The sequence below is a fragment of the Oryx dammah genome, unplaced genomic scaffold, assembly GCF_014754425.2.
Source record: "Oryx dammah isolate SB20612 unplaced genomic scaffold, SCBI_Odam_1.1 HiC_scaffold_4, whole genome shotgun sequence".
Lineage (NCBI taxonomy): Eukaryota > Metazoa > Chordata > Mammalia > Artiodactyla > Bovidae > Oryx > Oryx dammah.
This window is the reverse complement of record NW_024070188.1, coordinates 37,326,260-37,398,348: the sequence shown is the minus strand read 5'-3', so window position 1 is coordinate 37,398,348 and position 72,089 is coordinate 37,326,260. Positions and strand designations below refer to the sequence as shown.

The following is a 72,089-nucleotide window of genomic DNA, read 5'->3' as shown; positions in this document are numbered from 1 at the left end:
AGGTCAACATTGACAGTCAAAAATCATGTTAATAGCCTGCATCCTTGACATAAGATGGTGAAAGGGGCACTTTACCTTTGTGAACTTCTTCCCAAATCTCATAACCCCAGTTTAATCTTGAGAAAAACATCAGATTCCAATAGAGAGGCATCCTACAATGTATATTGACTAATACTCAAAATTGTCAAGGTCATCAAAACAAGAAAAATGTAACCATCACAACCAAGAGAAGCCTAGAGAGACACAACAAGTATATGTAATATGGTCCTGGGTCCAGGATCCTAGATGGGGTCTTGGAACCGGAAAAAGGACATTAGGTTAAAACTAATGAAATCTGAATAAATGTGGATAGTATGTCACTATATCAGTATTGTTCCATGTACCAATATTTGCTCAATGTGTGTATATTATAGTGTAACTGTTTAGTTTTATACAGTATGTCAATATAATGTAACAGTATATCAATTTGGCTCAATGTATTTATATTGCAGTGATGTATTCCTGTTGGCTCATTAACTGTGACAAGTATATCACGCTAATGCAAGATGTTAACAAATAAGAGAAACTCTATGGGAAGGAGGAATATATGGGAATCTGTGACCACAACTGACTTAGCAGCTCCCTCCCTCTGTGAAATCTTCAAAGTTTATAGCCTGAAAGGTTTCTTTTGAAAACTCCACTGATAGTCTTATGTGGATTCTTTTGTGCCTGAGTTCTTCTCTTGGTGATTTCAAAATTCTTTCTTGTTCTTTGATCTTGGAAAATTTGGTTATAATGTTGTTGTTGCTTAGTCACTAAGCCACGTCCAAATCATTGTGACTTCACGGACTGCACTGTGCTAGGCATCCCTGTCCTTCACCATCAACAATGATTTTGGAGCCCAAGAAAATAAAGTCTGTCACTGTCCACTGTTTTCCCATCTATTTGCCATGAAGTGATGGGAACAGATGCCATGATCTTTGTTTTTTGAATGTTGAGTTTTAAGCCAGCTTTTTCACTTTCCTTTTCACTTTCATCAAGAGGCTCTTAAGTTCCTCTTTGCTTTCTGCCATAAGGGTGTTGTCATCTACATATCTGAGGTTATTGATATTTCTCCCTGCAATCTTGATTCCAGCTTGTGCTTCATCCAGCTTGGCATTTCACATGATGTACTCTGCATAAAAGTTAAATAAGCAGGGTAACCATATACAGCCTTGACATACTCCTTTCCTAATTTGGAACCAGTCTGTGTTCCATATTCAGTTATAACTGTTGCCTCTTGACCTGCATACAGGCTTCTCAGGAGGCAGGTAAGGCGGTCTGATATTCCCATCTCTTTTAAGAATTGTCCACAGTTTGTTGTGATCCACACAGTCACTCCCTAAACAGAATGAGTGGGCCTTAGAGGACTTTGATTTCTCCTTGACTCAGGGCTAAAGCAAGCTGAGTTTCAGCTCTACCAAAATTCAGCTCTGGTTCTGGCTTCAACTATGTAGGCATTGTCTTCTGTAAGCAAAGAAGATGGCATAGCAGGCATGGCAAGACATTGGCTTCCTGCTGAGACATTTCACCTCTGCACTCGTTCAGAGTATTTATTCTAGGAAAAAGTGCTCTCCAGTTCTCTACTCTAGTGGAGCTTCTGGATAATCCTCACACCCTGTACAGGGTTCAGAGGATTGACCCCCATGTTACACACAGCCATTCCTCCAACAAGAGAGTTACAGGGTCACACTTGCTTTATTTTCTCCTCTTTACAATGCTGTTTAATAGGGTTCAGAAAAGAATAATCAAGAAAAGATGAAGAAGCTCCATGAGGAATGTACCAGGGTTGGACTAAATGTTCCATTACAGCATGAGAGATTTTAGTTAATTAGAGAAAAGTTGCAAACTACGAGTAAATCGCTTCTGGAACTTCCCTGGTGGTCCAGTGGTTAAGAATCTGCATTGCAATGCACGGGCACATGTGCTTGATCCCTAGTCAGGGAACTAAGATCCCACGTGCCACAGGGCAACCAGGCCCGCGCACTGCAAATAGAGAGCAGCCCATGTGCTGTAACTAGAGGAGTCCACACACCACAACAAAGGATCTCACAAGCTACAACTGAGAACAAACACAGCCAAATCAACAAATAAAAATTTTAAATCTTTTTCTAAAAAAGAGTAAAAGGCTTCTAATGACAGTCACAAGTTCTCCTTTCCCAGAATTCTCCAAGACAAAAGCAAAGTGCCTTAGATTTTGCTTGTTTCAGACTTTTCTCTACCCTAAAGTGGCAGAAAAATGGAGAAAATATGTCCTGAGTACTTCCAACAAGCATGCCCTGAGTTTTGAATTCATGTCAAGGACAGTTCTAAGCACCGGAATCCAAAGGTAAATAAGTCATTGCTCTTAAAATCAAAAGGGGTCCTAAAAATCAATAGATTAATCAGACAGTGCTATCTCTTGGAGATAAATTCAAGCTGATTTGAGCCACAAAAGATAAGTTTTACTTCTACTTTAGAGTAAGAGTAGAAAAGTCATCATCAAAGACTGCAATATTTGAACTAGCATGTGAGAATTTGAACTAGCATGTGAGAATATGAATGATGCTACGTAAAGTAGCAAGCCCTATAGACAATAAATGATGGAAAGGTCAGTGGAGGGTGTTATCACTGAAGAGTAAAGACAGATTTCATTAACTCATCCTGGAGAGAAAGGCAGAATTTGAACGAATGAAAAGACCAGAGATCTGTGATGTGGTTTTGAGGATTATCCTGAATACACTGGGAGAATAGATTTTTCCTTCTAGCACAGGTAATGGGGAGATGGCTGAGGGAATTTATTCCTAGAGTCTCTTTCCCATGTCCACATCATGGAGTGGTGATGATCTAGAAATGTGAAAATAGGGAAAGAGAGATTGTTGAAACATAAAATTTTAATCCGCATACAGTTTACCCCAGTCTAGTCTAGAAAATATTTTATAGCAGAAATGGCCACAAATGAAGAATGTCAGACAAATGAGACTGTGGGCTTGTTGAGAGAACAAGCCATTATATATTGTTAGATAAGAACAATGTTAGTGACTTTTGCATGTGCTGTGCTAGGCTGTGTTTATTTGCTCAGTTGTATCTGACTCTTTGTGACCCCATGGACTGTAGCCCACCAGGCTCCTCTGCCCATGGGGGTTCTCCAGGCAAGAATACTGGAGTGGGTTGCTATGTCCTCCTTCAGGGGATCTTCCTAACCCAGGGATTGAACCCAGGACTCCCACATTACAGGTGGATTCTTTACCATCTGAGCCACCAGGGAACCCCAAGAATACTGGAGTGGGTATTCTATCCCTTCTCCAGGGAATCTTCCCACCCCAGAAATCAAACCAGGGTCTCCTGCATTGCAGGTAGATTCTTTACCATACCTGTCACTAAAAGGTTTAAATTTGATCAATATTTATTTGTATCCCATCACTATAATATTGTATTTCTCTCTAAGCTTCTGTTATAAGCAGAGGAAAGATCCTTCTTGTAACAAAGAAAGATTTTTAAATAGTTCTCCAAATGGTTGACATATAATCTTTAGACTAGAATGTTTATTACAAGAAAATACATTTTCTAGAATGTTGTCATATAAAATTGTGTTCACTTGAGCTTTACTCATCACTTTTGCTATTTATTAATTTATTATGGTGTTACTAGCTTTGGTAAACTCTGTTACTGTTGTTCATTGTTCAGTGGCTAAGTCGTATGTGACTTATTGTGAACCCATGTACTGTAGCATACCAGACTTCCCTGTCTTCACTATTTCGTGGAGTTTGCTCAAACTCATGGTTAGTGATGCCATCCAACCATCTCCTCCTCTGTTACCCCCTTCTCCTCCTGCCTTCAATCTTTTCCTGGCATCAGGGTCTTTTCTAATGAGAAGGCTCTTCAAATCAGGTGGCCAAAGTATTGGAGCATCACCTTCAGCATCAGCTCGTCCAATGACTATTCAGGGTTGATCTCCTTTAGGATTGACTGGTTTGATCTCCAAGGGCCTCTCAAGAGTCTTCTTCAGCACCACAGTTCAAAAGCATCAATTCTTTGGTGCTCAGCCTTCTTTATGGTCCAACTCTCACATCTGTACCTGACTACTATAAAAACCATAGCTCTGTGATCACTTTCTTAAAAATAGGCAGAGAGCTGAAGGCATTTATCCCCTTTGAAAATGAGTTCACAGGTCAAATCCAGTGTCTTTCAGACTAATTTTCAATCACAATTCAGAATTTGTAGTCAGAGTGGATTCCGAAGGCCTAGGAAGAGTAAATGACTAGGGTGTGTGATCAACTAACTGTGAGCAGAACATACCCTGAGAATGTTCTGCATGTGGTAACATGTTTCCAAGATTGTTATCCACGTGCTTAAGACAAAATGAGGGTTTCCCTCATAGCTTAGTTGGTAGATAATCTGCCTGCAATGCAGGAGACCCAGGTTTGATTCCTGGATTGGGAAGATCAACCCAGGGGGAAGATCCCCTGGAGAAGGAAATGGCAACCCACTCCAGTATCCTTGCCTGGAAAATCTCATGAACAGAGGAGCCTGGCAGGCTACAGTCTGTGGGGTCGCAAGAGTCAGACATAACTTAGTGACTAAACCACAACCACCAAGACAAAATGAACTGAGTTGGAACTTTTCACTTCTGATCCTGACTGCTCACTCATCAATCTGGGTAAATCTTTGGATAAAACTTTGATAAATATTGTAATATCTTGAAAAGATTTCTGAAGTTCAGTGATGTTCTAAAATGCCATAATTCATTGATTATTTCATTTTCTTGGTATGGATAGAATATATTTTCAGGGTGGTTTTTTGGTTTTGAGAGCAGCCCACTGATATGAAACTGAATGGAACTAACTAGTGCCCCCAGAGAATGAGACCATGATTCTGTCACTATGCTCTAACAGATTGTTTTCAAATATATCTGATAGTTCAAAGAAAGTAATTAATTGACCCTCAGATTTGTACCATAATCTCTGATCTCTCAGGCAACAATACTGTGAGTTGCTCAATTTTAAACTGGGGTGGGCAAAAAAGATGCCTTTGGGAAATTTAGTATTGTCATTTTTATGAAACTAAACAAAAAATTTTTTTTGTGGTATTAAGTTTACAAACTGAACGTTTCATGTTCAACTCCAAATGCATTTAGACTTGGTTTCAATAGATTCAGAGCCCACATGTGTCTCAGAGATAATTTAATACCATATTTCATTTAATGCTCGCTTAAGCGGTCAGCTTTTGCCACACTTCCAAGTTAGCGTTCTAAATTGATTCAGAAGAATTAATCTTCAAACACTCTTGCCTCCTTCTGCCAGCTGGTCCCTTTGTAGGTTCTTTGGAAGATATTGGGCTGGTAAAGAATAAAGGTCTTACTTTGTTAAGTGGTTATCCTATCATGAGAAGATCAAAACAGACTGTAGTCAATTTTCAGACCAATCAATGGAAACTCCTTGGGTATAAATGGGCAATATGATAGCTATTTGAGAGTGAGAAAACTAAGGAATAATTTATTTGGTTAAAGTTTCTTTACTTGTGAAAAATGATTGTTTCTTCTTAGGCTATGTAATCAGGATAATATTTTTAAACATGTTTGTAAGATAAATGTTTACTCTGCTGGAAAAAGAATCCCTCTAAATCATTGTGAGTAGAAGATGTTTAGCATTAAGCGTTCAGCATGGGTGTTCTCTTTTCTCTTTCTATAGTCAGAACTACCATGCTAGGTCATGTGGAAAAAATGTTCAAGATTTTATTTGTGCTCTAAGTGGCTCCTTTGAAATGAGTTGAATATTTTTCTTTTTGTGGAAAAAAGTTAGAACGAAGAATAATTCATTAACTTGTCTCCAACAAGTTCTTCCAGTCATACTGTTCCATATAATAGGACATATTAACACTTGTACTCCAATGACAAATGTTTCTTGGAGGAAGGATTGGGAAATTATGTAAAAAGGGCAGGCTTAGGGAAATGTGCCTGTCCTCAATTCTTTACAAATTTCCTAGGAGTCCTGTTTTGTTCCTACTAAATTGGAACAAAGCATTTAATTTGTAAATTAATAAAATATGAGGAATAAATGAGGGAAAATGAGCTTTGAGGATAAATATTGCCTGTGTTAATTAGGTCCAGTCAGGAAAACAGAATCCAACTTAGCTATTTCAAGTAGAGAGGAATTAATGCAGGGAGTTGGCCACAATTACAGGTTGGAAGGATGGACAAGCAAATAATAAAAGGACATGTTGCCCAGACTCCAGGTGCCACCCCTGTTAACTGCTAATGCAATGGCTGCTGGTGGAACCCTGATGCGGAACTGCTGCTGTTAATTCCAGAGATACTACCAGGAGGTAAGAAGAGTTGCGATGTCCTAGTTGGGCATCCAAAGATCCACAAAAAGGCATATGTGCAGAGTGTGTTGGATGAGTGCTCTGATGATGGACTAGGGCATGATGGCTCCGAATTTCTTATAGATGAGAAGTACTAAAGGAGGTAGACTCAATGGTGACTGAGCTCAGTCCAGTTGCTCAGTCATGTCCGACTCTCTGCGACCCCATGAACCGCAGCATGCCTGGTGATGGAAGGATGGCCAACTGTTGGCCTCCATCACCGAATCCTGGAGTCCACCCAACCCATGTCCATCGAGTCAATGATGCCATCCAACCATCTCATCTTCTGTCATCCCCTTCTCCTCCTGCCCTTAGTCTTTCCCAGCATTAGGGCCTTTTTAAATGAGTCAGCTCTTTGCATCAGGTGGCCAAAGTATTGGAATTTCAGCTTCAAGATCAGTCCTTGGAATGAAAACCCAGGATTGATCTCCTTTAGGCTGGACTGGTTGGATCTCCTTGCAGTCCAAGGGACTCTCAGGAGGCTTCTCCAACACCACAGTTCAAAAGCATCAATTCTTCAGCGCTCAGCTTTCTTTATAGTCCAACTCTCACATCCATACATGACTACTGGAAAAACCATAGCCTTGATTAGACGGACCTTTGTTGGCAAAGTAGTGTCTCTGCTTTTCAATATGTTATCTAGGTTGGTCATAACTTTCCTTCCAAGGAGTAAGCATCTTTTAATTTCATGGCTGCAATCACCATCCGCAGTGGTTTTGGAGGCCAGAAAAGTAAAGTCAGCCACTGTTTCCACTGTTTCCCCATATATCTGCCATGGAGTGATGGGACCAGATGCCATGATCTTTGTTTTCTGAATGTTGAGCTTTAAGCCAACTTTTTCACTGTCCTCTTTCACTTTCATCAAGAGGCTTTTTAGTTCCTCTTCACTTTCTGCCATAAGGGTGGTGTCATCTGCATATCTGAGGTGATTGATATTTCTCCCAGCAATCTTGATTCCAGCTTGTTCTTCTTCCAGCCCAGCATTTCTCATGATGTACTCTGCATATAAGTTAAATAAGCAGGGTGACAATATACAGCCTTGATGTACTCCTTTTCCTATTTGGAACCAGTCTGTTGTTCCATGTCCAGTTCTAACTGTTGCTTCCTGACCTGCATATAGGTTTCTCAAGAGGCAGGTCAGGTGGTCTGATATTCCCATCTCTTTCAGAATTTTCCACAGTTGATTGTGATCCACACAGTCAAAGGCTTTGGAATAGTCAATAAAGCAGAAATCTGGAACTCTCTTGCTTTTTCGATGACCCAGTGGATGTTGGCAATTTGATCTCTGGTTTCTCTGCCTTTTCTAAATCCAGCTTGAACATCTGGAAGTTCATTGTCCATGTATTGCTGAAGCCTGGCTTGGAGAATTTTGAGCATTACTTTACTAGCATGTGAGATGAGTGCAATTGTGCAGAAGTTTGAGCATTCTTTGGCATTGCCTTTCTTTGGGATTGGAATGAAAACTGACCTTTTCCAGTCCTGTGGCCACTGCTGAGTTTTCCAAATTTGCTGGCATATTGAGTGCAGCACTTTCACAGTATCATTTTTCAGGATTGAAAGAGCTCAACTGGAATTCCATCACCTCCACTAGCTTTGTTCATAGTGATGCTTTCTAAGGCTCACTTGACTTCACATTCCAGGATGTCTGGCTCTAGGTGAGTGATCACACCATTATGATTATCTTGGTTGTGAAGCTCTTTTTTGTACAGTTGTCCTGTGTATTCTTGCCACCTCTTCTTAATCTCTTCTGCTTCTGTTAGGTGCATACCATTTCTGTCCTTTCAGTTCAGTTCAGTTCAGTCACTCAGTCATGTCCGACTCTTTGTGACCCCATGAATCGCAGCATGCCAAGCCTCCCTGTCCATCACCAACTTCCGGAGTTCACTCAGACTCGCGTCCATCGAGTCAGTGATGCCATCCAGCCATCTCATCCTCGGTCGTCCCTTTCTTCTCCTGCCCCCAATCCCTCCCAGCATCAGAGTCTTTTCCAATGAGTCAACTCTTCGCATGAGGTGGCCAAAGTACTGGAGTTTCAGCTTCAGCATCATTCCTTCCAAGGAAATCCCAGGGCTGATCTCCTTCAGAATGGACTGGTTGGATCTCCTTGCAGTCCAAGGGATTCTCAAGAGTCTTCTCCAACACCACAGTTCAAAAGCATCAATTCTTTGGCACTCAGCCTTCTTCACAGCCCAACTCTTACATCCATACATGACCACTGGAAAAACCATAGCCTTGACTAGACGGACCTTAGTTGGCAAAGTAATCCTCTGCTTTTGAATATGCTATCTGGGTTGGTCATAACTTTCCTTCCAAGGAGTAAGTGTCTTTTAATTTCATGGCTGCAATCACCATCTGCAATGATTTTGGAGCCCAAAAAAATAAAGTCTGACACTGTTTCCACTGTTTTCCTATCTATTTCCCATGAAGTGATGGGACTGGATGCCATGATCTTCGTTTTCTGACTGTTGAGCTTTAAGCCAACTTTTTCACTCTCCTCTTTCACTTTCATCAAGAGGCTTTTTAGTTCCTCTTCACTTTCTGCCATAAGAGTGGTGTCATCTGCATATCTGAGGTGATTGATATTTCTCCCGGCAATCTTGATTCCAGCTTGTGTTTCTTCCAGCCCAGCATTTCTCATGATGTACTCTGCATATAAGTTAAATAAGCAGGGTGACAATATACAGCCTTGATGTACTCCTTTTCCTATTTGGAACCAGTCTGTTGTTCCATGTCCAGTTCTAACTGTTGCTTCCTGGCCTGCATACAGGTTTCTCAAGAAGCAGGTCAGGTGGTCTGGTATTCCCATCTCTTTCAGAATTTTCCACAGTTTCTTGTGATCCACACAGTCAAAGGCTTTGGCATAGTCAATAAAGCAGAAATAGATGTTTTTCTGGTACTCCTTTATCAAGTCCATCTTTGCATGAAATGTTCCCTTGGTATCTCTAATTTTCTTGAAGAGATCTCTAGTCTTTCCCATTCTGTTTTTTTCCTCTATTTCTTTGCATTGATCACTGAGAAAGGTTTTCTTATCTCTCCTTGTTATTCTTTGGAACTCTGTATTCAAATGGGTATATCTTTCCTTTTTTCCTTTGCTTTTCACTTCCCGTCTTTTTGCAGCTATTTGTAAGGCCTCCTCAGACAGCCATTTTTCTTTTTTGCATTTCTTTTTCTTCTGGATGGTCTTGATTCCTGTCTCCTGTACAGTGTCATGAACCTCCATCCATAGTTCATCAGGCACTCTGTCTATTAGATCTAGTCCCTTAAATCTATTTCTGAGACATAATACGTTTTTACTCAAAATTGTTGAATCAAGGATGTTGTAGCCCACCTGAAGAATTTGGGAAATTGATTTGCCTACTGTAATCAAGATGTTTTCTTTCACCAGTGTGGGACTGATATATTTCCTTTAGAATGCTAGCCTTCTCATGAATCCAAAGTCTAATCTTTTCAATCTTTATATAATTCAAAGCATAACTTACTGGTTTATGAATTAGTCCTTATTCATCTGCTGCAGCTGTTCAGGAGAGAAGAAACTCCAATACATCCTTGGAGACAAACAAACACATCTTTGAAGTTCTCGTAACTGACTGGGCAACCTGCCTGCTGGTCCCTTCTGCCTCTAGGACCCTTTTCTATGAAAATCTCTCCTTCCTGGATTATTCCTTTTTCATTCCATGTATTGTCCTGAAAAATTTGTGTGAACACCCCACATCCCTGCTCACACTTTGTAGAACTGAACCTAATACATCAGAAGTAAATGCTATGAAATGAACCCTTGCTTTCTTAATTTTTGGAGGTGGCTGAGAGACAGCTCTATGTAGAACAAAGGAATCAGCATTTAAACTGGCCTAATTAGTTGAGCCAAACAACTACTTGTTTATTTTTCCTTTCAATAAATTGGCCAGATATTTGACAGAACTAAATGATAAATACAGTAAAAATGCCCACTTCAACACATAACTTTTTTCTTCCCCTGTTTGTTACTTGAAAAGTATTTTTTATTGTAACCAGTGAATTACTGGAAACTGGTTTGGAAACAATTGCTTTATATGACAAGAGAACTACCTACCTGCCACTTAAACCACCTACCATTTGAAATGTATTCAAATATTTTTGCATCTCACAATAAAGTCTTTTTAATTTTACTTATTTCCCATGTTTTATTATGTTCTTTTAAGTGTTCCTTTTTTATTTTTCTCTATTTTATATTTTACAGCAAAATTGCCTTATGGCCAGCAAGTTACATGGCAAAAACTCTTGTGTCAAAGGTGCTTATGACAAAAGTACCGAGAACTACAGAGCTTGGCAGAAATCTACTTACTATGGAAGGCCAGGCATGGAGTCAGATGGAAAGTGGGGTAGTCTAATCAGAGGCTCAGTCAGACAAGTCTAAGGTAGCGATCCAGGAAGTTAGATTCTCGGCTGTGGTTTAAGCAAGCATTTGGCAAGTTATTTCCACACCAAAGAGGTAAGAGAAGCATGGCGATGGAGAATACATGTACAATTCCTAATTGTTTTTTTTTTTGGGGGGGGGGAAATTTATATGAATAATTCACACTGAAGATAGTCCACTTCCAACTAACTGAGACATGGCTATTGAGAGAAAAAAGTTAAGAAGGCACGCTGTTACATAGATGGTATTTTATGCTTTCTGAGTCTGTGCCTTTGACCTGGGCTAAAATGTTATCATTGGAAATAAATTACTGCTGACATTTCATTTTTATTTTTTATTTTTTTTAAAATTTATTTATTTATTTATTTTTAATTTTTACTTTACAATTCTGTATTGGTTTTGGCATAGATTGACATGAATCCACCACAGGTGTACATGCGTTCCCAAACATGAACCCCCCTCCCACCCCCCTCCCCACAACATCTCTCTGGGTCATCCCCACGCATCAGCCCCAAGCGTGCCATATCCTGCATCAGACCTAGACTGGCAATTCGATTCTTACATGATATTATACATGACATTTCATTTTTAGTCCCTACTCTGAAGTCTTACTCTATGTTCTTGAAACATCTTTGATTTGGCAAATAAAAATTGGCAGCAAGCTCTTGTAGAAATCCATTCCCTTGAGGTGAAGTGTGGTGTTGGAGAAGACTCTTGAGAGTCCCTTGGACTGCAAGGAGATCCAACCAGGCCATCCTAAAGGAGATCAGTCCTGGGTGTTCATTGGTAGGACTGATGTTGAAGCTGAAACTCCAATACTTTGGCCACCTGATGCAAAGAGCTGACTCGCTGGAAAAGACCCTGATGCTAGGAAAGATTGAGGGCAGGAGGAGAAGGGGTTGACAGAGGATGAGATCGTTGGATGACATCACTGACTCAATGGACATGAGTTTGAGTGAACTCCGGGAGTTGGTGATGGACAGGAAGGCCTGGTGTGCTGCAGTCCACGGGGTCGCAATGAGTCGGACACGACTGAGCGACTGAACTGAACTGAGCTGAGGTGAGGTTGACAGTGCCATTTAATACAAATCTTATTCTTCCATACAGGAGAGTTATGAAGATTAATGAAGTCATTAAAAACATTTCTTTGATAGCATATGGTAGAAAACCTTTTAAAAAATATAATCATTTCTGGGTTGTGGTTTTATCAGTTATATCAGTGTCATATATAGGGACAAAATCTATTCTTAAATGAGAATCTATCATTGTCTATCATCTATCTAGTCTCTATTTAATCTATAAAAAATGTCTTTCAAACATATTTGCTTTTGGCTTAGAATAAGAAATGCATTTTATATCACATACTGGTGTATGCATGTGTGCATACCACAGACATGTATATGTGCACAACTGTGGTCTTTTCTAGACACCAAGGGAAAAATAGAGAAACAACTCCTTGAGAGCTACTAACCTGGTTTCATGAATCTCTGATTATGTACAACCTGTAGCTTAAAAAACAATGTTAGTTCATATCCTAAAGACACAGATAAGCATTAAAAAATCTGTTCTTCCAAACCTTTTATAAAAATACTTTAAAGCAGAGCACAAAACTCAGAAAAGTGTTTAACTAGGGCAAAATTTTTTACATTAGGGACCCAGAGATGGTAGTAAGTTCAGCCTAAGCCAGCACTGCTCTATGGAATTCTGATTGAAATTTCCTCTCTTGATCATTGTGAGTGATGTAGAAATTAACAGGCTAATTCCCATATCTAGTCTCTATGTTATTTTTGGACAAACCACAAGGACATTATTTTAAAATAAGTATTTAAAGAGATAGAAGTTATTTCATATGTTTTGCATCCATATGCATATTTATACTTGAAGATAGCTGCACATTCACCTGCAGGCCTCACCCTCATTGCTTGATAGGAATCTAGCTGACAGTCCGTTTTCTCAGTCACAATCTTGGGAGTATTTAGACATTTGCTTGTGTTGGCAATGGGACATTTCTCCAAGTCAAAAAAGAGAATCTCTCCGCTCATGAGTTTAGCTTTGTTAAAATGACGGGACAGATTTGTAAAAATAGCAAGATCTTCAGTCTTAATGATCACCTACACAGAAATTAGCTACTAGCCTTGTTTCCCCAAGTTAGGGAGTCTGAACACTAGTACAGCTCATACTTTACGACAGGCTTTTTGTAACTTAAATTCTGCCATGATTTTTAAGGAGTACCCTCTATTCATAATCTCATAGTTTCATAAACCTTTCAGCAAGAATCTGTTAAGAGCAGCAACATGCTGTTTTGATTATGTCTCAGCTCATCCGTTTGAGGAGGCTGAAAAGTTGTTTCAGCAGACTTCCTGCAGGTGGATCCGATTACCTGGACTCCACTGTTTCAGTAAGATAAATGGAAAACTTAGATCTTCATGAAAGAAGAGCTGGAGGGAGAAATTCTGCAATGAATTGTCTCAAGAAGTAAAGAGTTCCCTCTCCCTAAAAATGTTTAATCATAGACTTGGTGATGGCTGTTGGAGAGATTTTTTGGAGAGGATTCTGATGTGAGACTAAAAGGCTTATAGGCTTGTAAGTTCTTAACCAATTGAGAAATTTTCGAAGTCTAGATTATGTAAAAAGGCTGACATAGGATTTATTGAATTTTTAATGAAATATACACGGGCTGGCATCCATGTAAGGCTGGCATCTGGTGTTCTAAGTTATCACTGGTAAAGTTTGGGTTCATCATGACAGCAACTTCAGGAAAGCTTGTGCTGAATTTATTCCTCAGCTTGAAATCTTCAGTCACTATTCTTTAGCCTATTCTTTCTTTTCATGGACTGTCAAGCTTTGGATTTGAAGGCAAGTCATTCAAGTTTAAAGACTGGGGAATCCAGATAGTCTCAGACATGAATGTTCTTTGACAAACTTCTAATTATTCTTAAGAATTTTAAAAGTACAGAATCCTCTCAGATCCTACCCAGGAAAGTGGAATATTAAATAGTATAGGTTCAGAGGATTCACCACAAATTAGGAATCCTTCTAAGGAAAAATTTATCCTCTCCAAAGTCTCACATTCTTACTTCTTGGGAGCTGGCAGAACACACCACTTGATCTTTAAGTTATTCTCACTCGGCACTGAATCTCTTTGTGTAAGTTAAACACGTTAACAGATATAAAACCCATAACAAGGACCTATTGTACAGCACAGGAAACTCTACTTAATAGTGTGTAAATGGCCTGTATGGGAAAAAAAAAAAATCTAAAAAAGAGGAGGTATCTATATATGTATAACTGATTACTTTGCTGTACATGTGAAACTAACACAATATTGTAAATCAAATATATTTTAATAAAATCTTTTTAAAAAAACCTCCATCACTTAAAAAAAAAACCCACATTAAGAGCAAGTAATAAATACCACCCCCCCAACAATAAAGGTGAATTATGTTTACATGAGAAAATCATCTCAGAATTGGTGACTCAGAGGTTAAAGCGTCTGCCTACAATGCAGGAGACCCAGGGTAGATCCCTGGGTCAGGAAGATCCCCTGGAAAAGGAAATGGTAACCCACTCCAGTATTCTTGCGTGGAGAATCCCATGGACGGAGAAGCCTGGTAGGCTACAGTCCAGGGGGTCGCAAAGAGTCGGACACGACTGAGCGACTTCACTTTTATAAAACGTAAAAGCAATGGATGAAATCACTCGCAGAACTGTAAATAGAAATAGAATAAAAGAAAGTAAAAAGGCCAGTGGGCAATTACATAAAAATGAAAGACTGTTCACAAAAAAATAACATAAACAACATTAAAAGGAAAATGAGAAATTGGGGGAAAATAATTGCAATAAACATTTAGGATGAAAAAGGGTTTTAGAAGTCAGCAATAAAAACATTAAAAACCATTGTAACAAATGCTCAAAGTATATAAAAATATTATTTTATAGCAGTTATTGAGTAATTATGATGTGACAGACAAGGGGGGCCTTGGGACAGACAAACAGTCTTGTTTTGAAGGAGCTTGCTGCTGCTAAGTGGCTTCAGTTGTGTCCGACTCTGTGCGACCCCATGGATGGCAGCCCACCAGGCTCCCCCGTCCCTGGGATTCTCCAGGCAAGAACACTGGAGTGGGTTGCCATTTCCTCCTCCAATACATGAAAGTGAAAAGTGAAAGTGAAGTCACTCAGTTGTGTCTGACTCTTCGTGATCCCATGGACTGCAGCCTACCAGGCTCCTCCGTCCATGGGATTTTCCAGGCAAGAGTACTGGAGTGGGGTGCCATTGCCTTCTCCTCAAGGAGCTTAATTGACAGTAAATGAAGAGCAAATGGTCAATTAACATGTGAAAAAATGCCCAACTTCACTTCATAATAAAAGAAATCACAAAACTGTTCAGAAACAACTTTGGCCTCTCATACTAAGAGAGATGAAAAATAATATTACTGAATATTATTGAGGAGATGGGAAACAGATGCTTTCATCTATCGTAGTAGGACAGTCCATGGTGGCAAGTTTTTGGAAAGTACTTTTGCAACACGTGTTAAGAGTGTTCAAAAGTAAGTGCTTTTTTGATCTATTTATTTCTCTTCTATATCTGTTCCAAAACAGTAGTTGAAAACTCAAATACATACAAGTCCACTGCAGTATTAATTATTATCTCAAAAAACTAGGACTAATCTAAATTCTGTTTACAAATATATACTATGGTACAAATTGTGTTAAAATAACATACATACTTAGAAAATAATGTGGAAAAATTATCCTATATTTTATTTTTTGCTTTTGTATTTCTAAATTTTTTATGTATATAATTTTTCTAATGAAACATTATTATGATAAAATATTAGCAATAATTATCTTAGACTGCTGAATTTGGGGTGATTTTTATTTTCTTTTAAAGAAAATTATTTATTTATTTTTCAAGAATCTCTACAATGAATGCTTTTATATCTTTTATAAGTTTAGAGAAAAACTAAATTTTATTTTAAAACACATCTTAACTGGAAGAATGTATTTAAATCCATCTTCAAATACCCATCAAATTATAAGAATTCTATGGAAGCAGGAAAGAACTTACATAGAGAAAATACCAGGTAGAACTAGCTGTCTTTAGAAATTGTGGTTATTTGCCTGATTACATTTATGGGATTTTGATTTAAAAAGAAAAAGACAGAAATGAGTATTTTCCACTTGATAACTGATGTAATTGTATAATTTTGAAAAGGTCACTTGATCTTAAAATGTAGTAGACATTTTTGAAGTTTAGAAATTGGTTTACAGGGTGCAAGCTTTAAGTTAAGCACTTATATATTTATTAAATATTATTCTCATAGATTTGTAGTAAGCCATTTAAAATCACATTAAATCTTTTAATCTTATTTTTAAAAAATATTTTTCACATTTAATCTTGAGGGGTATAAATTAGTTGCTTTTTAGAAAACCCCTGCTAAGACCCAGCTAAAGATAAAATGTATTTTAACTGCAAGTATTTTAACTCACAAGTGATATGGCAGTGTTTTATTACTAGGTTCAGTTCAGTTCAGTCGCTCAGTCGTGTCTGACTCTTTGAGACCCCATGAATTGCAGCACGCAAGGCTCCCTGTCCATCACCAACTCCTGGAATTCACTCAAACTCATGTTCATCGAGTTGGTGATGCCATCCAGCCATCTCATCCTCTGTCGTCCCCGTCTCCTCCTGCTCCAATGCCTCCCAACATCAGAGTCTTTTCCAATGAGTCAACTCTTCATATGAGGTGGCTATTTTATAGCAGTTATTGAGTATTTATGATGTGACAGACAATATTTTATTGGAGTTTCAGCTTTAGCATCAGTCCTTCCAATGAACACCCAGGACTGATCTCCTTCAGAATGGACTGGTTGGCTCTCCCTGCAGTCCAAGTGACGCTCAAGAGTCTTCTCCAATACCACAGTTCAAAAGCATCAATTCTTCGGCGCTCAGCTTTCTTCACAGTCCAACTTTCACATCCATAATGACCATTGGAAAAACCATAGCCTTGACTAGACAGACCTTTGTTGGCAAAGTAATGTCTCTGCTTTTCAATATGTTATCTAGGTTGATCATAACTTTCCTTCCAAGGAGTAAGCGTCTTTTAATTTCATGGCTGCAGCCACCATCTGCAGTGATTTTTTGGAGCCCCAAAAAATAAAGTCTGACACTGTTTCCTCATCTATTTCCCATGAAATGATGGGACCAGATGCCATGATCTTCGTTTTCTGAATGTTGAGCTTGAAGCCAACTTTTTCACTCTCCTCTTTCACTTTCATCAAGAGGCTTTTTAGTTCCTCTTCACTTTCTGCCATGAGAGTGGTGTCATCTGCATATCTGAGGTGATTGATATTTCTCCCGGCAATATTGATTCCAGCTTGTGTTTCTTCCAGTCCAGCGTTTCTCATAATGTACTCTGCATATAAGTTAAATAAGCAGGGTGATAATATACAGCCTTGATGTACTCCTTTTCCTATTTGGAACCAGTCTGTTGTTCCATGTCCAGTTCTAACTGTTGCTTCCTGACCTGCATATAGGTTTCTCAAGAGGCAGGTTGGATGGTCTGGTATGCCCATCTCTTTCAGAATTTTCCACAGTTTCTTGTGATCCACACAGTCAAAGGCTTTAGCATCGTCAATAAAGCAGAAATAGATGTTTTTCTGAACTCTCTTGCTTTTTCGATGATCCAGCGGATGTTGGCAATTTGATCTCTGGTTCCTCTGCCTTTTCTAAAACCAGCTTGAACATCTGGAATTTCACAGTTCATGTATCCCTGAAGCCTGGCTTGGAGAATTTTGAGCATTACTTTATTAGCATTACTACTTTCAAATAAAAAAATTGTATTCTTGCTGTTTCTTTACTATACACAGCATGTGGATGAACTTCTTGGGGCTGGCACTATTCTGCATGTTACAACACATGGATGCCAGGGGCGGGGGAATCACATTCTTGAGTACACAAGACTTTGCATTTGGGGAATCAGTTCTAGCTTCTGCTGTATGTATCTCTTCTTATGATTCTAATTTGGATCCTTTCAATGTAATAAAACTATAATAATAAAAAAATAAATGAAGAGGTTTAAAGAGCCATCTCAATCACAAAAGTCATCGTATAGCTTGAGAAATCTTCCTACTTGTTAACAACTAGATATATTTCTTTCCATACTATGGCTATGGATATAGATAGAAATATACACACATAACACATGCACACAGAGACACATACCCAGCATTCCTTCAAGTACTTCATTTATTTATTCCATCAGTTGAATGTTTCTTGAATACCTCTGTGATAGATACTTCAGTTCAGTTCAGTCACTCAGGCGTATCCAACTCTTTGCAACCCCATGGACTGTAGCACACCAGGTATCCCTGTCCATCACCAACTCCTAGAGCCTACTCAAACTCATGTCTATCATGTTGGTGATGCCATCCAACCACATCATCCTCTGTCATCCCCTTCTCCTCCTGCCTTCAATCTTTCCCAGCATCAGAGTCTTTTCTAATGAGTTGGTTCTTCAGGTGGCCAAAGTATTGGACTTTCAGCTTCAGCATCAGATACTTAAGCACCATCAATACCAAAGATGAGTCAGACACATCTGTGGGGCTTACAGTGTCTGACAGATAGTGAAAGTTGCTCAGTTGTGTCCAACTCTTTTAGTCCATGGAATTTTCCAGGCCAGAATACTGGAGTGGGTAGCTGTTCCCTTCTCCAGGGTATCTTCCCAACTCAGGGATCAAACTCAGGTCTCCCAAATTGCAGGAGGATGTTCTTACCAGCTGAGCCACCAGGGAATCCCCACAGTGTCTGAAGACTTTACAAAATAGTGAGTAAGACAAAATCGTAAGTGTTATTGCTGGTTATGCTATAGTGAAGGGAGCCACAGAGTAGTAAGTACTAACAAGGGGATGATTAATTTGGCTTCCTTGGGGTGAGCACATAAAGAAATAACACTTAAATTGGGTCTAAAGAGTGGGAGGTTTTGAGGTAGAAGAGACTAGGATATTCTAGGTAGCAGGAATTATTCATGTTAAAAAAAACCTTGGATTTGTGAATATCTACCCTATCCATCTAGTCAAGGCTATGGTTTTTCCACTGGTCATGTATGGATGTGAAAGTTGGACTGTGAAGAAAGCTGAGTGCTGATGAATTGATGCTTTTGAACTGTGGTGCTAGAGAAGACTCTTGAGACTCTCTTGGACTGCAAGAAGATCCAATCAGTCCATTCTAAAGGAGATCAGCCCTGGGTGTTCTTTGGAAGGACAGATGCTAAAGCTGAAGCCTAAGTACTTTAGCCACCTCATGCGAAGAGTTGACTCATTGGAAAAGACTGACGCTGGGAGGGATTGGGGGCAGGAGGAGAAGGGGACAACAGAGGATGAGATGGCTGCATGGCATCACCGACTCACTGAACGTGAGTTTGAGTGAACTCTGGGAGTTGATGATGGATAGGGAGGCCTGGTGTGCTGCAATTCATGGGGTCGCAAAGAGTCAGACACGACTGAGCGACTGAACTGAACTGAACCCTATGTGTAGGCATTTCCCCTTATGGCACAAAGAGAAGAGGAATTAAAGAGCCTCCTGATGAAGGTGAAAGAGGAGAGTGGAAAAGCTGGCTTAAAATTCAACATTCAAAAAATGAAGATCATGGCATCCAGTCCCATCACTTCATGGGAAATAGATGGGGAAACAATGGAAACAATGACAGACTTTATTTTCTTTGGTTCCCAAATCACTGTGGATGGTGACTGCAGCCATGAAATTGAAAGACACTTGCTCCTAGGAAGAAAAGCTATGACAAACCTAAACAGCATATTAAAAAGCAGAGACATTAACTTTGCTGACAAAGGTCTGTGTAGTCAAAGCTATGCTTTTTCCAGTAGTCATGTATGGATGTGAGAGCTAAACAATAAAAAAGCGTGAACCCAGAAGAATTGGTGCCTTTGAACTGTGATGTTGGAGAAGACTTTTGAGAGTCCTTTGGACAGCAAGGAGATCAAACCAGTCAATCCTTAAGGAAATGAATCCTGAATATTCATTGCAAGGAGTGAGGCTGAAGCTGAAGCTCCAATACTTTGGCTACCTGATGTGAAGAGCTGACTCATTGGGAAAGACCCTGATGCTGGGAAAGATTGAAGGTGGGAGGAGAAGGGGATGACAGAGGATGAGATGGTTGGATAGCATCACCGACTCAATGGACATGAGTTTGAGCAACTCTGGGAGATGGTGAAGGACAGCGAAGCCTAGAGTGCTTCAGTCCATGGGGTTGTAAAGAGCAGAAAATGACTGAGTGACTGAACAACAACGTATGTAGGGCTGATCAAATGAATTCTAAGTGGGTAATGGCTGCTGGGGTTCAAAGGTGAAGGACCTCATACTCCAGGCTCCATTTAAGTCTCAATCACCTGTGGCCTGGCACAGGCCATTATCAACCCCTTCAAGGCCAAGGATCATTTTGTTATCTGCCTGATCAGTTATCCCAGGGCGGTCTGTTTGGGTATGCAAATAAGGTCCCTCTGTGCATTAAGCAAACCTCCATTCTTGCTGAAGCAGTGCTTTGCTTAATTAAGCCCCTTTGTCTCTTCAGGTGTACTTCTTTCAGAATCTAATAGTAAACAACACCCAGATTGCTTCATAAGACCTCATTTGCAATGACCTAGGAAACCCAACTTTGCTAATCAGCAAGGAATACCTCCTCAGGCTGGCAACTGGGTCAAAATGTTAATTACTCCCCAGTTGTCACATTTTTTTTCTTTTTTCATTTGCTCTTTCACCTTTTCAGAGACTTTAATGGAGTTTGAATTTTCCTTACTGCTGAAACTACTATGGTGTTAAAAATAAGTTAGCCCTTTGCCTGTCTCCTGGGCACCTATGATCTCAGCCATCCTTGTCTTCTCTTTCCAAGTTAATTATATTCAGTGTGAGCTTGAATTTTCAAATCCATCTGTTTTCTTCATATCTGTAGACAATTTATTTATATCTACTCTTTTAAATAGAAAAGAGATGGAACAACAGTTTCCTCGTACTTTAAGCCTCTTGAGTTCTATGCAATAACCATTTCTTTTAGAATAAAATCAAGGGGAGAGAAATTATTTCACAGCTGCTCTGTGTCTAAGCACTGATGAAAAACTTCCCAATACAGCTAAGGTCTGTTTCTGTGATTCTCTTCTCTAAGCACCTATCACACTTTATAGTTAAGTATGTATTTATGTGTTAGCATTTTTAATGCTAGCTGGCTCATAAACATTGCAAAGGCAGGAAAATATTTTGTCAATCTATGTCTGAAACAGTATATTACCTGGAATATGCTAGGTGCTCAATAAATATTTATAGAATAAAGGAAGAAAGGAAGGACTCAAGATTTATAATAACTCTAACACTTCAGAGACTCACACTTGTTTTTATCACCAAGTACCATTTTATTAATTTTTACTTTCATGGATGCTGTTTTGGTTACCTATTGCTTCAGAACAAATTGCCCCAAAGCTAATGGTTTAAAATGTAAACAATTTCTTATTTTTCACAGTTCTGTGGCTTGGCTGGATGGTTCCTCTGTGGCCCTCTTCTGGGTCACTCACTGTAAATGCTGGACAGTCAGCTGGGCTGTCAGATCCAAGATGGTTCAGTCGTGTCTGGCAGTGGGTGTTAGCTACCAGCTGGGTTATCTCAGTTCTGCTCTGGGTAGCCTCTCATCCTCTACTAGGCTAGACTGGCTCTCTTACACAGTGTCTTAGTGCAGGATTCCAAGAGGGCAAATGTGGAAGCTTCAAGGCCTTTTGAGGCCTAGGCTTTGGAAAACTTTTCCTCTGAGATTCAGTACGAGGATGCCCACTCTGGCCACTTCTGTTCGATTTAGTACTAAAAGTCGAATTAGGCAAGAAAAAGGAATAAAAGACACCAAATTGGAAAGGAAGAAGTAAAATTTTTTCTGTTTGCAGATGACATGATCATATATGTAGAAAATCCTAGACTCAACAAAAAACTACTAGAACTAATAAATGAATTCAGTAAAGTCTCAGGAACATACAAAATCCATACACAAAAATGAGTGAAATTTCAATGCACTAACAACAAACTATCTGAAGAAATTAAGAAAACAATCTCATTTATAATACCAACTGAAAGAAAAAAATAGGAATAAACTTAACCAAGGAGGTGAAAGGCTTGTATACTGTAAATTAAAAACATTGATGAAAGATATTAAATGAAACACCAATAGAAACATATCCTGGGTTCATGAATTGGAAACAGCAATCTTGTTAAAATATCCATATCACCCAAAGTGATCTATACATTCAGTGCAATTCCTACCAAAATCCCAATGACATTCTTTAAAGAGATGGAAAAAACAACACTGAAATTCATATGGAAATACCAAAGATCCCCCATAGCTAAGGGACTCTTAAATAAGAACAAAGCTGGTGGCATCATAGCTACTGATTTCAAAATATATTAAAGGCTATAATATTCAAAACAATATGGTACTTGTACCAATGAAACAGAATAGAGAACCCAGAAGTAGATCTATGCATTTATTGTCAACTGATATTTGACAAGGAGCTGAGAATACACAGTGGGGAAAGGAGGACCTCTTCAATAAATACTATTGGAAAAGCTGGATACCTACATGCAGGAAAATGAAACTGGGCTCTTATCTCACACCATATACAAGTATCAACTCAAAATGGATTATATATTTAAATCTAAGACCTGAAGCTGTAAAACTAGAAGAAGAAAACATGTGGGCAAATTATCTTGACATTGGTCTTGACATTGGTTTCATGGATATGACATCAAAAGCACAGGCAATTGATGATTGGTTAAATAAAAATGCTTCTGCAAAGCAAACAAAAACAAAATAAAAACAAACAAAAAACCACCAAAAAACAAACAAACAAACAAACAACCCAACAAACCCAATCAATAGAGTGAAGAAACAACCTATTAAATGAGAGCGAATATTTTCAAACCATGTATCTAATGGGAGGGTTAATGTCCAAAATATATAAGGAATTCAAATAACTCAAAACAACCTGATTAAAAAATGAACAATGGACCTGAATACACATTTCTGCAAAGAATACATACAAATAATTAACAGAGGATAAATTGCTCAACATCGTTAGTCACCAGGGAAATCCAAATCCAAATGACAATGAGATATCACTTCACACCTGTTAAAATGACTATTACCAAAAAGATAAATGATAAATGTTGGCAAGAATGTGGCGAAAAGGGAACCCTTATACACTGTTGGTGGGAATGTTAATTGGTCCAGCCATTATGGACAGCAGTATGGTGATTCCTCAAAGTGAGATGGATGAACCTGGTTCCTCTTAACACAGAGTGAAAGAAGTCAGAAAAAGAAAAACAAGTATCATGTATTAATACATATATGTGGAATCTAGAAAAATGGTACTGATTAATGTAGTAGAGAATGGACTTGTGGGCACTGTAGGGGAAGGTGAGGGTGGAATGAACTGAAAAAGTAGCATTGGCATATATACATGATCACATGTAAAACAGATAATGGGAAGTTGCTGACTTACACAAGGAGCCAACTTGTTGCTCTGTGATGACCTAGAGGGGTGAGATGGGGAGAGGAGGGAGGCTTGGGAGGGAAGGGATATTTATACATAATTATGGCTGATTCACGTTGTATGGCAGAAACCAACACAAAATTGTAAAGCAATTTTCCACCAGTTAAAAAATAAAATTTTAAAAAGAAATATAAAAAATAAAATTGTTATAAAGAAAAAATAGAACTGCCACATGATCCATCAGTCCCACTTCTGAGTACATATCCGAAAAAACGAAGTGCTCAGTGTTAATTATGTTTATTAGCAAAAGATAGATATTTGCTTTGAGGTTTTTCAGGGAGGTAGCAAATGTATTCAGTTTTGTAAGTTAAGGAAAGCACCCCACTTTATTTAAGATGCTGCAGAAACAAATGTATTCTTAGTAGAAATCAGGCAGTATTTTAGAAAATTTTTTTGCTTTTGATTAGGGGGTGACTTTACACTTTTAAATAGGATTTTGATAGAAGAGTATAATTTTAAAGCTGTATCCCAGAATTGCATTCCTAATAGTGTGATGAAACCCAGGATAGCTTTTCATCTTCAAGAAACTCAAAGCTTTATTGTTAAGGTAGCAAGTGCTTGTGGCTTTGTTGCTATAGAAATATAATTTATTTCAAAATTATTTACATTTTTTCCCTCAAACTTGTGCCTGAAAAAAGTAAAACATTTTACGAGGTGTTTAAATCAATTTTGATCCTTTTATATGATTTATTTATGTGTTTGGATTGAGTATTTATTAGCTGCAAGGAAATCACTTGGTGGACAATTCTTTCATTGAGTAATAGAGATAAGCACATGTAATCTTAGAAGAAAATGCATCAAATGTTGATTGTCAATCTTGATTTTCTCCCCAACTTTGTGATATGCATTTTCCCATGTTAGTATTTCTGATGGAGTGCAGTATACTAGAAATGTGAACATTTATTGTTGTATTTTAGTTTCCCAAAGGCACATCAATGGCACATTTTACAAATCCATTGAATTTTAAAATTTATTCTTGGCTGTGCTGGACTTCACTGCTGTGTGGGCTTTTCTCTAGCTGCAGCCAGTGGAGGTTACTCTCTAGTTGCAGTGCACATGGGTTTCAGTAGTTGTGGTGTGTGGGTTCAGTAGTTGCGGTTCCCAGTTGTGGAGCACAGGCTCAAGAGCTGTAGCACAGAGACCTAGTTGCTCCACCGCATGGGGGATTATCCCAAACTAGGACTAGAGCCAGTGTCTCCTGTATTGGCAGGGGGACTGTTCACCACTGAGCCACCAGGCATGCCCTTCCACTGTAATTTAGAGTTGAGAAATTGCTGTAGGTTGTTTCCTGGTTCACCCAGGAAGGCAGAGTTGATCGGCAGGAAACAGGAGACACTGGATATCCAGTCCTTGAGACTGGATGATGTCTTGCTGCTGCTGCTGCAGCTAAGTCACTTCAGTCGTGTCTGACTCTGTGTGACCCCATAGACGGCAGCCCACCAGGCTCCCCCATTCCTGGGACTCTCCAGGCAGGAACACTGGAGTGGGTTGCCATTTCCTTTTTCGGTGCATGAAAGTGAAAAGTGAAAGTGAAGTCGCTCAGTCCTGTCCGACTCTTCGTGACCCCAGGGACTGCAGCATAGCAGGCTCCTCCATCCATGGGATTTTCCAGGCAAGAGTACTGGAGTGGGGTGCCAATAAGCCATTACAAATTTTTTCATTTCATTGGAGCCCAACATGGGTGTAAATTGGTCTGTAAATGTTGTTGTTGTTTAGTTGTTAAGTCTATTGCAACCCCATGGACTATAGCCAACCAAGTTCCTTTATACATGAGATTTCCCAGGCAAGAATACTGGAATGGGTTGCCGTTTCCTTCTTCAGGGATCTTCCTGACCCAGGGATCGAACCTGCCTCTCCTGTGTTGGCAGGAGGATTCTTTACCACTGAGCTGCTAGGGAAGCCCCTCTGTAAATGCATATTAAATGATAAATTTGCAAACACCAAAAATCAAAATACCAGTTTAGCCTAGTGTTTTGCATGGACTATAGCTGTGTATGAGCTAATAGCTGAAAGGGCAGATGAAACAATTTGCTACTATCCCTTGTGGGTGAAGTCAGAAAGGAGTTAGAGCTGTAGGCTTAACCTTACGTGAGGGAGGAGGCTACCTATAGAAGGAACCAAATTCTTGGCATAGAGAGGTGTCAACAAAAAATGGAATATTAAAAGAAGATATTGTTAAATTTTATATTTTGCTCTGGGCTCATTCCATTGAGCTCTTTGAAGTAAATGGAAAATTAATCTTTGCCTTCCTGACAAGAAGCCCAAAGCAATCAGGAAGACTTGGATATTTTTAAAAAAGTGTACAACTTCTAAAACATAATTCAATCCAGTCTTAATTCGCTCACTGAAGTCTCAGCAATTTGTTAAGCCCATTTGGTGTGGATTTTTTCTTACTAGTTCTATGAAAATCTCAGGGCTGGTTTCTCTCTGCTCACATTAGGTACAGGCCTCTGGGCACACACGGCTGCTGCTAAGCCACTTCAGTCGTGTCCGACTCTGTGTGACCCTATAGACGGCAGCTCAACAGGCTCCTCCTTCTCTGGGATTCTCCAGGCAAGAATACCGGAGCTGGTTGCCATTTCCTTCTCCAGTGCTTGAAAGGAAAAGTGAAAGTGAAGTCGTGCAGTCGTGTCCGACTGTTAGTGACCCCATGGATTGCAGCGTTCCAGGTATCTCCGTCCGTGGGATTTCCCAGGCAGTACTGGAGTGCACTGTTGCTGCTACTGCTGCTAAGTCGCTTCAGTCGTGTCTGACTCTGTACGACCCCATAGACGGCAGCCCACCTGGCTCCCCCATCCCTGGGATTCTCCAGGCAAGAACACTGGAGTGGGTTGCCATTTCCTTCTCCAGTGCATGAAAGTGAAAAGTGAAAGTGAAGTCCGACTCTGTGACCCCATGGACTGCAGCCTACCAGGCTCCTCCGTCCATGGGATCTTCCAGGCAAGAGTACAGGAGTGGGGTGCCATCGCCTTCTCCAGAGCGCACTGGACTGTGTTAAAAATAATTTGATCTAACTGAGGTTCATTTGATAGTCTCTAAAATATCTTTCAGGTCCAAGGTTCCATGATCACTGTGACATCATACTTTTAAAAGGTAGGATTACTATACAGTAATTCCTGGGATGGCAAATGTAATGCAAGTGCCTAGATTTCTGAGAGTCTGGTGTGATGAGTGCCTTCATACAATTACCATATTCTATACAGTCAGAAAAACAAGACCGGGAGCTGACTATGGCTCAGATCATGAACTCCTTATTGCCAAATTCAGATTTAAATGGAAGAAAGTAGGGAGAACCACTAGACCATTCAGGTATGACCTAAACCAAATCCCTTATGATTATACAGCGGAAGTGAGAAATAGATTTAAGGGACTAGATCTGATAGAATGCCTGATAAACTATGGACAGAGGTTCATCACACTGCACAGGAGACAGGGATCAAGACCATCCCCATGGAAAAGAAATGCAAAAAAGCAAAATGGCTGTCTGAGGAGGCCTTACAAATAGCTGTGAAAAGAAGAGAAGCAAAAAGCAAAGGAAAAAAGGAAAGATATAAGCATCTGAATGCAGAGTTCCAAAGAATAGCAAGAAGAGATAAGAAAGTCTTCCTCAGCGATCAATGCAAAGAAATAGAGGGGGAAAAAAAAAAAAAACAGAATGGGAAAGATTAGAGATCTTTTCAAGAAAATTAGAGATACCAAGGGAACATTTAATGCAAAGATGGGCTCAATAAAGGACAGAAATGGTATGGACCTAACAGAAGCAGAAGAGATTAAGAAGAGATGGCAAGAATACATGGAAGAACTGTACAAAAAAGAGCTTAACAACCCAGATAATCCCAATGGTGTGATCACTCACCTAGAGCCAGACATCCTGGAATGAGAAGTCAAGTGGGTCTTAGAAAGCATCACTATGAACAAAGCTAGTGGAGGTGATGGAATTCCAGTTGAGCTATTTCAGTCCTGAAAGATGATGCTGTGAAAGTGCTGCACTCAATATGCCAGCAAATTTGGAAAACTCAGCAGTGGCCACAGGACTGGAAAAGGTCAGTTTTCATTCCAATCCCAAAGAAAGGCAATGCAAAAGAATGCTCAAACTTCTGCACAATTGCACTCATCTCACACGCTAGTAAAGTAATGCTCAAAATTCTCCAAGCCAGGCTTCAGCAATACGTGAACCGTGAACTTCCAGATGTTCAAGCTGGTTTTAGAAAAGGCAGAGGAACCAGAGTTCAAATTGCCAACATCCGCTGGATCATGGAGAAAGCAAGAGAGTTCCAGAAAAACATTTATTTCTGCTTTATTGACTATGCCAAAGCCTTTGACTGTGTGGATCACAATAAACTGTGGAAAATTCTGAAAGAGATGGGCATACCAGACCCCCTGACCTGCCCCTTGAGAAACCTGTATGCAGGTCAGGAAGCAAGTTAGAACTGGACATGGAACAACAGACTGGTTCCAAATAGGAAAAGCAGTATATCAAGGCTGTATATTGTCACCCTGCTTATTTAACTTCTATGCAAAGTGAAAGTGAAAGTGAAGTCGCTTAGTCGTGTCTGACTTTTTGTGACCCCATGGACTGTAGCCTACCAGGTTCCTCAGTCCATGTCATTTTCCAGGCAAGAATACTGGAGTGGGTTGCCATTTCCTTCTCCAGGGTACATCATGAGAAATGCTGGGCTGGAAGAAGCACAAGCTGGAATCAAGATTGCCGGGAGAAATATTAATAACCTCAGATATGCAGATGACACCACCCTTATGGCAGAAAGTGAAGAACTAAAGAGCCTCTTGATGAAAGTGAAAGAGGAGAGTGAAAAAGTTGGCTTAAAGCTCAACATTCAGAAAACGAAGATCATGGCATCTGGTCCCATCACTTCATGGGAAATAGTTGGGGAAACAGTGGAAACAGTGTCAGACTTTATTTTTGGGGGCTCCAAAATCACTGCGGATGGTGATTGCAGCCATGAAATTAAAAGACGCTTACTCCTTGGAAGGCAAGTTATGACCAACCTAGATAGCATATTCAAAAGCAGAGACATTACTTTGCCAACAAAAGTCTGTCTAGTCAAGGCTATGGTTTTTCCATTGGTCACGTATGGATGTGAGAGTTGGACTGTGAAGAAAGCTGAGTGCCGAAGAATTGATGCTTTTGAACTGTGGTGCTGGAGAAGACTCTTAAGAGTCCCTTGGACTGCAAGGAGATCCAACCAGTCCATTCTAAAGGAGATCAGTCCTGGGTGTTCATTGGAAGGAATGATGCTAAAGCTGAAACTCCAGTACTTTGGCCACCTCATGAGAAGAGTTGACTCATTTGAAAAGACTCTGATGCTGGGAGGAACTGAGGGCAGGAGGAGAAGGGGAAGACAACGGATGAGATGGCTGGATGGCATCACTGACTCGATGGATGTGAGTTTGAGTGAACTCTGGGAATTGGTGATGGATAGGGAAGCCTGGTGTGCTGAGATTCATGCGGTCGGAAAGCGTCGGACACAACTGAGTGACTGAACTGAACTGAACTGAACTGATAACATATTTTACTAATTATTAAATCTTTACTAATTCTTCATTTTTTGTTCAGGAGAAACTATGTTAAGAAAATATGAAATATTTTTACCTAAGAAAATATTAAGAATAGAAGTGACAAACTACAAATAAATTAATACACAAGCAATTTTTATTCACAAATTGATTTGTATTAATCAAAATTTAAATGTTTCACCTAAAATTGAATAACTATGCAGGAGGGATGCAGTTATGAATTTTTTTTTCCTTTTTTTTCTAAGTCGGTTCAGTCGTGTCCGACTCTGTGCGACCCCATAGATGGCAGCCCACCAGGCTCCCCTGTCCCTGGGATTCTCCAGGCAAGAACACTGGAGTGGGTTGCCATTTCCTTTTCCAGTGCATGAAAGTGAAGTGAAAGTGAAGTCGCTCAGATGTGTCCAACTCTTAGCGACCCCATGGACCGCAGCCTACCAGGCTCCTCTGTCCATGGGATTTTCCAGGCAAGAGTACTGGAATGGGTTGCCATTTCCTTCTCCAAGGTATGAGTTTACATAATGACAAATACCTAAATATTAATTAAATAAATGAAACTGATCATTGATTTCTCTTGAAAGGACACATGTAAACATATCATGAACACCAATACAAAATACACAGAAAAATCTCTGTCAGACAATCTCTGCCAATCTGCATCTATATGTTTATGCATAGAAAAGCTATATAAATGCAGAAAAATAAATTTAATAGTCATGCTTTTTCTTTTATACTTTGATTAAGTGCTTTTTAAATATAATCGTAATAAATTTAAATAAAAATAATTCAGTGACCACTTTATATACTGGACTTATGTGAGGCATGTTGGTAATGTTATTAGAAAAATGTGTGTTGGTTTAAAGCCATTTACATTTTTAGAATCATATATTTTCCATATTAAAAAGACAACAGAGGTAAACTCTTCCATTGCTTTTCAGTTATTAAATAATAACTTCTGTTTATGGTGACAGACCCTGTTTGTTTATAAGACCCATTGTGTTGGGTCTTCAGATGTCAGGGTTATTCACTGAAACCTGATTGCTTAGAGAATCGAGAATGAAGGTTCCAGGAATTGTAGCCACAGCACAGCTTTTGATGGAAACTATAAAAGAACACCCAGCCTTTGTGTGTGGCTCTCTAGATCTCAGTTACAGAACTGAAATATCTCAGATATGACCTGTCTCCATTTGTAGTTCTCACACTGTTTAAACAACCTTTCATCCAGATATGCATTTGGATATTACCTTGTTCCAAAATGGTCTCTAAAAGATCTAGAACGAAGTACATTGGGTTAAAAGTCATCTGTCTTGATAACTGAGATATAAAAGTGGAGATCAGGTTATTAAAAATCTGGTTTCCATGACTCTTTTATATAAAGGGCTGATTATTATTAAAAATTAGCATCAGTTTTAAATGGCCATGGAGCAAGCCAGTTTTAAGTATTTAGACAAAGGATGTGGGCTTACAGATTCAGCCCCAAATAAAATAAAATATTTACCTTTGTTGAGAGTGTTGGCTTTAAAAGCATTTTTTCTTACTGTATCAAAGGGCATATTTTATACAAATCAAAAAAGGAAAATACAGACATAATGAACATCTATGAGATTAAAAGCTCATTGCTTTCTGCAGTCTTGACCAAATATTCACTCTAACCTAAAGCAAATGTGCCTGAGTGGGCTTAATATCCTGAAAAGTGAAAGTTACTGAGTTGTGTCCGACTCTTTGCAATCCCATGGACTGTAGCCTGCCAGGCTCCTGTCTCCATGGAACTTTCCAGGCAAGAATACTGGAGTGGGCTGCCATTTCTTTCTCCAGGGGATTTTCCTGACTTAGGAATTGAACTGGGGTCTCCTGCATTGCAGGAAGATTCTTTACTGTCTGAGCCACTAGGGAAGCCCAAATATAATGCAGATGCTGGTCTCTATCACTTGTAGATAAGAGAACAAAGCTAAATACAAAATAATATGCATAAACTTATTTCTTTAAGAATATGAACTGATTTCTTTCAGACTTAGTTCTTTTCCTGTAGGGGTGTAGGAAAATGCAAAAAACCTAACAACAATAAAACCCAATTATTGGCTGTTTTCAGGATGATGGGTACAGGTTGCCAAGGGGTGCAGTAAGAAGAAACAGGTAGACTTGGATGTCAGTCTAGTTCTCATGTGCTATACAGTGTTACAACCACTGTTTAGCCTTTCTGAGCCTGAGTAAACTGAGGTAATACTTAACCTCACAGGTGTGTCACATGTAATCTTACACATTAGGGTTTCCCAGGTGGCGCTAGTGGTAAAGACCCTTCCTGTCAATGCAGGAGATACAAGAGATGTGGGTTTGATCCCTGAGTCAGGAAGGTTCCCTAGAGGAAGGGGTTGCAACCTGCCCCAGTATCTTTGCCTGGAGGATCCCATGGACAGAGGAGCTTGGCAGGCTATAGTTCATAGGGTCGCAAAGAGTTGGATACAATTGAAGTGACTTAGCACAGATGCAATCTTACTTGTTATATGTGTTCATTACATGCTTATGGTCATGCTAACAGATACAGCTGATTATTGAAGGCATTAGATTAGACCACATGAAATTGACATTTTTATAGATTTTAAAAATGGCCAAATTTCAGGTCTCATTGTAAGGTGCTCCCCTCTTAGAAACCTCCAGGGCACTGTTGCAGTGAGGCCATAGTGTACACGGCAAGGTCAGTTTCCTTGGTGAGTTTTCACCTGATGATCAGGGATGGCCATATCCATCAGTGAAATAACATTCACAGGCATGGAACTCTGGTCTCTTTGACTATCACACTTCCTAATGTCTACACAGACATTTATTTTATGTGTCACTAAGGTTACATTAAACTCACTGCATGTGAGTGGTTACAGCACTGTTTCTGAGTCACAGGGACACAGGAATCATGGGCCACAAGCACACTGTTCAACCTGCTCTTTCTAATAATACCAATAACACAGGCAAGCCTGTCTAGACTTTTTTTTCTATATTTTTTAAAAATTTTAATTGGAGAATAATTGCTTTACAATATGGTGTTGGCTTCTGCCATACAACAACATGAATCAGCCACAAGTACGCATATGTCCCTTCCCTCCTGAACCTCTCCCCCAACCCGCACCCCCATCCCACCCCTCTAGGTTGTCACAGAGCACCAGGCTGAGCTCCCGGCGCCCATACAGCAGCTTTCCACTAGCTAGCTATTTTACACACAGCAGTATACATATGTCAGTGCTGCTCTCTCGGTTCATCCTACCCTCTCCTTCCCCGGCTGTAGCCAAAATCTGTTCTTTACATCTGTGTCTCTTCTCCTGCTGTGCAAATAGGTTCAACAGTACCCTAAAACACTAGGAATAAAACTACCATATGACCCAGTAATCTCACTACTGGGCAAATACCTTAAGAAAATCATAACTGAAAAAGACACATGTATGCCAGTGTTCATAGCAGCACTATTAACAATAGCTAGGACATGGAAGCAAACGAGATGTTCATCAGCAGATGAATGGACAAAGCAGTTGTGGTACACAGATACAATGGAATATTACTCAGTCATAAAAGGATGCATTTGAGTCAGTTCTAGTGAGGTGGATGAAGCTAGAGTCTGTTATACAGAGTGAAGTAAGTCAGAAAGAGAAAAACAAGCTTTGTATATTAACACATATATACAGAATCTAAAAAATGGTACTGTCTAGACTTTTATGATCCATGTACTCTCCTCAAAACTCTGTTTCAAGATGTTTTCCATATTGTTGATTTCTCTCTCAGTCACTCTCCTTTGCACTTGAGACAGGCATTTCTGGAAATTTCCACTCAGCAGGATGTAGAGAAAAGGGTTGATGCTACTGCTGGCATAGCTGAGACAAATGGAGAGGTAATATCTCAGATAGAAAGCCAGTGAGGGCTGCTCCACCTGTAAGTTCACCAGTTGCATCACGTGATAGGGGGCAGCACTCAGGATAAAGATCGCCGCCAAAACCATCGTGGTCAGCTTCATCACTCCTGCCTTGGAACACTGGGATTGTAGCTGTAGAGGAAAAGTTTGGAAAGACAGAACATAACCATAGAAATTATGGGCAATGATTTCCCAGAACTCGTTGGACAGTCCATAATAGCTCTGCAGTGAAATGCAAAGCTCATTTTTCTTCCTACTTATTCAGAGTGCTATAAAAATACCCTTTTTCATCCCATTAGAAATTTCCCTGATTTTCCAAAGCTGGAGAATTTTGAGAAACAAAATAAATAACATAGGACTTAATTATAATCCACAGTATCAAATAAAGATGTATGAATCTACATTGATATAAATAATTGAATAATATGTGGGAGAAGAGACAAATCTTCTTTACAGAAAAATTCCAAATAATATATATAGATATTCCCCTTTCTAGGAGTCCAAGGTTAATTCTCACCCTCCTTCTTTTCCCTTTGAGGGTAGACTATACTTAATGACTCATTTTCAAATAATAGAATAGAGGAAGAGAGAAATACTAATACTACCTTACCAGGTGATCAAGATTAACATCCACAGAGCTGTCCTGTAGTTATCACATACCCCCTGCCATGTTGTGAGGAGACTTCTCCTAAAATACATAAATAAAGTCTAACCATGATACACTATCAGTCAAGCCCAGATTGGGGGACATTCTACAGGACACCTACTCAAGTGCTTACTTAAGATGATCAAGGTTATGAAAAAGAAGGGAAGACCAGAGGAGACAATTAAACGCGGTGTGATCTCCTGGATTGAGTCTTGGAGCAGAAAGAGGACTTCAATGGTAAAACTGGTACAGTTCAATATAGAGTAGAGTTTAGTTATAGTAACATACCAAGGGAGAAGGCAATGGCACCCCACTCCAGTACTCTTGCCTGGAAAATCCCATGGATGGAGGAGCCTGGTAGGCTGCAGTCTATGGGGTCGCTGAGTCGGATATGACTGAGCGACTTTACTTTCACGTTTCACTTTCATGCATTGGAGAAGGAAATGGCAACCCACTCCAGTGTTCTTGCCTGGAGAATCCCAGAGACGGGGAGCCTGGTGGGCTGCCGTCTATGCGGTCGCACAGAGTCGGACACGACTGAAACGACTTAGCAGCAGCAGCAACATACCAAATGCCATTTTCTTTGTTTTGACAAATCCATCACGGTAAGATGTTAAAGGGGAAACTGGGTGAGGAATACATGGAAACTCTCTGTACTATTTTTGCAACTTTTCTGTAAATTTAAATCTATTCTAAAATTTAAAAATACTTAAAATTTCCAAATTTTGTCCTGTTCTGTCATATTTAGACATTTCACAGAGATTTCTCTGGGACATGACTGAAACAGATGAATAAGCCTGGAGAATATTATAAAATAAAAGCATCGTAGCTGAAAGTTGTTCTAAGATAGTGATTCTTCTGCAGCTCATCAGAGTAGGCACCATTATTCCTCTAACTTATTGCATCTGAAGGATAACTGGACAGTATGAACTTTGATTCATAAGATGCTCTTAACATTTCTGAGAAAAGTGTTAGGAGTAAAGTGATCTGATTTGGAGAACTGTTTTAAAAGAGCTTGAGTATCCTCTCCAGCTGTCAATGTCATAATATTCCATATGCTTCCATTTCAACCTTTTCACCAACTTAGCTCCCCATGATACATTTAGAAACTATTTTTTTCCCTGTAACTGTGGCTGCTTCCTGTTCCCATTCTAAATAGTCTACTTATAAAATAATATAATATACCCAAAGAATTTAAAAAAGTCAATAAAGCTGTCATGGGCCAATAGACCACCTAAACCTCTGGTTCCAGGTTCTGCCACAAATTTTGACTAATGGTGGTAAAATTGTTCACATATTCTTTTTTTAAAAAAATCGTCACCATGTTAGGTATCGTGTATGGGGAAACCCAGCAACTTGTCTTTTCAAAAGAAATACAGTGATATATGCTAAAGACAAATTTTAATAATGATCTTTAACCTAACATACAATCACTGACTCATTTGAACAACTTGATATATACAATTTCAGTGGAAATAATTTAGATTTATTCATGTAGCTTTAGAGAGAAGTTTATTTAAAGGTGGACTTCCCCAGTGGTTCAGTGGTAAAGAATCCACCTGGCAATGCAGGAGATGTGGGTTTGATCCCTGGGCTGTGAAGATCTCCTGGAGAAGGAAATGGCAACCTACTCCAGTATTCTTGCCTGGAAAATTTCATGGACAGAAGGAGCCTGGTGGGCTGTAGTCCCTGGGGTCACAAAAGAGCCAGACTCAACTTAGTTACTAAATGGCAGACAACAACAAATAATTAAAGATCCTTCCTAAGTTTATTATCTTTAGGTAAGTTTTCAGCTTTTTTTAGTCCTAATTGACTTTATTCTAAGTATTCAAATATTAATGAAATCCTGCTTCTCTACACTAAAAACGTCACAAAAGTGAAAAGGCCATAAATTATACACAATATCTAGGATCTTTACATATGTACACAAGTCTGTAAAATGTACAAAATAAAACATTTAAATAACAGTGCTGATGACAAACATACATTTTTATGAAGCCATTGCTATCATTAATTTCAATATTTATCACTAAGAGATCCTCAAATCTCAGAACATGACTTATTTTCATGACTGAAAATAAATCTTCAGAATATGACTTATTTTCGGCTTCAGAACATGACTTATTTTCTGAAAATGCCTTATATAGACATTAACGCCCATATGTCTGAGCTTGGCATGTTTCAAGTGACTGTTGCTTGTTTCTTTTGTAGATATCTTAGATTTCTGAATTGTTCTTTTAACAAATAAGGCATACACTTACCATCTGGCATCCTTATTCTGTTGATGTATGTCCCAAGTATAGCATAAAATTAAAATATAGCACATCAAAATCAAGGGCCAAGGGAAAAAGAAACTTGTTATCATCAAATACAGAGTATACCTATAAAATGAGAGAGAGGGCATGACATGACTCTTACATTCACAATGCTAGAACTGACTTTCACCGTTTATGATTCTCTGATTTTTCAGGGCCCAAAATAACAGTGCTTGGAGCAAAAGTTAAGGATCTCTGGGTCCTTTCACATCCAGAGGTGTGAAGTTATGCTTTTCATTATTCACAGACAACGACTCTTCCCTCGCCAGCCCTTCTCAGCAGCCAACGCTGCTGAGTACAGAACTAGTGAGCGTGCTTATTATTGTTATTATATTTAGTGTTATTAACAACAAGAGGCCATAAGTGGCGTTTGTTCTGCAGCAGGCGCTGTTCTGGGTGCTTTACTTATTTTAACCCACTGAATCTGTGTATCCCCATGAATACAATGCCAGTAACATCTTCATGTTGCAGAAGAGGAAACTAAGGCACAAGTTACTAGCTGAGTCAATTAGGTGGCTTGCCTAAGGTTACTCACATAGTAAGTGGCAGAGGTGAGATTTGAACCCAGTGGTAACTGAGGCTCCAGATGGCCTCTCCGTGGGCACTCAGGAGGTGGGTGTGCATGCTTACTTGCTCAGTCTTTCTTACTCTTGTGACAGCATGCACTGTAGCCTGCCAGGCTCCTCTGTCCATGGGATTCTCCAGTCAAGATTACTGGAGTGGGCTGCCATTCCCTTCTCCAGGGGAATCTTCTCTACCCAAGGAGTGAACCCAGGTCTCCTGCAGATTCTTTATCTTCTGAGCCACCAGGGAAGTCCCAGGAGGACCTGTTGTCAAATCAGCTATTGCTTCCCTATTCTCCACCAGGGGGAGCTCTTGCGTGCGCCGCTCCGTTTCTGCATAGACACCAGGTGTCCTTGCTGGCAGAACTCTGGTGTCCTGCGCTGTCTGCTGTCTTTGGTTGCTCAGTCATGTCCAACTCTTTGTGACCGCATGGACTGTAGCCCTCCAGGCTCCTCTGTCCATACAGGCAAGAATAATGGAGTGGGTTGCCATGCCCTCCTCCAGGGGATCTTCCCGACCCAGGGATCAAACTCAGGTCTCCCACATTACAGGCAGATTCTTAACCGTCTGAGCCGCCAGGGAAGCCCAAGAACACTGGGAGTGGATAACCTGTCCCTTCTCCAGGGGATCTTCCCGACCCAGGAATTGAATCCTCCTGCATTGCAGGCAGATTCTTTACCAGCTGAGCTACCAGGGAGGCTCTGGAAGAAGGCAACCCGGATTGGGTGGGTGTGGACAGAGTGGCAGAGAAAGAGCTCTGGGACCACAGGGCTTCTGAACACAGCACACTAGTCCCAGCCTTTTGTTCATCTTGAGGACTTAATTCTGAGAGAAACAATAGAGTCTGAAACCTCAGAATGTCCCTTACTATAACCAACATTAAGGAGCAGAAACAGCTGTAGGTGCAAAATAGACTTTGTTTATTTGACACAGGCCGAAGTCTTGTAGTCGTATGGTGAGCTTCAGGTCCTGCCCTCCTTTTAGACAGGTGGGGCCCAGGTTAATCTATCAGCCCACCACGATTAAACATCACTTTACCTTGAGATGGGCTGATGGTTTCTGTCTGTGAGTGAAGCCAGTGCTGGTGTGAGAAATAGCAAATAAATAATCATGGTATTAATTTTACTGTTGCATTCCTCTAGAAATTTCTTGCTGCTGGATTCTTGGCCTTGTCAGGCCTTTGGCTCCATCCCTCTCAGGCTGTGTCTATGTGATGCAGAAATGACTTCTCTATTGGACAAGTGGTGGTATGGGAAAAAGGAATCTGCCAGGCTGACTTGCTATAATGTATGTAAAAAGCACCAGCACAATACCTGGCCCTTAGCAGGAGATCGAAACATTTCAGTCAGGGATTCCAAATGCTCTGTTGAAAGTTTCAACTAGAAAAATTTTGACCTGGGTTCGATCCCTGGTGCAGGGAAATCCCACATACTTTGAAGCAGCTAAGCCTGCTAGCCTCAACTACTGAGCCCTGTGCGTCTAGAGCCCATGGTCCTCAATGAGAAGCCACTGCAGTGAGAAGCTTGTGCACCTAGAAAGTAGCCCCCACTCTCTGCAACTAAAGAAAGCCCGTGTACAGCAACAAAGACCCAGCACAGCCAAAAATAAATACATGAATCAATAAAAAATTAACACATAAGAAGTGCCTGTGTTGGTTGCTGTATTGGTTTCCTAGAACTGCCTGTAACAAATTACCACACACTGGATGGCTTAAAAGGACAGAAATTTGTCTCTCAGTTCTAGAAGCTGGAAGTCTTAAATCAAGGTGATGGCAGAGCTGTTCCTTTTTGAGGTTTTGAGCATGTGATCTCCCAGCCTCCCTGGAGTTTTATGGTCATGCCTGGTGTTCCTGGCTTACAGACACATCACTCCAGTCCCTGCCTCTGTCTTCACCTGCATGCTCTCTGTGTGTCTCTGTAAATCTTCCTCTCCTTATCAGGCCTCAGTCATCGTATTTAGGGCCCACCCTAATCCAGTGAAACGTCATCTCAAATTGATCATATCTGCAAAGACCTCATTTCTATGTAAGATCATATCCACAAGTGCTGAGAATTAGCACTCACATCTTTTCCAGGGACCCAACCAACTCCAGCTGCATGTTGACAAGGATTGAGTCTCAGAACTCTAGACGCTTTTGTGATGTCCACCTGTCCCTTGATTGCTATGTTCCCACTGAAACTGGCTTCCATGGATCTTTAAAATGCATATTTAAATATAATTGCACCTATTGAGGTTACTTGATTAAGTGCAAAATTTTTTTCTAAAGGTTGCTGCTGCTGCTGCTGCTAAGTCGCTTCAGTTGTGTCCGACTCTGTGTGACCCTGTAGACGGCAGCCCACCAGGCTCTCCCGTCCCTGGGATTCTCCAGGCAAGAACACTGGAGTGGGTTGCCATTTCCTTCTCCAATGCATGAAAGTGAAAAGTGAAAGTGAAGTCGCTCAGTCGTGTCCGACCCTCAGCGACCCCATGGACTGCAGCCTTCCAGGCTCCTCCTTCCATGGGATTTTCCAGGCAAGAGTACTGGAGTGGGGTGCCATTGCCTTCTCTGTTTTCTAAAGGTTACCCTATCCTTAAAAATCAAACTATCGACTTAATGGTGGGAAGCAGAGAACTTAAGTGGAGAGACTGGCCCGGAGAGGCTCCCCAAGGACACTCCCCAAGGAACATGTGTGTGTGCTCACATGTTCACAAGGAGGATGAAGCACTTCACAACTTAATTCAACTCTATTTTTCTTAAGTTTTAACAGCCTACCAGAGTACATCATGAGGGGATGTTAAATCAGAAGCACAACTCTCAGCGCTGTCTTTAAATTTGATGACCTTCGAGTAGACCCAGACAGGCAACACCAAAATGAAGGAAGCTGCCCAGAGGCCCAGATTGATGCAGACTGTCTTGTACCTGGTTCTCTAGCTTGTCAGTTGAAATGGCTGGACAAGAGCCAAGTACCTGCAAAGCCAGTGGAGAAGGGTTTGGGAACAATCAATAAAAGCACTGAGCTCTAAGGATGAAAGGTTCATGACAAGAGTAAATTATTAGTATTATGATCCTCCCTGAAGTGCACCTCTATCAGGGTGAAAGAAAGTTATATTTTTAAAGAGCCGGCCGGTACTTGTAGAGAAAACAATTCTTGACCCTGTAAGTCTGAATAAACCACTCACTGATACACAGCAGTCACTTCCATAAAGACCCTGAAAATGGTACATTGCTATGCAAACTTTGTTAGGTTTGCTGACCCTTTTATATTTATTTACTTATTTGGCTGTACTGGGTTTTAGTTGGGGTCTTAGTTGTGGCATGTGGGATGTGGCATGCCAGATCTTTAGTTGCAGCAACCCTGGCCCCCGTGTTGGGAGCACGGAGTCTCAGCCACTGGGACCACCGGGGAAGTCCCACAACCCTTTTCTTTACAAAGATGCTTCCCTTGTGCAAGAGGCTCTGGAAAACTGTCTCTGAACGAGGGTAGGGAGATTCCCTCCAGATAGGAGTGGTCTATTTCCCAGGAGGGTGTACGGATATAGGACAGGAAGGAGGCTGGTGGGAGGATCCCCAGCAGCATGAGGTTCAGGCACCCAGGACAGACATCCTGCTTAGATGTCGTTAGAGTCAGGGCCAAAGGCTCTTAGAGGTTCAGGTCACAGAATTAACAGAATAATCACACATGACTAGTACAGACAATGCAAATTCCTCAGAGAACTGAGGCTTGAGGCTGATGGGGGTGCGGAAATGGACTAATTTCACGGGGAAAGAGTTCTATTTCTCTTTTTTTCCCCCATTTTGATCCAGAAAAAAAGATAATCATTAATTAGACTTGAAAATCCTGATAGAGCAAACATGTTTGGTCCTCCAGCAAATCCAAGAATAATTTTTCAGAGACAAGCTAAAGCATGAAAAAGAGAGCTCAGATCCAGAGGAGGGGATTTGAGAAAGCACAGTTTTGAGGGGGCTGGGGGCTGTAGGAAAGCAGGATTAGTGGACGTTCAATAAATGTGAAATACGGTCTATGGTCCATTAATTTTCTCCAAGATTTTGTAGAGCTACTTAATGAAGATTTATGAAAATGGAAAAGTCTCTGTCTCCTCGCTTTTCAATTTTGCACTCAGTTAAGGGAGCCCTTGGCATGCAGGGACAGGCTTGTGGCCCTGGGTACCTCAGTCACCCCCTTCCCTACACTGCACCTGCGTTACCAGTCACCTGTCGCTAACGAGACGAAGTCCCCTTCCCTCCCTGCTGAGGAAGGGAATAGGTAGTGATTGTACAGCAGCCCCACCATCTTTCTGTCTGGGATTAAAGACAATGGAGTCGTGGCATCAATGGGCTGGAGAACCGTCTCTGATGACCTTCCCAGCTGAAAACACTTCAGTGACTTTTCTTTGCCTTTCAGATAAAATTCAGAATTCTCACCATGACCCTTGAGGTCTTTTTCCACCTGGCCTTCCCGTCACTCAGGCTGAAGTTTGTGCCCGTCTCTGGCCTTCCCTCAAGTTCTGTGTCTTTCAGTACCAGGTACCTGCTATTCAGCCCATCTGGCAGGACCTGCCTCTAGTTCCTCCTTTCCTCTGATCCCCATTAGGTCTCCCTCTTGGAGAAGCTTCCCCTGACCACTCACTCTATACGAGGGCCCACGACTATAAATTTGGATATTAGGGGACTCTACTTTTCCTTCCTAGGATGTATCATTGTGTGGAAATAATAATACACATTTACCCACGTGACTTTTCACAGAATGTCTGCCTACACCTCCAGAATGGAAGCACCACAAAGGCAGGAGCCTTGGCTATTAGCTTAATGCTGCTGTATCTCAAGTGTCTTGCATGGTTCCTGGCATATGGTCCATGCTCAATAAATATTTGTTAAATGAATGAATAGGGAATTTTGGCTTCTATTTACTGACTTGGTTGTTGTTCCAGAAAATTTAATTTAAAAAGTAACCACTAACAAAAATCTAGGTAGCTTTCACCTGGAGGCAAATATTTTTAATATTTTGGGTGTCTAAAAATTTTTTAATATGGCTTTAAAGGTAGGAACCCACTATTAAAATATTTCATATACTTGCAATTATTAAGTAATCAGAGAAAGGAAAATGAAAGAGTTTGGGGAAACACTTGATATTTATGGTCAACTAAATTGGAGATCAAACCAGTCAACCCTAAAGGAAGTCAACTGTGAATATCCATTGGAAGGACTGATGCTGAAGCTGAAGCTCCAACACTTTGGCCACCTGATGCAAAGAGCTGACTCATTGGAAAAGACATTGATGCTTGGGAAAAATTGAGGGCAGGAGGAGAAGAGGAGAGAGGACAAGATGGTTGGATAGCATCACTGACTCAATGGATATGAGTTTTTAAGCAAACTCCAGGAGATGGACAAGGACAGGCAAGCCTGGCACGCTGCATTCCATAGGGTCACAAAGAGTTGGACATGGACTTAGGGACTGAACAAGTTGAAAATTAAAATAAATGTATAAATAATATCACATACTGATGCACGGACAGCTTTGGAATTACAGAGAAAACTTCATTTCTGTTTTACAAAATTACACATTTTCTTGAATTTTTATGAATTTAGTAGAGTTAGAACTACAAGAAATTCCAGAGGCTGGGAAAAAAGCTCAGTGTTACAAAATCTTCATTTGTCTCTGGCTATATGATCCTCTGGGAGAAAGATAAAGGCCTGAGTGTCTTTATTTGAAAGTAAAATTTTAGCATTTTGTGGCCATAAGGTTAAAAAAAAATACATGCTATTCAATTGTGTAAGATACATATACACACTCAGAAAAACCCTGTGAAGATTAGGAAATGTTCTATGGTCTGTTCTAAGGCAAACAATGTGCTTTCACTTTATTTGCAGTGAGAGGTTTACAGAAGAGGTTTGATTTCCCCCTCTTAAAAGAAAAAGCCAGTACTCTTCTTCCTTCATAGTACGTACGTGGTATGGAGAAGCTTTTATTCTGCCAAGAACGGGATCACAACAGTGAGGCTCGTATTTTAAGTTGCTTCTCTACAGTGGTTCCTGCCCAGCACAGGGCCCTGGCCCTGGTGTTGGAACCCTAAACTTACCAGGCTTTATTCCACACACTGTGAGCTTTGGTGGCATCAGCTGAACTAACCAGATATACCTACCTAGCATGTAGATTAAAAAATGTTATGTTAATTATAAGTTGAGAAATATACTCTACATATTCTGAGAATTCTTTTGTAGAAAAGCAGCAGGATTAAAAAAATGCATTAAACATTACCATCATTATTCATGCTTGAATAATAATGATCCAGCAAATTTGATTTATATGAACGCTGCTATTCCTTTGTTCAGCCATCTGATGAAATGCTCATCACTTCCCAACCCTAAAAGGCCCTGTTGGAAGGGTAAAAGAGGCAGAGCTCAAGAAAGAGTCCTCCATGGACTCAGAGAAATTTAAGACTAGCATTCACTCACTCATAATAGCGTTTGAGTGCCCATATGCCAGGCACTGTTACACAGACACTCGGAATGTACTAGTGATCAAAGACCCTGCTTTTGTGTAATTCACATTCGATGCATGGGGGAAGTTAGACAATAAACAACACACACTTATCTCTGTATACCAAAGAAATTAAAGTCTGTAATATGTTTAAAGCAAGAGAGAAATAAAAAGTAGAGCAGAGCAAGAGGGACTAAGTGTGCTGGGCTGGGACTGGGGTGGAAAGAAGGTGAATGGAGATTTTACATGGGTTTTTCTCTGAGTGGGCATATTACTGTTGTGCTTTTTACTGTTGTCTTCAGGATTTGTTTCTGTTTGGAGCATGCTGCTAAGACCTGGTGTGAAAGTCCATACTATCTAGATGCCACAGGGAACATCCTAACATCCTAGGTCACATACTTCCTAAAAGAAGCCAGATGGTAAGGTAGTTGCCAGCTACCTGCCATCTCTAGAGCTGGACAACCTGGCTCTGAACTAGTCTTCACCATTCACTGGCTCCATAAACATCTCACCATCACCATCATCTCCTTGAGTAACATTGGCTTACGAGCTTGGTAAACACGGCTAGGACATGTTATGGGACTGTTGTTCAGTTGCTAAGTCAGGTCCAACTCTTGGCAACCCCATGGACTGCAGCAGTCCAGGCTTCCCTCTCCTTCACTATCTCCCCAACTTTGCTCAAATTCATATCCATTGAGCTGGTGATACAATCTAATCATCTCATCCTCTGTTATTCCTTCTCCTTTTGCCTTCAATCAATGTTCCGGGCTATGTCTGATGGTGTAAAATGGCAGCATCTGCATTAATTGATCCTAACGGTGAGTGCAAAGGATGGTCTTCTTGTAACTCTGGCTTCTCTTCATAGAGGTAAAGGAGCCCTCTACTTCATCATGTATTCTCTAAAGGTGCTAGGTGATAACAAGGGTATTGAGATGTGAAACTTAGCAGAAAGAACCCTGAACAGGGAGTGAGGAGAGCCACTTCAGTTCTCAGCTCTGCCACTGACTCTGTGTGTCTTTAGCCATTTCCTTTACTTCTCAGGACTTTGGCTTCCTTCTTGCAATAACGATGGGCAGGGGTTGGGGGAGTGAATTCATTCTGGTTTCTGGTATTTCATGATTTTGTGTGCTTTTTTCTTGCAGTCAATTGTAAATAAAACTGAGTTGGAAAGAATGATTGGGGAAGAGGAAATGTTCAATGTTTTAAGTTTTTCATTAAAAAATGGATCTCTGTGAAAGTTGGAAAATATTAACTGATTTGTCCTACAATGAAACAAATGAATGGAGAGGAGCTTTGCTATTACAAACCAGCACTGATGCTGCTGAAATTGGGATGAGCTCGGGGAAGTACAGGAACCTCTAAATTAGGTTGAGATATTTCAGAATCTCTTCACTTACCTGTCCACACTCATTACAGTCATGATGACAATACAGGCAAACTGGTTGCAGGTATCCAGGGATGTGATGGTCCTGCAGAGAGGCCCCCCAAACACCCACTGTCCTCCTTGGGCCCACTGGTGAATAAGAAATGGCATTCCAGTGATGTGGACCAGACCAGCCATAGCCAGGCTGCAGATAAAAATGTCAGGAATCGTTTATTTCCTGGACCCAAAAGATATGGAGGGAAAGCTGAGGATTGACATTGAGAGGGCACACCTTCAGTTTATGCCATCTGTTAACAGATTTTCAACTGCTAAACTTAAGTTTAAAAGTTAAAAGGAAACCGCCACATATGCACATATGAATGCCTTGTCTTGTGTATATTCAAATGTTTTAAACTATTTGTTTGATAACTGCCTGCCGTGGTTTAAAAATATGTCTACAAATCAAATTCTTTGATATTGCTTTCAGGAGGGCATGGCCTAATTCCCTCCCTTTAAGTGTGGGTTGAACTTAATAACTCACTTTTAGTGAATAGAATGCGGTGGAATGGACAGTATGACATTCGAAATTTGGACATAAAGGCATGGAGGGGTAGTCTCTTTTCTATCTCTTGGATTGCTTTCTCTGGGGGAAGCCAGCTGCCATCTTGTGAGATAATTCAAGTATCACTATAAAGAGGTCCACGTGGAAAGGAACTGAGGGCTCCTGCCAACAACCAGCACCAGCTTGCCAGATCTGTAAGGGAGCTACCTGGGAATGGACGCTCCAGTTGCAGCCCAGCCTGTGGAGAGTCATCTAAAGATGCACAGCTCGACTGCAACAGCAAGAGAGACCCTGAGCCAGAGTCAACCAGCTAGGTTGTTCTTGACCCTCAAAACTGTGTGAGATAACAAATGTTGATTGTTTTAAGCCACTGTTTTTTTTTTTAATATAACCATGTTTATTTAAGAATGCATTCCAGTATCAAATGGCAAAGTTCAACAATGTAAAATTGAAATTATTTTTGCACCAACCTAATAATTTTACACATGGTAGTACATATGTTTCAGTGCTACTCTCTCAGTTCTTCCCACCCTCTCCTTCCCCCGCTGTATCCATTAGTCCATTCTCTATGTTTACGGTCTCCACTGCTGCCTCGAAGATAGGTTCATCAGTACCATCTTCCTAAATTCCATATACAATATTTGTCTTTCTCTTTCCGATTTACTTCACTCTGTATAATACACTCTAAGTTCATCCAGCTCTTTAGAACTGACTCAAATGTGTTCCTTTTTATGGCTGAGATATTCCATTGTGTATATATATGTATCATATATATATATATATATATACACACCACAACCTCTTTATTCATTAATCTGTCAATGGACATCTAGATTGCTTCCATGTCTTGGTTATTGTAAACAGTGCTGCAGTGAACATTGGAGTACATGTGTCTTTTTCACTTATGGTTTCTTCAGGGTATGTGCCCCATAGTGGGACTGTTGTCATATGGTAGTTTTATTCCTAGTTTTTTAAGGAGTCTCCATACTGTTCTCCATAGTAAGCCACTAAGTTTTGAAGTAATTTCTACACAGCATCAAATTATACCAACTCTAAACTCACTCATGCAATAGACTGTCTTTACCTATCCCTAGCATCAAATACAGCTAAACAGGAAAAATAAATGTTTCCACTGTGCAATGTCATTTTTTTTCCCCTTCCACTGAAGCTGTTAAGTTCAAATCTTAACTGAAGCCATTGTTAAAAAAATTTCAACCATGACTTAGAAATATTCCAATAAAATCTAACTCAAAGAAAAGCCTATTAATTAAGATCTTGAAATGCAGACAGTGTAGAGAAGACATATGAAATGACTGAACTGGTGGACGGCACTGAGAGAGACCTCCTCTGTCCTGTTTGGGGAAATGAAAGCAAGAGAATTTTCTGAGAGCAGAAATTTTAATGTAAAATTCACTTGATCCCTATCATCAGAGTTGGGACATTCAGTAATAAACATGTATCATCTTTATCTGGGAGATATTATTCATTAATTCAACAGATATTTTATTGAACACCAGTTATATGTCAGGCATAATATTGTGCTTTGGGCTGCAAAGCTAAATAACCTATAAATCCTAATATCAAGAAGCTTATAGTCTGCTACTGCTAAGTCACTTCAGTCGTGCCCGACTCTGTGCGACCCCATAGATGGCAGCCCACCAGGCTCCCCCATCCCTGGGATTCTCCAGGCAAGAACACTGGAGTGGGTTGCTTATAGTCTGCTGCTGCTGCTGCTAAGTCACTTCAGTTGTGTCCGACTCTGTGCAACCCCATAGACGGCAGCCCACCGGGCTCCCCGATCCCTAGACATAGGTAAATAAACGATGACTTTACAACGTTATGAAAGAAAGCTAGAAAAACACAAGGAGCACATAAAAATAGTCTCTCCTCTCTCCTCTGGGGGTGGTCAAGGCATATTTCTTGGAAGAAGTGGCATATGTACTGAGAACATATAAAGATTTAAATAGCACAGAAGAATTAGCCTTAAGATTATACCACAATTACTAGTTCTGGTGCTATTGCTCTGTTGTTTGAGAGCTAGTGGGTATCTTCGTTATTCAGGGACTGCAAATTCTACAGTCTGTGAACTTTATGTCTAAGCCATCAAAGGCTCATGTGAGGCATTAGTCAGGGCCAGGATATTTTACCCAGGCCCTGGCCCCACACACCATGTGAAGAAATTTCTGCCTTCAAATCCTTACTCAGCAACACACTCTGTGCATTGTTGAGTAACTCATATCAGAAAAACCAAGAAGAAGAGTGTTGAGGAAAAGACCATGTCAACCAAAAGAGCTGCTAAGTGGCTGTTCTTGGTCTCTACTCCTTTGTCCTCTCCAGGTCTTCCTCCAGGAGAAGGGTCAGTGGGGAGGAACTGACACTAGAGGTCAGCTGGAAAAAAAAAAGCAGAAACACAATTACATAAAATCCTATAAATCTTAGTCTGTTAAATAGATGTTATTTCCATTTGAATTGGGATATAACCCATAAGTGGTTGCATAGGTCCTAATTGCGGCAATTAGACTTGTTACCCTTGCTCTCCTTCAGACAGGTGCCCAACATTGACTGATTAGGAATTACACTAATTCCCTTGAGGATGGTACAGGTCATTACCTGGCAATTCAAAAGAATTAAAGTGTTTCTAGATGACACTGTCTGTAGCAAAAGAGAATTCTGAAGCAAGTGATGTATTTGTCTGGTCATAGATACTAGGGCAACAAGTATAACACATTCTATGATTGCTTTTTACTGAAAGTAATAACATACAAATGAAAAGTAATTAAATAGGAATGGTAAATTTTCTAAGTATATAACTTGTATTCTCTTTTTAGGTCTAATTAATCTTCAGATTTCCTGTTGCCAGGCTTCATTAGATTTTTGTTTCTTATGAACCAAACATTTAAAATAAAAAGATGTAAACCAATGATCATTTCAGCTAACACATTTTCCATATGGTTAATATGACTGTGTCTAAATATGATGAGAAACAAAGGTATACCACAATACCACACAATAAATGATGTTGTTGTTCAGTTGCTCAGTCGTGCCTGACTCTTGCCACCCCATGGACTGCAGCACTCCAGGCTTCCCTGTCCTTCACTGTCGCCCAGAGTTTGCTCAAACTCATGTCCATTGAGTCAAGGATGCCATCCAACCATCTCATCCTCTGTTACCCTCTTCTCCTGCCTTTAATCTTTTCCAGCATCAGGGTCATTTCCAGTGAGTCGGTTCTTCACATCAGTTGGCCAAAGGATTGGAGCTTCAGCTTCAGCATCAGTCCTTCCATTGAATATTCAGGGTTGATTTCCTTTAAGATTGACTGGTCTGATCTCCTTGCTGTCCAAGGGACTCTCAAGAGTCTTCTCCAGTATCACAATTTGAAAGAATCAATTCTTTGGTGCTCAGCCTTCTTTATTGTTCACCTCTCACATCCATACGTGATTACTGGAAAAACCATAGCTTTGACAATACGGACCTTTGTTGGCAAAGTAATATCTCTGCTTTTTAATACACTGTCTAGGTTTATCATAGCTTTTCTTCCAAGGAGCATGTGTCTTTTAATTTCATGACTGCAGTCATGATATAGTTGTTACAAATCATACTTTAGAAGAATATTTAATCAAATGGGAAAATTAAAATGAAAATGTTAGTTGTTCAGACATGTCTGACTGTTTGCAATGGACTGTAGCCTGCTAGGCTCTGCTGTCCTTGGGATTCCCAGGCAGGAATATTGGAATAAATTGCCATTCCCTCCTCCACAGATCTTCCCAACCTAGAGATCTAATCTGGGTCTCCTGCACTGCAGGCAGATTCTTTACTGTCTGAGCCACAGGGAAGCCCAAATGAGAAAATACTTATTGAGTAAAAAAAACATCAGCTATGTAACTAGTTATGACCCCAAACTTATTTAGATATTAATTTAAAAGTACACTGAAATAGTATGTCTGAGTAATCACAGTAATTATCTGTTTGGTAGTAGTTGTATGATTGATTTTTGACTTATTCTTTATATGTTTAATGTATCAGAGAAATTCTATTTAAGACATGTTTTCTTTTTGCAGCCAGAAATAACCATATATCAGTTCAGTTCAGTTGCTCAGACATGTCTGACTCTTTCCGAACCCATGGACTACAGCATGCCAGGCTTCCCTGTCCATCACCAACTCCTGGAGTTTACTCAAACTCATGTCCATTGAGTTGGTGATACCATCCAACCATCTCATCCTCTGTCATCCCCTTCTTCTCCTGTCTTCAATCTTTCCCAGCATCAGGGTCTTTTCAAATAAGTTAGTTCTTCGCATCAGGTGGGCAAAGTATTGGAGTTCCAGCTTCAGCATCAGTCCTTCGAGTGAATATTCAGAACTGATACTGGTTGGATCTCCTTGCTGTCCAAGGGACTCTCAAGAGTCTTCTCCAACACCAAGGTTCAAAAGAATCAGTGCTCCGGCACTCAGCTTTCTTTATAGTCCAACTCTCACATCCATACATGGCTACTAGAAAAACCATAGCTTTGACAAGATGGACCTTTGTTGGCAAAGTAATGTCTCTGCTTTTTAACATGCTGTCTAGGTTGGTCATAACTTTTCTTAGAAGGAGCAAGTATCTTTTAATTTCATGCCTACAGTCACCATCTGCAGTGATTTTTGAGCCCCCCAAAATAAACTCTGTCACTGTTTCCACTGTTTTCCCATCTATTTGCCATGAAGTGATGGGACCAGATGCCATGAGCTTAGTTTTCTGAATGTTGAGTCTTAAGCCAACTTTTTCACTCTCCTCTTTCACTTTCATCAAGAGGCTCTTTACTTCCTCTTTGCTTTTTGCCGTAAGGGTGGTGTCATCTGCATATCTGAGGTTATTGATATTTCTCCTGGCAATCTTGATTCCAGCTTGTGCTTCATCCAGCCTGGCATTTTGCATTATGTACTCCACATATAAATTAAATAAACAGGGTGACAATATACAGCCTTGACGTACTCCTTTCCTGATTTGGAACCAGTCTGTTGTTCCATGTCCAGTTCTAACTATTGCTTTCTGACCTGCATACGGATTTCTCAGGAGGCAAGGTGGTCTGGTATTCTCATCTCTTTCAGAATTTTTCACAGTTTATTGTTATCCACACAGTCAAAGGCTTTGCCATAGTCAATAAAGCAGAAGTCAATTTTTTCTGGAACTCTCTTGCTTTTTCGATGATCCAGTGGATATTGCAATTTGATCTCTGGTTCCTCTGCCTTTTCTAAACTTGAACATCTGGAAGTTCATGGTTCACGTACTGTTGAAGCCTGGCTTGGAGAATTTAGAGCATTACTTTACTAGCTTGTGAGATGAGTGCAATTGTGCGGTAGTTTGAGCATTCTTTGGCATTGCCTTTCTTTGGGATTGGAAAGAAAACTGACCTTTTCCAGTCCTGTGGCCACTGCTGAGTTGTCCAAATTTGCTCTCATACTGAGTGCAGCACTTTCACAGCATCATTTTTTAGGATTTGAAATAGCTCAACTGGAATTCCATCCCTTCCACTAGCTTTGTTTGTAGTGATGCTTCTTAAGGCCCACTTTACTTTGCATTCCAGGATGTCTGAGTCTAGGTAAATGATCATACCATCGTGGTTATCTGGGTCATGAAGATCTTTTTTTGTACAGTTCTTCCGTGTATTCTTGCCACCTCTTCTTAATATCTTCCTCCTCTATTAGGTCCACACTGTTTCTGTCCTTTATTGTGCCCATCTTTGCATGAAATGTTCCCTTGGTATCTCTAATTTTCTTGAAGAGATCTTTAGTCTTTCCCATTCTATTGTTTTCCTCTATTTCTTTGCATTGGTCACTGAGGAAGGCTTTCTTATCTCTCCTCGCTATTCTTTGGAACTCTGCATTCAAATCTGTATATCTTTCCTTTTCTCCTTTGCCTTTCATTTCTCTTCTTTTCACAGCTATTTGTAAGTCCTTCTCAGACAACCATTCTGCCTTTTTGCATTTCTTTTTCTTGGGGATGGTCTTGATCACTGCCTCCTGTACAGTGTCAAGAACCTCTGTCCATAGTTCTTCAGGTGCTCTCTCTATCAGATCTAATCCCTTGGATCTATTTGTCACTTCCACTGTATAAGCATAAGGGATTTGATTTAGGTCATACCTGAATGGTCTAGTGGTTTTCCCTCCTTTCTTCAATTTAAGTCTGAATTTGGCAATAAGGAGTTCATGATCTGAGCACGTATATGCAATAAGTTAAATAAAACCAGGAAATCATGTAACACCACACATGTAGGATGATGCTTTGCTGATCAGCTTATTCTGCCCTTTATTTTTAGGTCTGCTTGCTAACTGGCATTTGGTGTATTTGGCCAATAGGAAGCACTGTTGGAGGGAAATTGAGAGTGAGAAGAGAGGATAGGTGGAGTATTTCCTTCCCCTTTGTGTTGTTGGCATCTGTGGCAGTGGCTGCCTCCCTCCCATGGCTCCACCTCCTCCCCTGCCAACTCTGTTCCTTGGGCCCAGATCCCACTGTGGTTGCAGCCCCCAGGAGGCAGCCCACATTTCCAGGATTTGTTAAGCCACTCTTTTCCCCTTCCATCCAGCCTAGGGCCAGGAATGGGGTGGTGGCCTTGGGGTAGCTTTCTAATTTTGTTTATTTTTGAGTATCCTCACCAGTCCCTGTTTGGCATTTAACTCTCATTGGATTAAATTTCTCCTGTGAGTGTAAAAATTAATAAACTGAAACCTCAATTAAAATGGAGTCAGGGAGCCAGAAGGGGATGCTCTTATGCTCTGCAATAGCAGAGCTTGAAGAGAAGAAAATCTTCCTCTTCTTGCCTGGCAAAAGCTTAGCTAATGAGAGACTATTCTTCCCTTGTTGGATGGGTCTTGCTCGTGGCTTGCCATACTGCAGATCCCAAACTACTGTACTTTGGTGAGCCCGAGCAAAAACTCCAGGAAAACTCTCCAGCAAAAACTCCACTTTTGCTGGAGAAATAACTGGCAGTCCATTTGTTTTGAGGTCAGCATGAGTCAACTCCAATGGATTAGCAGTGATTTCATAAAGAACTGAGCTGAAAAAGAATTTTGAGTCATCATATAGGCACTAGGAAAGGACAGACCTGTGTGATTAGAGATGACTGCCAAGGATGGGAGAATTTAGAGCAGAGTGACATATTTGCTAACTCTGCATAAAACTAACTGGAAATTCTAGTTTCATTTCTGTGCCATTTATTGTGTCCTTGGGGAAGACATTCAACCCCTTTAAGTTCCAGAGTTGTCTTGATGCACTGGACCATAGCAACGAGGGTCTCCAACCATCTTTCCAGTTCATTTAAACAGATGTGGCTATGAGGTTCGTAGCATCTAAACATATTACGTATGCAGACTGGGTGGGGGTCAACCCCAGCAACAGCTTACATATGGCTGATACTCGGAGGGCAGTAGAGGGCTGGGTCAGAGGGGGCTTTAGTTATTATTTCAGCTGAGTGGGGAAAAGGAGGAGGCTTCTTTTAAGCATTTCCCATCTTTGTCTTAGCAACTGGAATTCCATCACTGGGACATTAGTATTCCTTCAGGAACACTTACTATCCTTCTTGTAACCTCTGTGTAAATGTAGACATCACTGGGGGGAGGTGGTTAAAAAGTAAGATGTTTCAGTAATTCATGATTAAGTGTAAATTAGTTGACTTGACAGCCAGTCGAGGGCAGGGGATGACAGAATGGGAACATTTTATTTATAGGGAGACAAACATGCTTGAGAGCGTCTCTGCCCACTGGGTAACAGTCTGTCAGTAGACAGGAGAAGGATGTGTTCAGGACATTGAGGGTGGTGGGGGAGGACGGTGGAGAAAAATGGTATCTCCTTTATCGGAGTTGTTCCCCAGGACCCACTGTGGCTATGGAGAATAGTTGAGTAATGGGGCTGAGTTCATAAGTCCCTCTCCCAAGAATAAAAGGGGAAAGTCTTGTGTTGTAATTGGCCCAGTTTTCCTCCTACATTTTAAAATCTGGCTCCCTTTTGACCTGCTATGGATTTAAAATATGACAGACCAATAATGATCTGGCCTTATTACTTTATAGTTACACTCCTAAAGCACAAATCAATTAGTTTTTAAGAAAGCCACATTAGATATCTTACTCCAGAAGCTCCATCTTTTTTAAATCTATTATTTTCATACACGTTTGTAGTCTTCCATTGGCAAAGTCAGAAGTTAGGTTATTTCTTGCTTCCTAGTGTCACTAATGATCTGACTATTCTATTCATTCTCTTCTGATACAATATTTATCATAATTGATAAAGTCCTAAATCTTCTTTAAGTGTATCCATTTCTCCTTAGTTTTAGTGTAGTACCACTAATATTTAGCGTAGTCTTTAATTGAGCTATCTTCTGTTAAGAAGGTAACAAGTAAAACATCATGGCAAAGCAGGATTAAAACCATTAATGCAAATTGCCTTAAAAATTTTGGAGATTAATTAACAAAAACTGTTAAATTTTAAGCCAAAAATATTAAAACTAATTTACTTTCAAATGATTTTGGACTGATTAATAAATTTTTGGAGAAAAGTTTACAAAGAAAAATATTAACAATTTAGCAATAAAAATAAAAACTAAGTTGCCTTCAAATGATTTTTGAACAAGTAAAAGATTTATCTTAAAAGCTCTATTAATATATATCTTCTCACATGTTATCTATAAAATGGTGATGATATGAAGAAGTAATAGATTTTTCACAATCATTACAAATAGTTTGTAAGGATGACAGCTCAGATTTTCCTTCTTTCCCTCTGTTTTTTTTTTTTTTTTTCAGTTTAATGGCAATTTACTTACTTACTGAGAATCTGTTTCTAGGAATTACAGCTCAATATTGACTTTAAGAAGAGTTCACATTTCAAATTTCTTCTTTTTGCCAGGTTGGTCTCCATATGAGTGGATGGAATCAGGTCCATTGTCTATTGGTGTAATTTGAGAGGGACTAAGAAATTTCTCTGGTTCCAAATATTTCTTCAATTGCTTGTCCTGGAGCCTGAATTTCACTCGAGTCTTTGCAAATAAAAGTTATCTGTAAACATGCAACCATTTCTGGAGGATTAACACCTTACAAGAATTTGGCTTCTCAACTGCGGGACCAAGGCTCCGGAAGCATGAGGCACAGAATTTGTATCCTTAGGAGTGAGTGAAAGTTGCTCAGTCATGTCTGACTCTGTGATACCCATGGACTATTCAGTCCATAGAATTCTCCAGGCCAGAATAGTGGAGTGGGTAGCCTTTCCCTTCTCCAGGGGATCTTCCCAAACCCAGGGATTGAATCTAGGTCTCCTGCATTGCAGGTGGATTCTTTACCAGCAGAGCAGCTTGGGAAGCCTAAGAATACCGGAGTGGGTATCCTATCCCTTCTCCAGCAGATCTTCCCAACCCAGGAATCAAACTGGGGTCTCCCTCATTGCAGGTGGATTCTTTACCAGCTGAGCTACCAGGAGATCTTTAGGACAGGATGGCAGAAATTCTGAGGGGCATGAGGAAAGATGGAAGGAGAAGTGATCAGGTGCAACAGGCAAACAGAGTGAGCTGGAAACTGCACCCCCAACCCCAGGTCTCTATTAACTTTCGTTCATTAAAAAAATTTTATTCCTTACTTCTGGCTGTGCTGGGTCTTTGTTGCTTTGCCCAGATTTTCTCTAGTTGCAGGGAGTTGGGGCTACTGTTCATTGTGGTGCTCAGGCTACTCAAACTGGCTTCTCTTGTTGCAGAGTGTGGGCTCCGGGGCTCCTGAGCTTCAGTAGTTGTGGTGCACCGGCTTGGTGGTTGCAGCTCGTGGGCTCTAGAGTGTGGCTCAGTAGTTGCAGTGCATGGGCTTAGTTGCCCCGAGGCAGGTGGAATCTTCCTGGACCAGGGATCAAACCCGTGTCCCCTGCATTGGCAGGCAGATTCTTATCCACTGTACCACCAGGAAAGTCCTCTGACTATTAACTTTCTACTCCATGCTATTGCCTCCTTAACGTTTTCTGAGACTGTTTGATTACTTTCTTCTCCCTTCCTGGAGCTTATTATTTGAACCACCTTTCCCCCTCTCATTTGATTGTTTTTAATGGCAGAAAGTGAAGAGGAATTAAAAAGCCTCTTGATGAAAGTGGAAGAAGAGAGTGAAAAAGTTGGCTTAAAGCTCAACATTCAGAAAACGAAGATCATGGCATCCGGTCCCATCACTTCATGGGAAATAGATGGGGAAACAGTGGAAACAGTGTCAGACTTTATTTTGAGGGGCTCCAAAATCACTGCAGATGGTGATTGCAGCCATGAAATTAAAATACGCTTACTCCTTGGAAGAAAAGTTATGACCAACCTAGACAGCATATTGAAAAGCAGAGACATTACTTTGCCAACAAAGGTCCATCTAGTCAAGGCTATGGTTTTTCCAGTGGTCATGTATGGATGTGAGAGTTGGACTGTGAAGAAAGCTGAGTGCCGAAGAATTGATGCGTTTGAACTGTGGTGTTGGAGAAGACTCTTGAGAGTCCCTTGGACTGCAAGGAGATCCAACCAGTCCATTCTGAAGGAGATCAGCCCTGGGATTTCTTTGGAAGGAATGATGCTAAAGCTGAAACTCCAGTACTTTGGCCACCTCATGCGAAGAGTTGACTGATGCTGGGAGGGATTGGGGGCAGGAGGAGAAGGGGACGACAGAGGATGAGATGGCTGGATGGCATCACTGACTCGATGGACGTGAGTTTGAGTGAACTCAGGGAGATGGTGATGGACAGGGAGGCCTGGTGTACTGCGATTCATGGCGTCACAAAGAATCGGACATGACTGAGTGGCTGAACTGAACTGAACTGAATACCTTGTATTATTTTTCAAACAGGTTCATGTATTTGAATCTTATCTCCTCTACTAAATCGTGAACTTTTAGAAACAGATGCTGCCATATATCTTTGGTATTTACATAACACTTATAAAAGTGCTGGGCATGCAGCAGGTATTTAGTAATACATATTGAGTTGAACTGCTTCCAGAACTTAAGAAATAATTTTAAATGCTTGATATTCACAAATGGTTTTATAGGACACAATAAAGAATGCTTGAATTTATTAGAAGTAGAATTCCAGTATACCAAATAAACCTTCAATTATGGATGGTATAAAAATACCATTGATATACAATTTTTTAAAATTTTACTTTACAATTCTGTATTGGTTTTGCCATCTAACTACAGAGATAATGACAATAAAAATTTGCAAGTGGCCTGGCTGATAAGCCGAATGGGGAAAGTGACTAGTGATGGGCTTTCTTAGGGATAGCGTCATTCGTATTACCATCCTGAGGGCTGCTCTTGTTGTCAGTTGGTCCTGTGAGGATTCTTCCATGCACGTGGGAAATTCACCATCTTTCCAGTTTTAACGATAGTTTTGATGATTTCTTTCACGTGTACTGCCTGCGTACTATGTCCCTTCAGTTGTGTCTGACTCTTTGCGACCCTATAGACAAACCCTCCAGGCTCCTTTGTTCACGGAATTCTTCAGGCAAGAATACTGGAGCGGGCTTGCCATCTCCTTCTCCCGTTTGATGTCATTAATGTGGGGTCAATAGCCTGGAATTTGGAATCATGGATCTGAATTCAAGTGCCAGGACTGTTACTTTATAGCTGTGTGATGCTGGATAGGTTATTTTGTTTCCTGAGCCTTTTTCTTCAAATGAGTATAATAATAATAATACTGCTGTTTGGGGGGAGTAAATGAGTTTATAAAGTGCTTTGTAGTGTAACATACTACACAAAATTTTGTTGTAGTCATGTGTTATTATAATGCTGAAAAACCTTTTCAGTAGAAATCTAGAAATTGTTTTTTTTTTAAATAATTTTATTTATTTTATTTTGGCTGTGCTGGGTCTGCAGGTGGGGCTACGTTTTGTTGTGGTGCACTGGCTTCTCATTGTGGTGCCTTCTCTTCTTGTGGAGCACAGCTCCAGGATGTGTGGACTTCAGTAGTCTCAGGACATGGGCTCAGTGTTTGCGGTTCCCGGGCTCTAGAGCACAGGCTCAATAGTTGTGACACGTGGGCTGAGTTGCTCCACAGCATGTGTGATCTTCCCGAACCAGGGTTGGAACCCATGTCTCCTGCACTGGCAGGTGGATTCTTTACCACTGAGGTACAAGGGAAGCCCTAAAATTGTTTTATAATATATAAATAAGGACAAAAAGATTGAAGGCAGGAGGAGAAGGGGACGAGAGGATGAGATGGTTGGATGCCATCACCGACTCAATGAACATGATCTGAGTAAACTCCGGGAGTTGGTGATGGACAGGGAGGCCTGGCGTGCTGCAGTCCATGGGGTCACAAAGAGTTGGACATGACTGAGTGACTGAACTGAACTGAGGACAAAAATCTTTTAAAATGGTGGCTATAAGCATGATCATAGACCAGGACAAAAAAGTTTTAACATCTTGTATGTATTAAAACAAGTACAACTTAAATGTGAAAATAATCAGTAGAGCAAAGATAATCATGTAATAATGCTGCTGCTGCTGCTAAGTCGCTTCAGTCGTGTCCGACTCTGTGCGACCCCATAGACGGCAGCCCACCAGGCTCCCCCGTCCCTGGGATTCTCCAGGCAAAAACACTGGAGTGGGTTGCCATTTCCTTCTCCAATGCATGAAAGTGAAAAGTGAAAGTGAAGTCGCTCAGTCATGTCCGCCTCTTTGCGACCCCATGGACTGCACCCTACCAGGCTCCTCTATCCATGGGATTTTCCAGGCGAGAGTACTGGAGTCGAGTGCCATTGCCTTCTCCAATAATGCGGCATGTGTATACAAACTCTAAATCCATTTTCTGAAGCTGGTAGAGAACAAGTACAATCGTCCCTCTATATCCACAAGGGATCATTTCTAGGACAGCCATTGCCCCCACCCCCCATACCAACATCTGAAGATGCTCAAGTCCCTCACATAAAATGGTGCCGTGTTCTTTATAACCAACACATATTCTCCCCAATACATTGAATCATCTCTAGATTACTTATAGTACCTAATGCTATGAAAATACTATGTAAACAGTATTAAATACAATGTAAATGCTATGGAAATAGCTGCCAGAGCATAGTCAATTCATTTTTTTTGAACTTTCTGGAAATTTTTGCAAGATATTTTTGAAATTGCTTGAGTCTGCAGGTGTGGGACCTGCAGATACTGAGCCCATGGATACCGGGGGCCAACTGTAACTTGTTCTTCATGCTCCAAGTTAAACCTTATGCTGTAGGTTTGAGAGGAAGCAGGAAATTAGCTGAATTAGGTGGGGGTTGTGACAGAAAGGCAGGAGGTGATAGGGAGCAGATGCATCTCAGCTTGGCCCACACCGGGGTGGTCTGTATTATAGGGAACAGCCAACCACGCATGACTGCCTGAATGGTTGGGTGATTGGGGTAGAGTCTCTCTCTTGCCCAAATGAGTGCAAAAAGAGTCTCTTTTACCAGCCAAACCAGATCAGCCTCTTAGGATAACTCTTTTTTTTTAAAATTTAAATTTATTTATTTTAATTGGAGGCTAATTATTTTACAATATTGTATTGGTTTTGCCATACATCAACATGAATCCGCCACAGGTATACACGTGTTCCCCATCCTGAAACCCCCTCCCTCCTCCCTCCCCGTACCATCCCTCTGGATCATCCCAGTGCACCAGCCCCAAGCATTCAGTATCTTGCATCGAACCTGGACTGGCAATTTGTTTCTTATATGATATTATACATGTTTCAATGCCATTCCCAAATCATCCCACCCACTCCCTCTCCCACAGAGTCCAAAAGACTGTTCTATACATCTGTGTCTCTTTTGCTGTCTTGCATACAGGGTTATCATTACCATCTTTCTACATTCCATATATATGCGTTAGTGTCCTGTATTGGCGTTTTTCTTTCTGGCTTACTTCACTCTGTATAATCGGCTCCAGTTTCATCCACCTCACTAGAACTGATTCAAATGTATTCTTTTTAATAGCTGAGGACAACTCATTGCCAGAAAATAAAACAGTTGCCTTGAAATAGTTTCAATCCTTGCCTGGGCTCTGTTGCCTGAGATTCAGAGTTAATTTGTTTGGGGGAGAAACTGTGTATTAGGATTTTTATAAGCTCCATTATGGTTCTAATGTGTGGCTAAGAATAAGAATTGCTGCTCTAAAAATGGACTGACTCAGCAGTCAGCATTGGCCTAGGTTTTTTCATTTTGAAATCTGTGACTCAGCATTTACTTGATGAAGATATTTACATGATGAAAATATTTATAGATCCTCTTTAAGTATATTAAACAAATGTTTCCAAAATCTGATTTCATTAGGAAAAATTCTACAAGGGAGAAAGGATTCATTTAGGAAGTATAGAACAAAGTTAATTATGGAAAAGAAAAAGAAGCCCTTTCCTTATATAGTGAATACAATGAGTATGTTGCCAACCAGCCCTGTTGAACAGAGAATCCCAACCAGGGAAGGAAGGATGACAGTATCCACCATGCTGAGGGTTTGATAAGCAAACTCTCCATTCCGTGATTTGTTCAAAAGTTCAGCAGAGGTGTTACAACAGGATGAGTGAAGTAAATTCATTGTCCATGAACTCCCAGTAGTTAAAGCTGTGAAGGAATAGGATGTGATTTATTTAATGAAATTTTGAGGTAATTCCTTCCATATCAGTTTTTGTTAATTCCAAAAATATTTATTGGGGCTTTCTTTGCACTAAGAATTCATGCAACATAAGATTCCAGGGTGAGTATGATTGCTTCATGTCCATGTGATGTGATGAATTACCAGAGGAGATATGGAAACAGTAAATTATTGAAGAGTATACTAGGATAGTGTGCACGTGTTCTCCACCTGATTGTAGTACACGCTTCAGTCACAGCTAGTATTTACTCAGGACACACTGGTACTGGCTGTTTACAGCTGGCATCTGTTCTTATTGACTTGCATGTCAATCGTATTGGCTAGAACCCCCACAGTGCCTAGGTTGTTAAGTATATCTTCTCTATCTCTGATAACAATGAATGGGAGACTCCAACTCTGCTTAGAAGAGCAGTGGAATAAGACTTCCCAAATGATTCCTGGCCTGTCTTGAGGGATGAGGAAGAGTTAGATCAGTAAAGGACAGTGTGGGAAGGGAAGTGTTGTAGCAATTCAGGGGACCATGTTCAAAGCAGAATTATGGCACAGGAAAAAATGTCCAGCAACCAACCTGAAAATAAAGAGTAAACAAACAAAACCAATGGAGCCGGGAAATTATTTGCTTGGCCAACCGTCTTGATAAAAGACATTTAAAAAATGCCATCTAAGTGTTGTTTCTGGTAATAGTAAACTGAGTAACTCAGATTAACCCTCTCACTGAAAGCAATAAAATATTATGAGCAAAATGTATATATGTGTGTGTGTGTATATACATAGCAATTTTAAAATATTCAAGATCTGAAAAATTAGTGGGCCCTCCTTGGCTAGTTTTTAGATGAGAGGTAAGAGGAATATTGAATCATCAAGGCTATCTTTCTCCAGAAGGTGCTTAATGCCACAACAATTTGAGCTCTGGTTGAATGTCTGTATTTTGTCCAGAGGGATGTCAAGGCTCTCAGCCTATTGAAGGTGGGGAAGTTTGCAGAAGAACCCTTCTTCTGAGCTGGAGCCCCAGAGGCAACATCCTTAGCTATGAATGAACCTGATTTACATTTTCCTTTCTTACCTCCACAACCATGGGGAACTCTGAGAGAGCTGCCTTAGTGACTTTGGAATGGAGAGGAGAGAGAGAAGGAAAAGAAAAGCAGATTTTCACTGGGACGCTCCAGAAGAATCCTTGCAGATTTAGACCATGAGTAGGCAGGCCATGGACTCTCAAGGCCTGAACTTAATCTTAGGTGGTCCAGGTCTGCAAAGCCCCCTAGATACCAGGTAGATAGAAATGCAAATCCTTTTTAAAGGGAAAAACAGCTATCTTAAGGCATCAGAAAATCCTCAAAATATTTTTGAGGGCAATGACCAGGAAGCATGCAAAGACACAAGCATTGCTTATATGCTGATTTAAGTGCATTCAAGACTTAAATGTAAGACCATACACTATAAAACTAAAAGAAGAAAACACAGGGAAAATGTCCGTTGACACCTGTCTTGGCAATGATTTTTTGGACATGACATCAGAATGAAGGAACAAATGCAAAAATTAACAAATGGGGCTATATCAAACTAAAAAGAGTCTGCACAACAAAAGAAATACTCAGCAAAATCAAAAGACAACTACTGAATGGGAGAAAATATTTTCAAACCAGCCATCTGATAAGTGATTTATATCCAAAATACATAAGGAACTTATACAACTCACTAGCAAAATACAAGCAATCCAGTTGGCTCAGATGGTAAAGAATCTGCCTCCAATGTGGGAGACCTGGGTTTGATTCCTGGGTTGGGAAGATCCCCTGGAGGAGGGCATGGCAAACTACTCCAGTGTGGAGAATCCCCATGGACAGAGGAACCCGGTGCACTACAGTCCATGGGGTTGCAAAGAGTCGGACACAACTGAATGACTAAGCACAAAGGAGTTGAATAGACATTTTTTTCCCAAAGGAGACAGACAAATGGCCAACAGGTATATGACAAGATGTCAACAAAACTAACTGTCAGGGAAATGCAAATCAAACTACAATGAGTTATCTTCTCATACCTGTTTGGATGGCCATTATAAAAAAAGAAAAGAACAACTGTCAAAGATGTGGAGAAAAGTGAATCATTTTGCACTATTGGTAGGAATGTAAATTAGTGCAGCCACTATGGAAATCAGAATGGACTGTCCTCAAAAAATTAAAAACTAGAACTACTAGTTTTAATGTACCACTCCTGGGTATACATCTGAAAGAAATAAATCAGTTCAGTCAGTCAGTTCAGTCGCTCAGTCATGTCTGACTCTTTGTGACCCCATGAATTGCAGCACGCCAGGCCTCCCTGTCCATCACCAACTCCCGGAGTTCACCCAAACTCATGTCCATCAAGTCGGTGATGCCATCCAGCCATCTCATCCTCTGTCGTCCCCTTCTCCTCCTGCCCCCAATCCCTCCCAGCATCAGGGTCTGAATACATCAGTATTGTAAGTTACGTGTACTCCTATGTTCATTGTAGCATTATTTACATTTGCCAAGACATAGAGATAGTCTCAGTGTGCACTGATGGGAAAAAGAAAACGTGATACACAAACACACAGGAATAATATTGAGCCATAAAAAAGAGTGAAATCTTGTCTTTTGTGATAACATGGATGAGCCTCAAGGGCATTGTGCTAAGTGAAATAAGATGGGAAGGACAAATACTGTATGTTCTCATCTACAAGTGGAATCTAAAAATGCTGATCTTATAGAAATAGAGAGTAAAATGATGGTTACCAGAAGTGATAAATTGATATAATGAAATATTGTACAGCACTAGAAGGGAACTGATACAATATATAACAGATACAATATATACAGACACAATAACATGAATGAATCTACACAACTTAAGTTAGGGTAAAAAGCAAAAGTTCATAGAGTATGATTCCATTTAGGTAGAATTTTAAAACACAGGCAAAACTAATCTATATTGTTCAGTTCAGTTCAGTCACTCAGTCATGTCCAACTCTTTGTGACCCCATGAACCGCAGCACACCAGGCCTCCCTGTCCATCACCAACTCCCAGAGTTCACCCAAACCCATGTCCATTGAGTCGGTGATGCCATCCAACCATCTCATCCTCTGTTGTCCCCTTCTCCTCCTGCCCTCAATCTTTCCCAGCATCATGGTCTTTTCCAGTGAGTCAGCTCTTCATATCAGGTGGCCAAAGTATATTCAGCTTCAACATCAGTCCTTCCAAAGAACACCCAGAACTGATCTCCTTTGCGATGGACTGGTTGGATCTCCTTGCAGTCCAAGGGACTCTCAAGAGTCTTCTTCAACAACACAGTTCAAAAGCATCAATTCTTTGGTGCTCAGCCTTCTTTATGGCCCAACTTTCACATCCTTACATGACTACTGGAAAAACCATAGCTCTGATTACATGGACTTTTGTTGGCAAAGTGTTGTTTCTGCTTTTTAATATGCTGTCTAGGTTGGTCATAGCTTTTCTTCCAAGGAGCAGGCAACTTTTAATTTCATGGCTGTAGTCACTATCTGCTGTGACTTTGGAGCCCAGGAAAATAGTCTGTCACTGTTTCCACTGTTTTCCTGTCTATTTGCCATGAAGTGATGTGACTGGAAGCCATGATCTTAGTTTTCTGAATTTGAGTTTTAAGCCGGCTTTTTCATTCTCCTCTTTCACCTTTGTCAAGAGGCTCTTCAATTCCTCTTTGCTTTCTGCCATAAGGGTGGTGTCATCTGCATATCTGAGGTTATTGATATTTCTCCCAGCAGTCTTGAGTCCAGCTTGTGCTTCATCCAGCCCAGCATTTCTCATGATGTACTCTGCATATAAGTTAAATAAGCAGGATGACCACATACAGCCTTGATGTACTCCTTTCCTGATTTGGAACCAGTCTGTTGTTCCATGTCTGGTTCTAACTATTGCTTCTTGACCTGCATACAGGTTTCTTAGGAGGCAGGTCAGGTGGTCTGATAGTCCCATCTCTTTAATAATTTTCCACACTTACATATAATAACAGTAAAAATATAAAGAAAAACAAAGAAGTGATAACTAGAAAAGTCATATTGATGGTCACCGCTAAAGAGAGGGTTTTATATATGGCTCTGCAGGTAATATTGATAGTATAAATAGTTCTTACAAAGCAGTCTGATATCGACCATGTAGTTTCAAGCAATAACCTAAATTTATGTTCATTCTTCTTTTTTAATGTTAGTACCTATTTTCATCTTAATTTTCCCACTTTTCTGTTCAGTTACTTCAAACTTTAAAAATCAGATAATATAAATGTTAACTTTGTGTTTTTGTTATGCTGAAATTTGATGCCTAAATATATGCAAAAACTTAGCAAAAGAATTATTTTCAGGCAAAACAATTATATATGACTGACTGAACTCTGAAAAATATCATGCAGAAAAACAGTCACACTCAGTGACCTCATGTTGTCCTTAAAACAACAAACGTGGCTATTTGAAAAAGTCTAGATGATTAGTTTATTTCAGTTTTCATTCTGTTATTAGGTCATGAAAAAATATGATATTTAATAGTGATTTGAAGAGATACACAAAAATCTAGCATTCAAGATAAGAGGTGAAAATTTAACTTTTATGATAACTTCTTTTTAGCATTTTTACAAAGTTAAAAAAGAAAATATGGATTATATATTCAAATTAATAGGCTTGGCAAACATATGTACTTTTGGAAACAGTGATTTAAGTTTAAGACATATGCAAACTTTTTTCAATGAATTATGTATAGCATATCCATCATCTCCCAAATCATTTATGTATTTCAATATTTCTCCTCCAAATAGAATCTACAGGAATGTAACTCCCCAAGTTTTAGCCAACACTCACACTGTGTGTTTCCAAGACTAACAGTCTCACATCTAAAATTTGGGAGTGTAATCTATATGGCTATACATTAATTTTTTAAAACATTTAACAAATGTTAAAAATGTTAGTGACAACTCCTGGGCTATTTAAATCTCAACTCAAATCTCTTCATCTTCACCCTTCTATCTCTCTGTACCTCTTGCTTTATTTTATCTCCCAGCTCTCAGCTTCTCTGAGGAAGATGGGGACTTCAGAGAGTGGGAAAGGAAGTTATCTGTGAAATAATGCTATGTGTAGAAAGAGCTCTGAAAGTAAACTGCAGCCTTTAATCTAAAATTTTCACTCATATCAGTAAAAATCTGACAGAGTAAGAGCCCTGGTATCTTGGCTGTGACTGTTTTCCTGTTGTCAATCAAAACCAAATACTTAGCATCTGCTGTAAATGTTAGAATTCTAAGTAAAGGCAAATTGATGCATCTGTGAAAATTCTAAGTAAAATTTTGTGAATCCATCATATTTTTAAGAAATTTCTTACTTGATCAATTCACTTAATTGCAAACTTCAGAAATCCATCAGTTGAATAATAAATTCATGTCAAGGAAAATACTCTCCTTGTTCTTCATCTTGTCTTGTTAGCTATTGCAGATGGTGGCCTGCTTGCCCTCCAGGTATATGACTGCCAAACATGAAAAGCTAGTGTCCAGTAATATTTAGTGTTTCACAAGGTTCACAAAGTAACATATACTTATATTGCTGTCCTTTATAGACACTATTCATTAATTAAATATATAGGAAGAAAATATGAATTCACTGATGGCTGGTAAATATTAGCTGTTGAAAACTTTTAAGCATTATTTTAAATTGTTCATATTTTAAATATTATTAATATTTACTCAGGAGGTTATTTTATAGAACTTTTTATATAAACAGTGTCTCAATTGTTAAATATGATTTCATTATATCTAAGGGCCATTTTTATCCAGGTCAGCTTCCTCTAATGTTACAACAAAAGCCAATGCTTAAGGAATTCCCCAGCAGTCAGTGGCTAAGACTCCATGTTTCCACCGCAAGGGACTTGGGTCCTATCCCTAGTCAGGGAACTAAGATCCTGCATGCTACATGCTGTAACCAAAAAAAAAAAAAAAAAAAAAAGCCAATGCTCAAATAAGACTAACTTAATAAAAAACTGCTTTGCAGGAAACACCCTGCACTATCCCTGTCTTTGTTCACGTGATACCTCTGGAGTGACTCCATCCACTCAGGTAATCAATACTTTCCCTTGAAACTTTTCTGGGTAGAAAACTTTCTCATTTATTAAATTGCAAGTTTTGACACTGACTTGGAATATAACCCCAGAAAACTGGTCTTAAGTAGTGGAGAATATCATTTTGTAAGAAGATTTTTTTTTCTTTAAAAAAGGAAATTTATGCTTGTGAGATTGGTGTTGAAAGAAGACTGACAGTGTCAGTTTAATGTATTCTGATACACATCGTTCATCTATATACACTGACACCTTCATACATACACAATTTATTCATGATGATTAGGACAAGCAAAAGGAGGAATGAGTTTCAAGGAAATTAGACTTTTTTAAAGAAAAAAGAAAGTGTTAAGAAGTCTGAAAAGTGATAACAATATGTACATGGCAAAGAGGAGCATGTTGTGGAGAATAAATCAAAAGAACAGATGATGAGTTTATTTACATCTGAATGACAGTTTCACACAATTTTGATTATTTTTAGAAATAAATCCTGAAATAATAATCCTCAACTATTTTTCAGTAACCATAGTCATGAATCTAATGAACCAGGTTTATGGCTACCTGTTACTATTTTCAAGTTAAATATCAGAAAAAAAAATCATCTGGGGAAAAAATCTGCTGCTAACAAGTCGTAAATTCATTAAGAATGCTTCAATAGCCACAAAGCACAAAATAAAACAGTTGTATATACCTGCCTCCACCCCGTCCATATACACATGCACACATACCTATGAGGTCCAGTGTGTAGATTCTCTCTCCAAGTTGTGGCCCAACTAACTGGGAGATCTCATTATTTTTCACCTGATTCACTCATCTCCTCCCATTCTACTGAACCTGTCTTTGGGCAATCTCTAGTTTAATGATTAGGTATGCTCAACTTTAAGTCATCCATTCACTCATTACATTACAGTGTCTATAGCAAAGAACAAAACCAATAAGATTTCTACTCCCTGGAGTTACATCCTAGTATTTAAGAGTTTATGGTTATATAAATTGTACTGCATTCTGCCACTTGCAATGTGTAACTTCGGTTGAGGAATCTAAGTCTCAGTTTCCCCCTTGGTAAAAAGAGTAATAAGAACAGTACCTATCTCGAAGTATGGGGAAAACTGAGACTTAGATAATTTTCTGACAGATGGGAGTGAAGGGACTTGGGGAAGGAGAGAGTCTCCAATTTGGAGAAAGGTGAAAGTGAGAGTGAAGTCGCTCAGTCGTGTCCGACTCTTTGGTTTTTTTTTTTTTTTTTTACTTTATTTTACTTTACAATACTGTATTGGTTTTGCCATACATTGACATGAATCTGCCACAGGTGTATACGAGTTCCCAATCCTGAACCCCCCTCCTACCTCCCACCCCATATCATCTCTCTGGATGATCCCCGTGCACCAGCCCCAAGTATCCTGTATCTTGTATCGAACATAGACTGGCGCTTCGTTTCTTACATGATAGTATACATGTTTCAATGCCATTCTCCCAAATCATCCCACCCTCTCCCTCTCCTTCAGAGTCCAAAAATCCATTCTATACATCTGTGTCTCTTTTGCTGTCTTGCATACAGGGTCATCATTACCATGTTTCTAAATTCCATATATATGTGTCAGTATACTGTATTGGTGTTTTTCTTTCTGGCTTACTTCACTCTGTATGATCGGCTCCAGTTTCATCCATCTCATTAGAACTGATTCAAATTTATTCTTTTTAATGGCTGAGTAATACTCCATTGTGTATATGTACCACAGCTTTCTTATCCATTCATCTGCTGATGTGTCCGACTCTTTGAAAGATACATATAGGCTAATAGTGCTGGACCCTCTAGGAAGATTCCTAGCTCAAAAGACTTCCTACACATAGCATTCATTGAGGACAGGAGTCATGTTTTGTTGTAGTGTTAGTTTCTCAGCCATGTCTGACTCTTTGCGACCCCATGGACTGTAGACCCCCAAGCTCCTCTGTTCATAGAATTCTCCAGGCAAGAATACTGGAGTGGATTGCCATTTCCTCCTCCAGGGGATCTTCCCAATCTAGTGATTAAACCCAGGTCTCCAGCACAGCAGGTGATTCTATACTGTCTGAGCTACCAGGGAAGCCCTACATCGAGGGGAGGGTGTTTTACTTTGTGGGCATCATAGATTTATATATTTATAAAAACATTTTTTGACTGGTGGTAGTAGAGTATCTTATTTTAATAGAACCAGCATATTACATTCATTTTCTGACAGATGGGAGTGAAGGGACTTGGGGAAGGAGAGAGTCCCTAATTTGGAGATAGGTACGTATAGGTTAATAGTCCTGGACACCCTAGGAAGATTCCCAGCTCAAAAGACTTCCTACACATTGCCTTCATTGAGGACAGGAGTCATGTTTTATTCATCATTTTTTCCCTATCACCTAATATAGTAGCACAGTATGCATGTGAAATTGACCTTTCCCTAGCACCTCAGCAGCCACTAGCTACATGTGGCTTATTGAACACATGAAAAATGGCTTGTCTGAATTGAGATGTACTGTAGATATAGAACATACACAACATTTTGAATTTGACTAAATATAAAAAATAAATCAGTGCCTTAATTACAAGTTTATGTTGATTACATATGGAAATGATAATTTTTATATAATGATTAAGTAAAACATATTATTAAAATTAAGCTTACCTGTTCTTTTTGGCTTTCTAAATGTGGCTACTAGAAAATTTATAATTACATATGTGGTTTGCCTTGGTTGCTCATTTTTCTGTTGGACAGAGCTGCCTTAGAATGCTGATTAGAGAAAATGTCCTTGATAGCATACAATAATTATTTATATTGCTATTAATTTAATTTCATTAATATAATTCTAATGCATCTCATATCCTTTTTAGCTTGCCTCAGTTTATCTCTTATTTCATATCCTTTTAAAGGATTATATGGGGTAGAATCCTAAATAAGATTAAAGAAGAAAATTTCTGAAAAATTTATATTCCTTCTTGGCAAAAACAGTTAAATTTAAAAATATATATATATTTTTAATCACTTGACTCTTTGCCCACCTAATCTATAAGCTTTTTATTTTAAGAAGAGAGTCCATTGCTGAAAATCTGCTAGCATTAAATAGTCTCATATGAATATAGTGGCTTATGTTTGGTACATATTTTGATTAATTTGATAATTTCAATTTCTATACTGATTATTATGTTTTATTGTTTGTCTATAAATTAATGAGAAAGTAAGCATTCTAAAAGCACACTGGCAAGCTTTATTCAATCAACGGTGGAGCTTTGTTAAATACTAGTTTCCAGGTGTATGAGTTTTCCTCAGTACCACAAACTCTCCCACATGGATGAGTGAGATGGACCAAAGGAAGGTCAGTATACTCCATTATCCTCTACTAAATCTGAACCGTTCTCATGCTAAGGAGAGGTCACCTTACCTGGGAACATCTGATTGTCAGGGCTGGGCAGGCACACTGAAACAGGTTGCTTTTGTATGGAAGTGCGTGGGTATATCTGTCTGTATGTTTGTGTTTGCTTATTGCAATAAGTAATCATGCCAAATACTTGGATCTGTGATCAATGCTATTTCACTTGAGTATACAGAAAGAGTTAAGAATTTTATTAATTAAATAAAATGTACCCGAGTTATTCTGAAATTTAATGAAATACAGCTGTTACTGTGATGCATGGTAATTAGCTCTAAGTCACAGGAAATTTGTAAAAGACTGTCATTGTGTCAACATTACTTTTTACACAGTTGAATCTAATTTTTAAAAACTTCTGTATAAAGTCTTCCCTGCATCAGAACCATTCTCTCTCTCCCTCTCCATCTCCTCCCTTTCCATTTCCTTCTGCCCTTCCCAAAGAGAGAGAGACCCCCCCGAGTCTGCCTAAGCGCTTCCAGTCCTCTACCCTCTCAGGCTTCCCACCCTAGGCAGGGGATCCCTACACTCTGCAGACCTTGAAGCCACACTTGGTTCGGGCCTTAGATGTGCATCTGCTGCTATATTTCAAGGGATTTTTATTTTTTAATTTTTGTTGGGCTTTAGGGGATGGGATGGGGAATACCTCCGTAAATTATGCCCCACTGGGAAGACATCCATTCTAACTTTCCTGGGATAGCTTTCAGAGCTTTTTCTTTTTCTTGGAGCTGCTGCTCTTGGGGGCAGTAGCCTCTTCAGGTCCACTGCTGAGTGGCTCCTCCTTGGAAGACACTTTCTGCTTTTTCTTGGGGACCTTTTGTTTTCTGACTCATTAGGGTCACTAACTGGTTCTTCTTTGGGAAAAGATTTCTTCCTCTTGGGAAGACTTCCAGTGCCAGCTATCCCTTCAAGATCACTACTAACTAGCTCTTCCTTGGAAAAAGATTTCTTTTTCTTGGGTTTGGAAAAAGAGACAGATGGGTCTTTCATTCCATTCTCCCTACTATTTTCTGAAGAAGCCAGGGCAATTGCAGCCATCCTTTTCAAACTTCTTCAGGCGTTTCTTCTCCTGTTTCTCAAGCTTCCTAGTAATCTCAGCAGCCGCTTCCTCTGCCTAAACCATTGCCTCCTTCATGACATCCAGATTCTTTCAGGGAATCTCTCCAGTCTCAGAAGGACAGCGGCTCCTCAACTTGTTTTCGAAGCTTCTCCCCCAAAACACTGGTGGGCACCTCAGAGAAGCAATTGGTTCGTGAGACAATACTGCATTTGTTTGCCAGGTATCAGGAGGTGTGGCCTTTGTTCTTGACAGCTGCTCAGCCAATGAAGGTAGAGTGGAAAATGAGTCCGTATTTTGGGACGTTAGCCCTTGTCTTCAAGGCTCTGGAAACTTGGTCCTTTTGCTGGAGCCAGGGAATCACTCAGACACCAGGACTGGTCAAGGAATCTTTATAACATCCCCAATTCTGTTAGTGTGTGATAGAAAGAAGAAACCCAGGTATGGTGTGAAAAGGTGGTACCCCAGGGAGAGAAAGGATACCTGTCAGTGGTTCTGGAACCCTAGCATTTGGAGTTCCCTAGCATTTGACCCCGAGTTTGGGGTCAGAGGAATGATAGAGTGTAGACATGTAGACAGAGGATGGGGAGAGAAGCGGAACAGACCATCTGCGAGGCTCAGTACCTCTGTTAGAGACCTGGGTATCTCTTTATATTCCTGGGGCACAGCTTTTGATCATTTTATTCCAAGTTCCCTCTCTTCAGGGTAGCCAGGAGTTAGACACACAGAGAGGACAGAAGCATGTGGGCTTTCCTCCACTCTCGCAGGTCAAGCATGCTACCTTCCTGGAGGAATCTGACAGTTTAGGGCCTAATCTGAACCCTATCACTTTCTAGCTGTGTGACTTTAAGTAGTCTCCAACCTCTCTGAGCCTCATTTTTCCCACCCATGGTTTCCCCATTGGTGAAGTGGGAGAATGATACTCTCTCATTGCGTGGGGGGTTAATACAATGAAGCACCCAAACATTGCTTAACGCAGAGTAGGCTCTTGACAAAAGTCCTTTCTTTTCCTCAGGGCTGAGGCATGAACAAGTCTTCCTCCCTCTTTCCCCATTTCCTGCTCTCTCCAATTTCCCCCACCTGTATTTATTTCATTTCACTTCTGAGGATCAGAATGTTAAAAATAAATGTAGAGGGGACTGGGGGTGGGTGAGTGTGGGAGGTAAGTGAAAGCCTTGCTTCCTTCCAGGTGGCACGCAGGAGGGAGTGTCGTGGTGACAGCTAGAAGTGTCCCAGTGTCTTCGGGGCATGTCCCATCGTTTGTCCTTTGTGGATTGGGAGCTGCGACTCTCCTTCCCAGGGCACCTAGGGCCTCTGACCAGACACTGCCCTGACCACTGGATCTAGTAGGCTTTCAAAGTTCTGTAGAGGGAACCCCCATATTGTACTCTGGGGCCAATCTAGTTAACTGGGAAACGTGATGTCTGGTGGAACAATTGCTGCACCTTACACATTTAGCCCATCACCTGTGTTAAGAGGTACAGGCTCAACTCAAATGAGATGCTAGACTTATCACTAGGTTGCAGCAATCCTCTCCGCAAATCCACTTCTGGGGTTTGAGGAAAGCAGGCTGCCACTAAACATGAAATTTGTTCCCTCGTAGCATCTTGGACTCATAGGACTATGCCAGGGTCCTCTTTAAAGTGCCCGATGGTTTTCCTACTCAATTTCAATTTCTGCTTAACAATCAACATTAATATTTCAGAAACTGGGTGGGCTGCACACGGATGGTTCTTTATTCCCCAAGCTCTTTTCTTGGAATATATTACTCTGTGCAGTTTAACAAGCTGTGCTAGGCTAGGAGTCAAGCAATCCTGACCCTGTAACTATCTTGTCATAGCCATGAGGCAATAGATGAGGGCATGTCTGCTCTGCAAAAGGCCAATTCAATTGTGACATAAAACAGATGTCATGATCCAAATGAAAAACAAATAGTGGGCTCCCCATCCTGTCATGCCAGTCAGGTGGTACCCCCTTTCCACATCTCTACCCACAAGTTATATTAGGAAACAGGTTAAATAGAAAATGCAACATTAGAAACATTAGAAAACATTCATTGAAAACACCTGGCCCTCATATTTGCGGTGAGCTAAGTTCTGTGAAATTTCTGTGTATACAGGAAATACAGACAATTGCACGTTTATGCCTGTTTCTTGTAGTAGTAGCTTCAGGGGCCTTTTAATAAGATTCCGCTACAAATAAAGATATAAAACTTTGGGGGCAAAACTTTACTAAGAAGTTTAAGAGAGTGCATTTCTCTCTCATTGCTAAAGAAAGAACTT

At 40.1% G+C, this 72,089-nt stretch overlaps 1 protein-coding gene across 1 annotated transcript; it reads right to left on the bottom strand.

The window, feature by feature from the left end:
- Nucleotides 1–32,570: 32,570 nt before the first annotated feature.
- Nucleotides 32,571–59,228, bottom strand: MCHR2 (melanin concentrating hormone receptor 2). Its single transcript, XM_040238738.1, is given in 6 exon segments — nucleotides 32,571–32,881; nucleotides 32,884–32,906; nucleotides 35,682–35,801; nucleotides 39,052–39,246; nucleotides 44,155–44,370; nucleotides 59,053–59,228. Coding segments are annotated over 6 exon segments (1,041 nt in total).
- Nucleotides 59,229–72,089: the final 12,861 nt, after the last annotated feature.